The sequence below is a fragment of the Camelus bactrianus genome, chromosome 11, assembly GCF_048773025.1.
Source record: "Camelus bactrianus isolate YW-2024 breed Bactrian camel chromosome 11, ASM4877302v1, whole genome shotgun sequence".
NCBI classification, from domain to species: Eukaryota; Metazoa; Chordata; class Mammalia; order Artiodactyla; family Camelidae; genus Camelus; species Camelus bactrianus.
This window is the reverse complement of record NC_133549.1, coordinates 62,516,320-62,588,408: the sequence shown is the minus strand read 5'-3', so window position 1 is coordinate 62,588,408 and position 72,089 is coordinate 62,516,320.

Here is a 72,089-nt window from a genome sequence, read left to right as displayed (position 1 = left end):
AGAGATTTCAAAGATAGTCAGGCAAAATTGAGGTGTATATGTCCTTCTGGATTAAGGAGAAGGGGGAGAGGGTTTGAGACTTCAAGAGGAAGGAAGGCAATTCACAGGACAATAAAAAAAAAGAGCAAATATTTTGTAAACAAGTATTTACTGAGCTATGCAGACACAACAGAGCACAGAGAGGAATTTTAACAAATAGACTTTGCTGGATACCTCTGTGTCTACCACACCACTTTCATATCTATACTATAGGTATCTCTGGTGATGATTCTCTTCCCTAAAATGAGCCTTCTCTCTGAATTCTTTTGGGCAGTTAAGGGAGAGGAGAAAGGAGCAGCTTCCTGAGTCTTCTGTTTCCTCCTCATGCCAAAGAGACACATTTTGGTGTGGCAAATTTTCCTTCCTGACCTCTTCATGTGCCTGCCCTGTAAATAGTTCAAGACAAGTTTCACGTTACCGTTTTTTTTTTCCTAAAATAAATAACCAATTGATTTAATCTAGTCCTAATTTTTTTTATATATTTTTTTGTCATCACAACCTCCCTTATGGTGTATTCTACTTTTCATTGAGTAACCTTGAAATGCCTATCATTCATTAATTCATTCATGAAAATTTATTGAGAATCTATTATGTGTCTCTGCTACATGCCAGAGAAAGAGTTAGGAGCCGCAAGATATGCTTGTCCCTGTCTTTATGGATTTTGGGGATTGAACTAATAAATGATATTGAAACCTTAGCAACACACAAACTATTATTTCCCTTGTTCTGGCTGTTATAGTTCTATTATTGAAGACAGACTATATACTTTCTTTTGGTTGTTATATGACAGCAGGCCAGATATTATCACTTAATTTTGAAAGCGCTTTTTGAAAGTATTTTCAAGATTTATTAGTCTAGAAAAATGAATACACATAATCTGCATATGCAATAATAATAGTGTATTTTAAATAAAATTTTACTATTTTCAAAACAATACTATATACATAATTTCATTTAAGCTCACAGAACACCCTGAAGAATGACATAAAGAGGACATGGACTCCATTTAAAGATCAAGAAATTCAAGTTCATCCCCAAAAAATAGTATATACATTCTTTTCAAGTGCACATGGAACATTTTCCAGAATCAATCATGTACTTGGGCACAAAAGAAACCTCAACAATTTTAAGAAGATAGAAATTATCTCAAGCATCTTTACTGACCACAATACCATGAAACTGGAAATCAACAACAGAGAAACAAAGGAGAAAAAAAGGAAAGCATGGAGATTAAACAATATGTTATTGAAAAAACAATGGGTCAATGAGGAAATCAAAGCTAAAATTAAAAAATACCTTGAGACAAATGATAATGAAAGCACAACCACTCAAAACCTATGGGACACAGCAAAGGCAGTGCTAAGAGGGAAGTTTATAGCGATACAGGCCTTCCTCAAAAAAGAAGAACAATCTCAAATAAACAATTTAACCCACCACCTGAATGAATTAGAAAAAGAAGAACAAAAAGCCCCAAAAAGCAGCAGAAGGAAGGAAATAATAAAGATCAGAGAGGAATTAAGTACAATAGAGATTAACAAGACCATAGAAAAAATCAACCAAACCAAAAGCTGGTTTTTTAAAAAAGTAAATAAAATCGACAAACCTCTGGCCAAACTCACAAAGAAGAAAAAAGAGAGAGCACAAATTAGCAAAATAAGAAAGGAAAATGGAGAAATTACAACAAACAAAATAGAAATACAGAATATCATACGAGAATATTATGAAAAACTATATGGAACCAAACTGGATAACCTAGAGGAGATGGACAAGTTTCTGCAAACATACTGTCCACCAAAACTGAATCAAGAAGAATCTGAACACTTGAACAATCCGATCACTAGAAAGGAAATAGAAATAGCAATTAAAAACCTCCCTACAAATAAAAGTCCAGGACCGGATGGCTTCACCAGGGAATTCTACCAAACATACAAAGAAGAACTCATACCAGTCCTTCTCAAACTCTTCCAGACGATTGAAAAGGAGGGAGTACTCCCAAACTCATTCTATGAAGCCACCATCACCCTGATACCAAAACCAGGCAAAGACACTACCAAAAAAGAGAATTATAGGCCAATATCACTGATGAACATAGACGCCAAAATCCTCACCAAAATTTTAGCAAATAGAATCCAGCAACACATAAAAAAGATTATACATCATGACCAAGTGGGGTTCATCCCAGGGACACAAGGGTGGTTCAACATACGCAAGTCAATCAATGTAATACATCACATCAACAAGAGAGAGGACAAAAACCACATGATCATCTCAATCGATGCAGAAAAAGCATTTGATAAAATTCAACACCCATTTATGATAAAAACTCTCGCCAAAGTGGGTGTAGAGGGAACATATCTCAACATAATAAAAGCTATATATGACAAACCTACAGCCAGCATAGTACTCAACGGTGAAAAACTCAAAAGCTTCCCACTAAAATCTGGGACAAGACAAGGATGCCCACTATCACCACTCCTATTCAACACAGTCCTGGAAGTCCTAGCCACAGCAGTCAGGCAAAAGAAAGAAATAAAAGGGATCCAAACTGGAAAAGAAAAGGTAAAAATGTCACTATATGCTGATGACATGTTACTATATATAGAAAACCCTAAAAGGTCCACACAAAAGCTACTAGAGCTGATTGAAGAATTCAGCAAGGTAAAAGGTTACAAAATTAATGTTCAAAAATCAGTTGCATTTCTTTACACTAACAATGAATCAACAGAAAAAGAAAGTAAAGAAACAATCCCCTTTAAAATAGCACCCAAAGTAATAAAATATCTGGGAATAAATCTAACCAAGGAGGTGAAAGAATTATACACAGAAAACTATAAACCATTGATGAAGGAAATTAAAGAAGACTTTAAAAAATGGAAAGACATTCCATGCTCTTGGATTGGAAGAATCAATATTGTTAAAATGGTCACACTGCCCAAGGCAATCTACAGATTTAATGCAATCCCTATCAAATTACCCAGGACATATTTCACAGAACTAGAACAAATCATAACAAAATTTATATGGAACCATCAAAGACCTAGAATTGCCAAAGCATTACTGAAGAGAAAGAAAGAGGCTGGAAGAATAACTCTCCCAGACTTCAGACAATACTATAGAGCTACAGTCATCAAGACAGCATGGTATTGGTACCAAAACAGACATATAGACCAATGGAACAGAATAGAGAGCCCAGAAATGAACCCACAAGCTTTTGGTCAACTAATCTTCGACAAAGGAGGCAAGAATATACAATAGAATAAAGACAGTCTCTTCAGCAAATGGTGTTGGGAAAACTGGACAGCAGCATGTAAAACAATGAAGCTAGAACACTCCCTTACACCATATACAAAAATCAACTCAAAATGGATCAAAGACTTAAACATAAGACAAGATACAATAAACCTCCCACAGGAAAACGTAGGCAAAACATTATCTGACATACATTTCAAAAATTTTCTCCAAGAAGAAATAAAAGCAAGAATAAACAAATGGGACCTAATGAAACTTACAAGCTTCTGCACAGCAAAGGAAACCAGAAGTAAAACAAGAAGACAACCTACAAGCTTCTGCACAGCAAAGGAAACCAGAAGTAAAACAAGAAGACAACCTACGGAATGGGAGAAAATTTTTGCAAGTGAAACCGACAAAGGCTTGATCTCCAGAATATATAAGCAGCTCATATGACTCAATAAGAAAAAAATAAACAACCCAATCCAAAAATGGGCAGAAGATCTAAACAAGCAATTCTCCAAGGAAGACATACAAATGATCAAAAGGCACATGAAAAAATGCTCAATATCACTAATTATCAGAGAAATGCAAATCAAAACTACAATGAGGTATCACCTCACACCAGTCAGAATGGCTGTCATTCAAAAATCCACAAATGACAAATGCTGGAGAGGCTGTGGAGAAAGGGGAACCCTCCTACACTGCTGGTGGGAATGCAGTTTGGTGCAGCCACTATGGAAAACAGTGTGGAGATTCCTCGAAAGGCTAGGAATAGACTTACCGTATGACCCAGGAATCCCACTCCTGGGCTTGTATCCAGATAGAACCCTACTTCAGGATGACACCTGCACCCCAATGTTCATAGCAGCACTATTTACAATAGCCAAAACATGGAAACAGCCTAAATGTCCATCAACAGGTGACTGGATAAAGAAGAGGTGGTATATTTATACAATGGAATACTACTCAGCCATAAAAACCGACAACATAATGCCATTTGCAGCAACATGGATGTTCCTGGAGAATGTCATTCTAAGTGAAGTAAGCCAGAAAGAGAAAGAAAAATACCATATGAGATCACTCATATGTGGAATCTAAAAAACAAAAACACAAACAAACAAACAAACAAAAACAAAGCATAAATACAAGACAGAAATAAACTCATAGACAGAGAATACAGACTTGTGGTTGCCAGGGGGGTGGAGTGTGGGAAGGGATAGATTGGGATTTCAAAATTGTAGAATAGATAAACAAGATTACACTGTATAGCATAGGAAAATATACACAAAATGTTATGGTAACTCACAGAGAAAAAAATGTGACAATGAGTGTGTATATGTCCATGAATGACTGAAAAATTGTTCTGAACACTGGAATTTGACACAACATTGTAGAGTGATTATAAATCAATAAAAAATGTTAAAAAAAAAAAAAGAAATTAAAGTTCAGAAAAAATAAATGATCTGAACAAGCTCAGAGTTGGTTATTACTGGTGCATCTTCAGAATTCCGGTTTGAGACTGTTTCTCACTCATGTATGCTGCCATGACTTTGAGAGAATATGACCAGTGGTCATAATTTATTTTCTTTTTATTCCCCTTTTTTTTAAAGGTCTTTTTTTTACTTTTAATCATTTTTATAATAACATTTATATTAGTAAACATCACTCTATCATTGCATTAGTAGACACACATATACAGTAAAATACTGTATGTGAATACAGCTAAATGGCATTATTATTGGGTGAAAATAAAATCACCACTCGTTTATCCTACTGAGAAAGATATGACAATGATGTGCTTTGTCATTCATATTAACAGAAACTTAGATTCCTTGATATGACATTAGAAATTCTAAAAATCTCCACAGGTCCAATTTTGGCTATTTTCATTAAAATGCTATTGTGACTTTTACAAGACTTTACTAGGTACATTTTCATGAGTAGGCGTTCATGTAATCTTTTCACAATTCTTAACACTTAGCTATCATTTTAGCAAACAACCAAATGATTTATGCAATGACAAGGTGAAAAGTGGTTTAATGCCATTGAATCCAACATAGAACTGATGAATAGACAACTGTACTTAAGAAAATGATGTGGAGTTTTTTACTATAAGGTGTTTACTATTTGTTAGTTTACTTGTTTTTAATCATTAAGGCTGATTCATTTGCAACACATACATTTTGTCATAGTATTATTGGTGGCATCATTAAGGACCCAATAAATGCATGCTTTTGATGAAACCGAAAAACAAATTTTGTGAAATATATTTGATTCGAAGAAATTAAAACAGCAACTACAAGTACATTAATCAACTACACAAGAACTTAAAATGAAAGTATAAAGAGAATGAATAACAGCTAGAGTATTTACTATCTTCTGCTTCTAACATGTAATTAATAAGCAGTGATATAAAGGTATAATTTGCTTAAAGAATTTTATAAAGAAACCTATCATGTTTTTTTTACACAAGAACCAAAGCATATATGTTAAAATATCTCTCTAATTTGGTATCTTTTTCATGGTTGTAAGTTTATTTTAGAATTAATATATACTGTTATTTATAATAGCCAAAAGATGGAAAGAAACCAAATGTCCATCAACAGATGGATAAAAAAATAGTATATACATACAGTCAATATTATTGAGCCTTAAAAAGGATTGAAATTCTGATACATACCACAACATATTTATATAAACCATAAAAATATTCTATTATGTGAAACAATCCAGACACAAAAGGACAAACATTGCATGATTCCACTTATACAGGGAACATAGAATAGGCAAATTCAAGAGACAGAAAATACCATTGAGGTTACCAGGGGCTGGGAGGATGGGACAATTGGGAGTTATGATTTAATGAGTGCAGAGTTTCTATTAGGAATGATGAAAAAGGTCTGGAAATGGAAGTGGTGATGGTTACACAACATTGTGAATGTATTTTATACCACTGAAGTTTACACTTAAAAATGGTTAAAATGATAAATTTTATGTTATATATATTTTACCAAAATAAAAATTATACTGCTAAGAAACAAACATAAATACTTAAGTGTAAATCTAATAAAGATGTTCAAGACTTTTATGAAGAAAATTATAAGACCAGCTGAAGATCATGAAAGAATAGCTAAATACATAGGAAAATGTACCATATTCATGTGATTAGGGATCTCAGTGGTAGAGATGTCATTTTTTTCCTTAAATTAATCTATACATTTTGTGTGAATCCAATAAAAATTCAAGCAACATTAAAAAAAGAATTAATACATACTAGATGATTAAAAATTCATGTTTTGAGCATAGGTAATCTTTGGAAAATGTTGACAAATATTTTTATCAGTGATTGAATTAGCATTTTTTTGCATTCTCTTTCTATTGCATTATATATATAGATATATATAGATATACTTTAGTACACATGTATGGATTATTGAAAGGGTTCAACTCAATGGAATTACAATATGAAAATGGCTTTATTTTATCAATAATTACTGCCTTTTAACCAGAATAGTGCTAAGTAATGTAGACTGTTTATCTCAAGTGGATAATCTAGTAGAAAAAAATTGAAGGAGAGGGGAAAGCTCAGAACATCAATAAAAGAAAAAAATTCTGGCTGCAAAGTTGCCAATACATAAGTATTAAGTAAATTTCAGTTTCTCTTCTCATAAATTTAATTAAAACAATTATCAGGCTGATAAACTGTTTCTTAGTATTGATAAACTTTATACAAAATAGTGATTATTATAATTACAGGCTTTGGAATCCCAATTAAACTATTTCCTAGGTATGTGACATTATTTTGTATAAGGCTATCTTTGTTACACCTCAGTTTTCTTATCTTAAATGGTTATAATGAGAATACCTGTCAAAACGTGTTGTGAAGATTAAATGCAATCATTAATATTTTCCACTATCACATCATCATTACTCCTTTCAACTTCGTAATTGTAACTGGAAAAAAAAATTATCCTGAAAATGCTGCTATTTTGTCCTGAAAATGCTGCTATATTTATACCACTCTCAACAAATTTTTTTTGTTAATTTCATTTTGCAACCATTATTTAGAACTGGAAGCTCGGGTCACTTTTTGTTTTATTCTTCTATATACTTTCAGTATAATATATATCTTAAATTTTTTTTTTTTTACTTCTATAAAATAGATACCATCTTTGGATGTTGTTCTCTTTCTTGCAGCCATCCTCTACTAATATTCTTATTTTTGGTAGACTTGTAACTTGAACTGTGTTTGTACAATCTCTGATGTCTCCTGCCAACTGAATGCATAACTCTTATATCTGTGGTACTTATATTGGTGGACTCAGTCTTCTTTAGCAACTGTGGCAATTGGTTGTCACATTTTTGCTTTTGCCATTATAAATTATTTTAACTCTAAAATCTCAAAATAAAATCTTACACTATGTAACACATTTCCTTTGTGCTACTTCTCCTTCATAGTTTCTCCTGGTATACCTATTCTCAAATGCATTATGATTTCTAATCTAGGGGTAAAAATTATATTTTATCAATATTCTACCAATTGATAAAGGATGGTTAGAACACTGGTCAGAATTCTGAACCTGAGGTCAAGGCTCAGCAAAAAAAGACTTGTAATCAGTTATCAGTGTGAAATAAAGCAGAAGTGAATAGTTGCATGTGTGTAAAATTACATGTAAGTCCTCCAAACTTTCCTATTTCATAAGACTATCATTCTTTGTCTGAATGCACCTTTCTCATTTCATAGTACAGTCAGCCGTCCATACTGGTGGGTTCCATCCTCAATCCAAACACCCAAAGTTTCAAAATACTTTTTAAAAAGTTCAGAAAGTTTCAAAAAACAAACCTTGACTTTGCCATGCCCTAGAACTAATTACGTAGTATTTACATTGTATTTATAATTATTTACATAGCATGTACCATGTACTAGATATTATAAGTAATCTAGACATGATTCAGAGTATAAGATTGGATGTGTGTAGCTTATATGAAAATACCATGCCATTTTATATAAGGGACTTGAGGATCTGCAGATTTTTGTACCAGGGTATTCGGGACCGATTCCCTACAGATATGGAGGAACGACTATATATAAGTAAGAGGATATTGGCAATAATGCTATCATTTTATCAGCTCCAATGGTTACCTTGCTCCTTGGCCTTTAGTCCTACCCACTGAATGGTCAGTTTTCTGCTTACAACCTTCTTAACATTGTGAAATAAATTACAAAATGTATTTACTGATTGCATCACACACTTCCCCTTCAACCTAGACAAGCTTATGACTGTTGTGACTGATCATATGCAGTAAAAGTGATGTTATGTGCCTTCTGAATTACTCGTAAAATGCAAGACTCATTTTACTACCGATTCTCTCTCTGTGTCTCTTTCCCTGTCTCCAACCTTGATTTTTTTTTTTATGTAAATACAAACTCAGGGTAAAGGCAACATTGTGGTTATATACTTTCAGTGAAGACTTTGTCTCCTCAGAATCCCTTGGCAGGGACATGCAGGTAAATGAGGTAATATGCTAATGGCTTGTTCATCAAGAGAAGCGCCCCCCGCCTTCTTCTTCTGTTTCCCATGCAAAACTTGTGTTGGAATTTGACCTCCAGTTATGTCCTGATTGGAATTTACTTATCCCATTAAAGACTGATTAGCACCAGATATGTATCAAGAGGAAATTCCTTTTGATGCTGGTGACTTACATCAGCTTACACTTTTTCTAGCTCTTTTACAAACACTGGAGGGATGCAGCCCAGAATGACAGTCAGATCCCAGGGTTTTCTGAGGAAGGTATAAAAACAGTTGGTCTCTTAGGTCTGTTCTATTCAGGTCTTGAAGTAGATTTCCTCTTTTCCTTTTCTCTGTCTCATCACCTAAGTTTTATTTTCTTCTTATAATTAGGTGGCCTTAAAAGCTCTTGTCTGTCTGTCTGTTTGTTTGTTTTTTGTTTCCTTCTCTTGGCTTTGTCCTGTTAGGTACTAGGCCATCAATAAATATATGTTCTAAAAAAAGAAACTGTTTATACTTATTATTAAATCTGACAAACTGTTATGGTAGACTGATTATTACATTCACATATTTGCTTCTGATAAAATAATTAAACATCCCTTCCCATTGCCATGTGATGTAAAGCACCCATGGGAAATGTTTGCCTTCACATTCCATGGATGATGGTTTTAGCCATGACAGTCACTTTGGCCACTGATGTGTGAAAGTGATAACACCATATCCCAGCAGAACCTTTAAGTGCCAGGGAGTGTTTTTCTCAGCATTCTTGCTTTTGCTGCCATGAGAAGGTCATGTCAGAAGAAGGAGTTACTCCCTAAACCTAAGCCCTAGAAAAAGAAACTGGTAGGATTAGAGATAAATCATTCTTGTAGCAAGGCGCTGAGATTTAAGTCTTTTACAATATCAAAGCTGAATAATCCAGTACAGTCTTTTTCCCCATGAAGTGATCCTTATACACCATTACAAGTGGCCCCTTTAATCATCTCATAATGGGAAATAATTCATTTATTTTTTCATTCATTAATTTATTCAGTTTGTTTATAACTTATACAAAGTAAAATGAAGTATTTGTGGTATAAAAAGACAAAGAAGAAGCATACAAATAAGATTTGAGTTGAAATGACAAACTATAGCACGTATGTTAAGAAACACTGAAAAAATTCAAAATAGATAAATATAATTTTTAACTAAGAGACAAGACTGCCAGTACAATTAATATTTCAGATAAGTCTTGAATAATACTTAAGATTTTAACACAGGCTAGGGTATCTGAATCACAGAATAGAGATGCAAGCTAAAATATATACATTAAAATGCAGAGACAAAACTAAGAATTGTTTGGTGAGTGTCTAGTTTGCAAGAGAGTATATTGGAGCATATAATTAAAATGCATGTGAATAAATAAATATACCCTTGGAAACTTAAGGGAACATCAAGTTTCTTAGACTTGGATTTACATGCAGATATCAAACTTTTATGTCAATAGCTAGACAATACATCTGATTATAAATCAAAAGTAAATTTTGACAATTGATCCTGTTAACATTTGAAATATCAATTAAAATGACCCTTTAATTTAAGGGTCACTTTGGGAATGCATTCAACCCTTTAACTATTTTATGGGTAAAATGTCAAGACAAATTGCTTTCTTAAATATGGAAATGTACAATAATAGATAATAAACATATGCTGAGTAGATAGGTTAACCTCATTAAGAGACCAGTACCAGATTGATGATTCTGAATTTAATAAGGTTGTCCAGAAATATTTTTTGCAAAAATAAGTATCAGAAATGTTTGCTTTAGTAATATTTGAAATCAACAAAAAAGACTTATTTTGTAGTTTTCAGAATAAACTGAAATGATATGCCCCTCAAATCAGATACCAAGTCATCCTTTCATTCAAAAAATGTAGGCACCAAATCAAAATAAAGCATAAATCTATAAATATTACAGTATATAGTTAAGTTTTTGCCACATCTCACATTTTAATAATTAAATAATGTCAAATATTTTCATAAGTACAGTTAAAAAATAAAACTATAGCAAACTATCCAAGAATAAAAAAGATATATTTGCTTTCCTATTCATTTCTCAAACCCAGTACTGATTCTATTTGGAGTCTTAGGAGACACACTGCTGTGAACCTTGCTGTCCCTCAAAGCTCCATTACAGTGACTCATGAGAATTGTAGCAAATTTCAGAGGATCTTGTACTCAACTCCAAAGGGCACCTAGACCAAAAACAAGGGGCCAGCTAAAGAGTCTGAATAAAACAATATGCCCTATCTATAAGTATACATAGAATCATGTATGTTAAAAATTTTTTTAAACTACAGAAAAATAAAGAATGCTCATTGTTTGCAAACATTCTTGAAATATTCACAGATGAATGATATCTTAGCTCTCGAAGTCTTAGAAAAATCTTAATTTCCAAAATGAAGAAATTATGTACACTATTCTAGCTAATTATAATTCATAAAAGTTTTCAAAATGAGAATAAAAAATTAGTGAAATAACTATTGACTTTGAGAGAACTTATCTAAGGATGAACAGTATACAAAAAGTCAAAACCTTCCTAATGTGGCCAAAGTGGTGCTCTGAAGAAATGATATCAATTTAAATATAGTTATTGTAAAACAGATAGAAAACAAATAAATGATCTTCTGACACATGTAAATAAATGTGAATTGTATTAAGCTTTTAAAAGAGTGAGGAAGTAAATGATGCAACAGAAATAGAAACAAAGTTTTAAACAAGCAATTATATATAATACATATTTTAATAATTTGCATAGTATATAATACTTTGGAATAGAAACTTTGGTACAAATATAGACTGCTACATTCTATATACTTATATATAATATATATATTATAAATATAATACATTGTAATTATAATTATATATGTATTCTGTGTATATAAATATATTATGTCTTATATACATTTAATTTTTTTTATAGACAGTGAATATAATTACAAAAAGTAGATTTAAAAAGTTATAAATTAGAGATTAGAACAAAAAGTATGTTAAGAAACATTAAAAAATATATAAAGCTGTTGATTTTTTTAAGTAAAATATCAAATAAGATTTAAGAAGATAAAAAAAGATGTAAAAGTCAAAGATCTACATCTAAAAATGACCACTATGTCCAGGACGTTTTGTAGGCAAACATACTAAGTAATTAACATTTATTAGTCACCAACTACATGCTCAAAGTTATAAAGAAGAGTGTTGTGGGTGTATATTGTCTAGTCCAATGGAATTTACAGTCTGTTGGAGGAGTGACATATTTGAAAAATAATCACAATAATCTGTATAACTTCTAACAGTATCAGTAATTCTGAAAAAAAGAAATAGGTCATTTGTATACCAAGAAATGAATCGGGCCTATAACAGCAGTGGAAGGGTCTTAAAGTCTCACCTAATGCCAGATTGGAACTGAGATGGTATGATGAACAGGGATTGATGCGTGTGTGTGAAGGTGAAGTGCGTATGCAAGATATATACACAGAGTACTTAACACACTTAGTGCATAAGAAGTGCACACGCATATTAGTTACAATTATTATTAGGTGTTTTTTACCAGTTATATTTAAAATACACTTGTTTTTATATACATACAGTTTTTTATAAATACATTTTTTTAATTCTGAAAGAATCATCTTATGAGGCAGAGAGTGAGATGAATTCCCTGAATTAATAATCAAATAGCAATATATTGAATAACAGTTTAATTATAAAGACAAAACTAAGCCTTGAAGTTAATAACTGCTTAAGCCTGGGTGAAATATAAAGTATGGTACATTGCTGGTACACCATGTTAACTTCCATGTTTTTTAAATCTATTTTCAGTAATCCATACTTTGATTTTTAGTGAATATTTTTTATTTCTTTTAATAATATATTGATCATAAAATTTTCAAAAACCTTGATTTTAGTATGAAAATTTCTTTATCTTCTATTTATGGGATTTTGCTGTTGTTGTTATGTCTGCAATTATATGAGGAACTGATTGGGTCAAACTATTTAAGAGAAATTTCTTTTTTAGTTAGGTTTTGGAAGTTCCCATCAAAGCATAAACAAGTATTTCAGGAAAGAAAAGGAGGTGTGAAATAAGAACAAATTAATCTGTGTGACTTTGTATTTGAGTGAGCTTAAGAAAAATGGAGGAATATTGACAGAAGACAAATTTCTTTGTAATTGCATCCAGAAATAGCTTTTTATAATGTAGTAAACAAATGTCATTCTGGCTGTACACATCAGAAAATAGTTTCAAAGAGACTGAATAAAATAAAAATGAAAGAGTGGACGTCTTGAGAGAGCTGAGATTGATGTAGGAAAAACGGATGTGGGGTGTGAGGAGGGCCTTATCTCAGGCTTTGGTTGAACCCCTGGGACATGCCCCGTCAAGTGTGGGTCCTTGGCTACGCACAGGAAAGAAGTCAAGAGCGAGCCACAGTTGAGAAAAGGTAGATTTATTTAGGGAGATACATTGAAAGGCAAGAGAAAGGCCACAAGGTGTCGGGGTTGAGTGCTCAGATTAAAAGTAGGTACATGCTCCATAGTTAAGAATGTGGGCCATTTCCGAAGAGGGAGAGAGAGAGGGCGATGGCCACGAGACACCACATTGCCAGTTTTTATGGCCTCAGTGGCTTCATGTGCTAATAAGTGAAAGGACCAGTCCAGTTAGCCTGGGAAAGGAGCTGGGATTCCCAGGAAGTTAGCCATTTCCCACTCTTTGACCTTTTGTGGCTAGCCTTGGGACTGTCATGGTGCCTGTGGGTGTGTTATTTACCATGTTAATATATTACAATGGGCATATAATGAAGCTCAAGTTCTGCTAGAAGTCAAATCTCCCACCATCTTGAGCCTCAAGGCCTACTGGGGGTTGAGTCTTCCACCATTTTGATGTTAATTGCTGTAGCATTTTTTGAATGGCTGTGCCCTGCCCCCTTCCTGTCTCAAGATGTCTGAGCATCCCCCTAAAACAGCTTTTTAAAATAAGTGAAAATAAGACAACTGAAATTTCCCACTTTAGGAGGAATGTCTTGGTGCTACTCAAATAGTACCAAGAAACAGACTGTTATGTCATTAAACAAACTCTTCCCAGATATTCTCTCAAGAGTTATGCTACATAAGGTAACACTACGAATGATTTATACTGTAACTGGGGCTGGTTGTACATTTTTAACGAGAGCGTCACTCTGCTTTATGGACATGGAAGTGGTTTCAAGTTCACATTCTTACCTTAGGCTGTGGTCTGTGCTATGATTGGTGCCTGTAGCCCACTTGTTGCCCAAAGGTCAGCCCCTGTCCCTGAGGAGCCAGATAACCCAGAAGCAAGATCTTGGAGCTTAGAAGAGGCAGCTTTATTACTTTGCTGGGCAAAGGAGGCTCACAGCAGGCTAGTGCCTTCAAAACTGTGAACCCACCCTGGGGATGGGGTGGGGTGGTTATACAGCCAGAGCTCAAACAATAAAGCATTGATAACAAGCAACAGAATCATTTTCTCATCGGAAGACGTAGAATGGTGACATGATGCCTCCAGGCAACCAATTTTCTAGAGGCCAGCGGTTAGATCTCTCTATCTCCTAAGCACTCAAGGTGTGGTCTTCTGGTAATTCAGGCTATTTTGTAAGGTTACAGTCCTGTGACCTACTTCTTGGAGAATGACTCAGAGACCAAGCTTGATTATTTCTTTCAGTTACTGGAATAAAGTAGAAACAGTAAGATCAATAGCTTTAGTTTTAACAGTGGGCCTGGAACTGTGATTAGCAACTGGTCAGTTGACCCGTTTTAAGGGCAAGCATAAGAATAAGCAATCTGTTAGCCTAAGTGGGGCCATTTTATTAATCTTCCTTCACACTCACATGTTTCAGGGGAGAAAGATATTATCTAGAACCACCTCTTGTGTCCCTTTGAGATGGGGGTCAGCTAGAGAATCTATTAAAGCCAGAATCATTGAAAAAATGCTTTCCTAATAAGGTCCTTCAGTCCACTCCCAAATTTTTATGGACATGCTTGCCTATTTTTCCCTTCTCCTTATTCCTAGCACCTAATCCTTGGAGAGTTATTCCTACTTCTTCTCAGATATAACCTTGGAATTTGGATGCACACAAAACACTTCTGTGTTTATCATGAAAGCTCATTTAAGGCACCTTTGGAATTTTTCTGTAAAAAGACATTATGAATATAACAAGAATTTCTAGGAACCAACCTTGAGGGATTTTTGGAAAAAACCCATAAACTAAAGCTGGAACCTCTTTAAACCCACTGGAGCAGCCTCCTAGGACCATTTCTGTATTTGCTGTCTTGTGAGAAATTTGTATAATGGCCCTCCTAGAAGCAAGCATATTACAATATTAAGCTTGATTTTATTCAGTTCTAAAACAAAAAGTGCACTCCTTGACTTAAGAGAGCAAAACCACACATTTTCACCGTGTAATGGGGGTAACAGTTGACACACAAACTGGGTTAAATGGAAGGCCACAATCAAGGCAGAGTCTAAATTCAGCTACACATCTAAACACCTGTTGTCTCCCAGGCTTTATTTTTTGCACACTTGCTTGAACTTAGCATTGTTTCAATGTATCAGAAATATGAGCAAGGCAAATGGGGAAAAGTTTCAGTAAGTTGAGTAGTACTGTTTTTCAGCTTGACTACTTAATAAGAATCCACTATGGAATTTATACAAAATAGATGTGCCTTATTTCCACATTAAACCTACTATAACCGACTATCTGGAATTGGAGCTTAGCCATCTTCAGTTTTTCAAAAGTTTCATTTATGTTTTTTATATGCCTTCAGTGTTGTAAATCTCTGGTCTAGAAACAGGTAAGGCTGCATTAAGGAAATCTTGACAATTGACGATCCCCATCAGAATCTCTTTCTTTTAGAAGTTACAGAATCAATGGCCAATCAATATTTTAATTAATTGCTGTTAAATATTTCCTTCTCACATAGATCTTAAATTCAGTGTGGAGAGTATCCCCTAGTTGCAGCCTTTATAGAGAAGAAAACAATTCATACAGCTAGTTAGTGTGCAGGTAAGAAATGACTCCCCCCCCACCATTCTAAATTAAAGGAGTTGTAAAGTATCTCCAAGAAGAGACAGTGATAGCTCTATTAATATGACTTATGTTACTAAAAAAAAATTTAATACGTTTCCTGAAACTTATGAAGCATCAGGAAAACTTTGTGGTTTTCTATTGCTTGACCTTTTGAAATGCAACTGTGTATGTGGAATGTAATCTGAAAACAAAGACTGACAGTCTTCTGAAACGCATAGGTTTTACACATTAGACTTTCTATGCCTGCATATGCGTTAGATGTAGACGCAGAGTGAATCTGTACAAATTTATAATTTCGTTTCTTCCTGATGTAGAATAAAAGAAAAATAATAGGAAATATTCCTAGCGGTTCTATGTTTAATGGAGCATACGTTGTATAGTCTTATTTTATTCACAACTACTTTTTTTCCCCTGGGGTTGCTGCTAGAATAGCAGGGAAAGAGAGCAACAATTTAATAAGAAGTCTGTGAAAGCCACTGTAAAGGGTAATCATGAGTTCCCAACTATTACAATACAAGTAGACCTACTTGGGATCGAAATAACAACATGAAGTTTCAATCCCTTGGGGAAAATTACGCAAGACAGACTGATTGAGTGGAAACCATCCAGTAAACTGCTCATGGACTTTACAATCAGTGAAGTGTATAAAAGAGACTCAATTTCCTGAATTGCATGTCAAAAACTAAATTTACATGACAGATCCTCTTGAAGTGAACATAACTAAGCATGCTGGTACATGAACTCTTTGGGGACAAACGGAGTATCACTAAGCAACTGTCTGACCTCCTAGCCAGAGTACTTTACGTGACTGTAAATGAATATTGCTGCTTAATGGAAAATCAATATATAATGCCACTTAACATAATTATTGTCTTTCATTAACAGAAAGAAAATAGTTTCACTATTGCTAGCTGCACCAATTTGCACAATAAAAGTCCCTAGAGAGAGAAATAGCAGTCTTCCAGTAATGTCAGACCAAGTAAACTAGATCAATTCTCCCTCTGGGTATAATTAGAAAAGCCAAATAAGATATACTCAAATGTTCACTTGAATGCAATGGGATACTAACAAATTCATAGATAATTACCAGGTTTACAGTAATTGCAATATTTGTACCCTTTACACTCTGACTCTTTGGCTCCTCTCAACAGAAGCTGGAGTCTTTTTCCTGCCCATTTAATCTGTTCTCACTTTGGGACTTGCTTTGGCCAAAGTAATTGGGCAGGAGTAGTAGTTTGCCAGTTCTGAGTGTAGGTTTCAAAGGAGATTTCAAGCCTCCATTTCTGGAACCCTGTCACTGTGATTAGAACGAGCCCAAGCTGTTCTGCTAGAGGGCGAGATAACATATAGAACAGAGCTGAGCCAGCCCAGGCGAGGCCAGCTGGTCCTCACTCATCCTGCCACCAATCCATTCACACCTGGAAAACAGAAAAATTTTAATAGCTCATGGCAAGCATCAGTAATCCTTCACTCACCTTGAACTTGATGTAAGAGGATGAGCATGGACTCTGGAGTCAAACCTGAGTCCAAAGACATCTCTGACCTCCGACAGCTGTATGACTTGGATGAAAGACAGTTAACTTCTTTGAGCCTCATTTCCTCAGTTATTGAATTAAGACCATGTTGGTTATGAAATAAAACATTTCAATTTCACAGGAGCATATTTAGAAATTAAGTATACAAAAAGGTGTCATAAATTCAGATACAGAAATATAGTGGGACCTCAAAAAGGTGAAAAACTAGCAATGGAGGGACTCTGAAAAGAAAGGAACAATCATTAACCATCTCCCACCTCTTTCTCTTGTCATGTATAGCCTCTTCCTTCTTTCTCTAGTTCTTAGATCAGATAGCAGATAACCATGGAAGGTACTGATTGACCCAAGTTTTGGCCAGTGCTCAGCCTAAGTCCAGTTCACTGTGAGGAAGGAAACAGGGTCATATTTTACAAATGTCTGCTTATTTGCAGCTGTTACAGGGATGGTGAGGCTAATGAAGGTTGCCTACATAAGCAGGGCATCCATGGCTTTGTAGTGCTGCTGTGAAAATTAAATATATTTAAAACTTCTGGTAATCATTGATAGTTATTATCATGATGATTATCAAAAGCATTGAGATTCAGCTACTGATTCTATTTTGGTATGCTTACTTTAAATCATTTTAAGATGATTCTTTTATACAGATTCATAGGTAGATATGTATATATATCTTACTTAGATGAGATGATGCAATAAGTGAAAACAACCTGATTTCAAATTTGCAATTTTCAGTAAATATTATATCCTAAACCTCTTTACAGGATATTTAAAACTCTTTATAAGTGATATTTTTGATTGGCTGTGGTCTTATTCTTAATATACAAATGCTAAAATTATTTGATTCACCTAAACCAACCTTCATCCTCAGAATGAACTGGAGACAGAGCCTAAGCAGATTGAACAGAAGTGGCAGTAATATTCTGAAATGGTAATGTGTGCAATTTGCTCAATTTTCAGACCATGCTATCTGATTGATAATGTTTTTGATGTCAGAAAAAATGCACAAAAGAGAATGAACAGACATGCATATGAGCACATCCTTTATAAACACAATATGCTGAATTTCAAATTCTGTTAATGCTTATTGTTAGTGGTATCATTTGGCAACTAATCAAGCCGTGTGATATTTGTGCTTTGTGTCATTTCTGGTATTGTATAACTAGTATTTTTTTGAGAAGCCTCAATGAAGGGAAAATAAATTAAATTTTCAAAAGGTTTTTCTTCCTCTTTTTTCATTGATTTCCTGATTCAGTGTGGGGATGTGGAGTGAAATCATCTCGGGTAGATATATCCTGATTATATTATTTGAGATTAGAAGATATTAAAGATGTTTGTTACAGTGCATTTATTTGTTTATAAAATAGAAGAAATAAAACTATCGTATATCGACATAAATATGTAAAACAATGCCTGATCTCCTTTTTGTCTTAGAATATTTCACTATTACATTTCTTTTAGTTAATATGTAGGATATATAATCTTGCATTTCTCTGCTGTATTGAACCCAAATGATGTCCATGTAATTCTTTAAGATTGTAGATGCTTATAGGCAGATTTGTAAGTTGAAAAGTGCTTCATTTTTAAACATAGGAAATGGGAGAGATTTGCAAGTTTAACCTCTTCAAATTAGAAATACTGTTAATAATGAGTCAAACAAGCTCAACTTGCATTCTTTTTCCTTTTTCACGGGACAGTGGATCTATTAATGGAAGTAATGTGAAACTCAGAGAAAACTCTGCATTGCTGCAATAGGAAAAGTTTTTTTTTCTACAACAGAAATAAAGTTTGCTCAAATTTTGAGAAAGGCTTGAGCTATCACATTGCTTATTTACTTGTTGTTCATAAACATGATGAGGAAATACAGTCACTGAAAGTATTGTCTTCATTTACCTATCCCAAAGCCTTCATGAACTTCCATTAGGGTAGGGAGGTTGAGCACTTGCAAAAATATTTATATTTTCTATTGTTGTTTAGAAATTAAGAGTAAAGAGATTGTAAACTTCTTGACAGCAAGAAGTATGTATCCTTGGCACAAATCCTGTGGTACTTTTATAGACATTAATTACCACTGAAGAGTTGTAAATCAGTTAATTTGATTCTTTAAGATATTGAAAGACACTAGCTGTTTTTCTGAAATCAAGACTCTTCATTAGAACAGCAATAAGTTACAATCATTTTATTATCAAACATAGGATACGTTCTATTTTTGAAGCATAATATTTAGCATATTTAGCATAATAATACATAATAATCAATAAAGAAAATAGAATATAATATACTCTATTGTACGCTTAAATAAGAATAGTAAAATATTATGAAAACTTGTCATAGGCTGTACATGGTAATATATACCAGAAGTTTTCAACATTACTACCAATGCATATTGGATAGGCGTTTGAGAAAAGAGTGGAGCTAAAATACTCTGAGATTGTGCCTAGTTTACAGATTGCCTTATGTTACATCTGGTCACCATATTATTACTGATGGGAATGTATTTTGCATGAGTATGTTACACACCAGTAGAAAGACAATGGAAATCACCGAGGATGTTGGATCAGAAAAGAGTTAGTCTGAAAGAATTCAAAGAAGAAAATGGCACTTTTGCTAGATTTTATAATCCATGTAAAGGTAATTGGAAAGGTGAAAAGGATTAATTAATGATGTTTTCCTGATCAATACATAGTAGCTGAATAATTAAAGGTTCATAGGAGTTTTCAAAGTAATCAGAGAACTAATGCAAGTAAGAGTGAGGGAAATCTTGGAAAACCTTTTGAGATTTATTTATGAAAGTCTTGAGATTTCAAACCAGGCAGTTTAGTTGTTTCCTTCATAATAAGGAATCAGTCAAAATATACTTATTCCCAAATTACAAATTATAAAGATACAGTTAATAATAATATATATACATAAAATAGTCTTATGTTAAAAAATATTATTGACATTAATGTTTTATATCCTTAAAATAAATTTTCCCTATGAAATTTATAACCATGTATCTTATAGTCATATTCATTTTCTGAATAACTATAATCACAAATGTTAAGTTTATGTCTGGAATTTTAACAAATATTGAAATACGTTGTATATCAGTTGATATCTCACCTATAATGTTTAACATTTCTAAATGATGTGACATATTTGAGATTTGCATTTTGTATCTATTGAAATATCAATGTGCAGTGTTTGATTATTCAAAAATAGAACAGAAGGGACTAAAAGAAAGGAAGAATGCTAACAATTTTGAAGTAATCACAGACCGAAAATCTAGTTTTGAATTTACAAAATACGTTTTAAAATTGAAGTATAATTGATTTATAATGTGTTCGTTTCAGGTGTACAGCATAGTGACTCAGTCTTTTATATATATATGTGTGTGTGTGTATGTGTGTATACATACTCTTTTTCATATTCTATTTTATTAGAAGTTATTACAAGTTATTGGATACAGTTTCCTGTGCTGTCTGTGCAGTAGAACCTTGTTGTTTATCCATTCTGTATATAGTAGTTTGTATCTGCTAATCCCAAACTTTCAATTTATCCCTACCCCTCTTTCCCTTTTGGTAACCATAAGTTTGTTTTCTGTGTCTGTGAGTCTGTTTTGCAAAATATTTTAAAAATACCCTCAGATTAGTAAGCAGAAAAGAAACACAAATTTTATGAAGTGGACATAAAGCAGTGGTAAAACTTAGGCCATGGAACTCTGGAACCAAAATTAATTTCCCTTGAGCGACAGTTTGGAAAACATATTTGAGTTATTAATATTCACAATAATGTGAGATCAGAAGTACTGAAAGCTAATGTATAATAATTTGGAATTGGGGAAGTCTTTATTGAAATTAACTTCAGTCACATAATTTAGTATTACCTATACTCTGTTATTCCCTTTCCTGAAATTTTCTTATACTTTCCTCTTCCATGAAATTCTGACTTATACTTTAAATACCCTGAAAATACTAAAACTTTGAAGCCATCTCTGATACCACAATAACACTTAATATCCTCTTTACTTTAGTAGCATTTCCTAACATTGCATGATAGGATTTATTTCCTTCTACCTAATACCTCCACAGTAATGATTATAGACTTTTCATATTTTTTAGCACTCCGTAAGTGCTGGGTAAATTGAATTGGATTGATCTGCACACTCAGTCTGGCGGTCTGAGAATCTAGGCTATAGAAACCCTAACCTGGAAGCTTTCCATGGTTCTCCTAACATATGTTTAACTACAGCAAGACTTTGATGGTGTCCTCAAATGCAGAATCAAATTGTATCTGTAATGAATATATGATCAGATGATCTGAAAGGGCTACTTAAGCTTCCTTGCATCACTTTCTTCCTTACACTAACCTGCAAGTGTAACTGAAGGAGCCCCAGTACATGTTATTAAAGCAAGGGATCCTAGAAGGAAAAGATTGTTTACATATGTCTGTATTTATATGAGGAAAAACACATATGCATATATATTATATAAATATATATTATGTGTAATAATTGGAACAAAAGTAGGAGATTTTTAGTTCAAATGACCTCAGCCAAACAGTTCCTAAAAAGGCATCTGAATCCAAAAAAGAATATTCATCATATAACTAATGGGTTAACTTTTGTATGTGTTTTATTCTTAGTACAAGCAGAGGAGTGTGCATGTGGATCAAATACTCTATAAAGCCAAATGTATTAAAATACTTTTCTTTAATCTTTTTTTATTTCCCTCATATGTGAGACAACTTATTTTCTAAAGTTTCTGCTTTTATCTTTTGGACCTACAAAGTTATTTTGTGTTTTCTCCTTATGTAACTATAGGAAGAAAAAAAATTACTGGTTACTAGTTTTATAAGACATGTAATTATTTTTCCTAAAAAACTGGTTTTACAGAACTCTTCATTTTTAAATATTTTAATGCTTTTATCCCTTGAATGTAATACACACTTGGTTTGAAAGGCGGTAATTGACAATGTTTGCTTTACCAGTAGTTTTGGTGTAACATATGTTAGGTTCTTTTGGTGCTTCTTTTTAGAGCTCATCCTGAGAAAGCCTGTTCTTCCTTGTCTATGAATTTCAGTGCCTGCACTTGCTATATTGTCCCAGTACGAGGTGTGGAACAGTGGTCAAGCTAACTCAGTGTCCTCATCACTTAACCACCAGACTTTATAACATTGGTGGAGGGGAATTAAGTTTGAGATTCTGTGCCCAAAGGCTCTGGAGATTTAGAACAGGAAAGAGGAGAGCAGAAAAAAATGAAGCCTCTCTGTGTTGGTTTCTATAGTAACGGTAGAATTGTTCTTGTTAAGTTACGACTTGGCTCAAGCTGATTCTTGAGATTGTGGTTTTTCTTGAGAAATGTGAAATAAGCTATGATGTGTGAAACTGCATGCACCTACTTATCTCATTCTTAATAGAAACTTTGCTGTATTGTTTGGCAAGGTCTATAATGAACTGGAGACTCATTCGGGGATGACAAGTCAAAATCCATTTGGTGAACACCATTCCATGTTCCAGTGTCTTGTCTTGAAATAAATAATTGGGGTATATTATTAATAACCATACAGAGACCTGGCATTAATTAAAAGACAATTTCAGAAAGTAGGTACATCTATTTTGTCTCTTACTAAATGGTGTTTTCTTAATAGGATGAATTTGAAGTTCTATCATATGTGGGTTCTTTTCCAAAATTATTTTAATCCCACATTAAACTAAATTATATTACAATTATATTAAGGGCAAGAATTTATTTACTTAAGGAAAATTTCTGCTACTGTTACAAATGTAGATAGAAAAGATGATTTTTTTTGTCTGTATAGTACACATAATTTAGATTTTTATTTTATCCAACATTGACTGCCAAAGCATTCTTTTTTAAAGTTTTGTAAGTCAATTATATGATTATAAAATATTCCATTTTTTAGAGCTGTTTTAGATTGACAGCATAATTGAAAGAGAGATACACAGATTCCTCATATACCTATGTCCCCACACATGCATAACCCCCCCATTATCAACATACCCCGCCAGAGTGGTATGTTTGTTACAACTGCTAAACTTACATCAACACATCATAATCACCCACAGTCCATAGCTTACCATCAAGAACTATTTTATGTAGGAAAGAAGACACAAATACATGGGGAAGACGGCAACAGAAATACCTAATGTTGTTCCTAGAAGGTGATGAACAGGAATATGACAGGAGAAGTATAGAAATTGAGTATCAAGTGAAGACCAAGAAAACTGATATAAAACCTTTGTGAAAAACTCTGATTCTGTGTTGAGATCCAGCTGGGGACTTGCTTGACACCTATGTTATAGGGGAGAGCATCTAACAAAAAATGGCATCTCCCAAGATATGTCTGAGTTTTTAGATCAAAATATCAATAGAGTCACAAGATGGAAGTGGATTTTTGTGGTGCTAAAAGTCAGGTTCCAGAAAAAGTAAATGTCTCTACATCTGTGTGAAACAGTTGTTGCTGCACCTTTTAAGAGACATGATAGGCAGAGTACTTTTGTTCCTGATGCATCCATTCCTTTATTTATCCAGGCTGGCTTTTCAAGCAGGATGGCGGCATAAGCCATCTAACTGGCTATTGTAATGAATATAGCATCTGCTTCTTTCACTTGCATGTAATTAGACTTCAGTAGATAGTGATGCTCTCCATCTTAGAAATAAAAACTCTACTAAGAACAGTTGAATTAGTCAGAATAGTATAGGATTATGCTAAAAGAGCAAACCTCCTAAAAATCTCAGTCACTTGCCCTCATCGCCCCACCAAATTTTCTTGTGACTACACAGTGTTTTGTAGGTTTGGTGATCCTCTAGGGGAATTGTCTTTGGTAGCTTAGGAACCACCTTTTTTAATCTTGTTCTTCCTCCAGCTCAACAGTGGGTTTCCTTACTCAGTGTTGGAGGTGAAGAGAATGCATGGAACACTTATATTTTCTCTTTAATACTTTGGCCCAGAAGTGAGACTTCTTCTTATAACCAGTTTACTAATCGCATGGCTCCACCTAACTTCAAAGTGATAGATAAATAAAAGATAGCACGTGGAATATTTGGTGGGCTTAACTATCTTTGTAGAGGGCAAAATATAAGACAATTTTGAGGAATTACTTGTATTATCAGATACTGAAACTTAGAAGTTATAGTTCTAGCACAGATTAGCAACAATAATGTAATATAATAAATAGATAATCTGAAAATAGAAGCAAAGATATAAGAAAATTAATATGTGAAAAAAAAATATAAAAATCCAGTGTGGTAAAGATAACATTGCAGTGCAAAATTTGTATTTTTGAAAAATTGTATTTTCAATGCATGTTGTAGAATAAATTGAATATTCATACTGAAAAGAAAAGACTAGACTGTCTCACGCAACACAATGAAGTCAATTCCAGGAACATACAGGATCTACATGTGTGGGAAACATAGTGAGTCTTTAAAGAAAAAGAAAAATCTCAGAAATTGGAGTGGTCAAAGGTTTCTCAAAAAGGGCAACATTTCTAATATTGAAGAAAAAAGATGAATAAATTAGACCACATTAAACTTAGCACTTCTATTCTTTTAAGAAACATAATTCAGAAAGTGAAAAGGTAAACCACAGTGTAAGAAACATATTTTGTAGTAAACGTGTCTGCAAATGATGCGTGTCCATTATATAAATCTATATACTATACTATCTGTACATACAACAGAGAAAAGGAAGAGAGCCCAACAGGGAAATGGATAAAAGACTTGAATAGGCACTTTGTGAAGGAAGACAACCAAATGACCAATCAACCTACTGAAAGATGCTCAACTTCATTAGTTGTTAAAGAAATGGAAATCAAAATCACTATGTGACAGCATTACACATTCAGCAGAATGGCTAAAATAGAAGAGATACACCAAGTTTTAGGCTGGATACTAGTATGGATTAATTGGAACACTTCTGTAAATTGGTAAACTCACTTTAGAAAACTCTTTACCAGTACTGAAAGTAAGGATATCCAGAACCACTGAACTAGGATTCTGCTCCTTTAGATAACCCCTATAGAAATGTATTCATATATTTATTAAATTACATTTTCAATAATGTTCATAGAAGCACTATTCTTAAAAGCTCCAAGCTAGAAACAGACCAAATGTCCATCAGATGCAGCACAGATCAACGCTCAGCAAAACTTTCTTATAGGAGGCCACATAAATATTATAGGCATATGAAGGACACACGGTCCTTGTCACAACTACTCAACTCTGCCATTATAGTGTGGAAGCCGCCACAGAAAGTACATAAATAAATGGGCATGGCTGTGTTTAAATAAAAATTTAGTGACAAAAAAAGGTGACCAGCCAGATTTGGCCTACAGATCATAGTTTCCCTACCTGTGGCATATGTAAGTAATGTGTGGTGTATTTAAACAACGGAATCTTAGAGACCAGTGATAATGAATAGTAAGTATAGCTACATGCACCAACAGAGACGAAGCTCACATATTTTTGAGTGAAAGAAGCCAGACACATAAATGCAGAACTCCACTTATAAACTGACCACCTGTGGTATTAAAAGCCAAAAGAATGGTTATCTTTGCTGGGAGTTAGTGGGTGGAGAGCAAGAGTGGGGTAGCGACTGGAGGAAAGTCTAAACATGGGAGATGGGAGGGTGCGCTGGGGAGCTAATGTGTTTTGTTTGAGTTAAATATACATGTTCACTTTGTGAAAATTCATCAATATATATTTATGATCAGTGCTTGCAGCTGCATGTAGGTTATACTTCAATAAATGTTATTTTATAAATTCTGTGGCAAAGGATGTTATAGGAAAATTGGCTATCCACATGCCCTTAATCTAGCACTAGTAGGCATTCATGTTTCTTATACGCTAATGTTAATCTATTTAACTATAATAGAGAAAGGACAGCGGATTAAACTATATTAAAAGGAGGCCATAAAACTAATTCTTACTAAAATTAAAAAAATGACATGGGCACATATAAAAGCAGAGATGTAATTTTTTTTGTAATATATTTTAACACACGTATAATATTGAATTAGCACTTAAAGATCTGGGTTCTAATTTAGATTTTTGTAAATAATGATAATTTTGAGGTTCTGGGTTTCTCAATATTAAAATAAGAAAATATTTTTATTGAAATTATTCTTTTAATCAATCAAGTGAAATAGAAAGTTACAAGTGGGGAAATATAGAATATCAACAGTTTTATATAGTTAAAGGAATTCTCTCCTCCTAAAGATATAATCTTTAAAGTATATTGCTAAAGTAATATATGGCAAAGATAAACATCATAGCATTATTTAAAACATAATATATTAAATTGCAATGCATCTTAAACATCCAAGAATAGAGAAGTGGGTAAGTAAATGATGTTATTCCATTTGAAGACATATAATTAAATCACTAAATTAATGTTTAGAAAATTTTAAATAAAATGTAAATATTTAGAAAGGTTAAGTAAAAAGAACAAATTTATTTTAAAATTTAAAAAATTATATTCATGAAACAAACACTATGAACTATATCTACAAAAACCTAAGGAAATAGCCCAGTGTTTTTTTCAAAGATTTTTTCTGGCTTATGACACTATTTTCCCTCTACTCTTAAATGTTTCCAATCTTCTATAATAATTATGCACTACCTTTACAACTTTAAAATGAACAGCTAAATGTGTATTCTTTCATCTGTATTTAGAATTCAATTATTTTTTAGCACAGCTGCTTTAAGTAGGAGAGTTCAAACCAGTGTTTATTAAACACCTGTGTTAGTGCAACAAGGGATGTAAAGGTACCTAATGCAAATATCAATGTTACAAATTAAATGAAAGGCTTGAGGAAAATGTCAGAAAAGTTATTTTAATTTGTACTAAGTATAATTTCAAATGCGTATAGGTTTTATTTTCCTTAAATATAAATCTCAAGTTGTAATTTAATCAATCATAAAATTATCTTAAGAAAAATCTTTTAAAAGATCAATTTTTTCTGTGTGATTATGTAAACTTCCACATGTATTACCAGCGATAGTTAACCTTAGGTGGCACTGTTTTCCTTTTGCAAAGAAAAAAAAACCTGCTTTTGTGCTCTAAGTCAGACTATGATAGAATCTTAAAATATTTACAACGAGGTAATTTAAAACATGGCAGATGTTTTAGAAACGTTTGCCCACCAAAAACTTTACATACTAGATGTTCTATTCATAGTAATATGTTATAAAAGGAGGAATAGGAACAGGTTATAAATCAAGCAACCAATGAGTATACTTTAAATTATGTTTCTCTATGCTTGTTTTGGTTTGTCTTCACAATGTTTTCTATAGTTCACAAAATTTAACCTTGCAACTGAAGTCCTTCTGCCGGTGAAGGGGGAAATTTACTTCTCAACAGAGACGTGAAATGTAAGTTAGGATAGCATTGTTTATATTCTTATCAGTGTTATAATCATTGTGTTTGCTTCAGCATCCAAAATCAGAATTTTTTTGTCCGCTTACTTACTATTATGATTAATGTAGGTTTTTATTATGATTTCTCAAATTTAATTTACAGATTATATGTGTCATAATGAATATTTTGATATTCAAAAATGCTTTTCTATGATCTTAGATGTAGGTCGGCAGCAAACGAATCAGTGAAACACACACACAAATCACATCATTAAACAGTTAACACATTTAAAGACAAAGCTTATGTTTTTGCTGCTCTTTCAATGTTTACCATCTTTTACTACTACTATGGTAATCACTTTTTAAATGATCTTGCTTCTTTCTTTTCAAATCAGCCTCAGCCCTAGTGTTACAGTGTTTTTTCTAAAACACAAATCTTCAGAGACCTCGCTAGTTATACTATTTAATTGCTTATTTTGTGATTTGTCCCAGTCTATCACTAGCCAGATTTCCAAGTATATTCCCATCATTTCCTAAGTAACATCACGGCCTCTACAGTTCCGGAGCAAGTTTCTAACTCTTCTTCGTCCCTCTTTGAGTTGTAATGGTTCTTTATACATTCTAGATATACATCTTTTATAAGATATACGATTTGCAAAAATATTCACCCATTGTGTGAATTATTTTTTGACTTTTTGATGGTCTTATTAGAAGAACAAAAGTTTTAAATTTTTAATAATGTTTATTTTCTCTTTTTTTTAATCTTTTCCCCCTATATATATTTCCTTTCTCATATATAAGAAACCATTACCAAATCCAAGATCATGAAGGTTTACAGCCCCTTCCCATCTTTTCTTCTAAATCTATTACAGTTAACCTCTTACATTCAAGTCTTTGATAAAGTTTGAGTTAATTTTTGCATGCGGTATGAATTAGGAGTCCAACTTCCTTATTTTCATGGGGTTATCCAGTTGTCCCAGAAACACTGAAGAGTCTGTCCTTTCCCCTTTAACTGTCATGGAACCTTTGTTGAAAACCAGCTGACCAAAACTATGAGGGTTTATTTCTGGACGTTTAATCTCATTCCTTTGTTCTATATCTTTATCCTTATGCCAGTACCACACTATCTTGATTACTGTAGATTTGTAGTAAGTTTTGAGGTCATAAAATGTTCATTGTTCTTCTTTTTCAAGACTGTTTTGGCTCTTCTGGATCCCTTGACTTTCCATATGAATTTTAGTATTAGCTTGTCAATTTCTGTGAGACGAAGTCAGATGAGATTTTGATGAGAGACTTTCATTGAACCTACATTAATTTGTGGAGCAGTCTCATCTTCACAATATTGTCTTCTAATCAATGAATACAGGGTATCTTCCCATTTATTTAGGTATACTTTAATTTCTTTCCACAGTGCTATATAGTTTTCAGAGTCTAAGTTTTGCATGCCTTTTGTTAACTTTATTCCTATTTTAACTTTTTGATTCTATTGTAAATGGAATTTTCTTAATTTTGTTTTCAGTTTATTTATTGCTACTAAATATAAACACAATCGATTTTTATATATTAAACATGTATTATGCAACCTTGGTGAACTCATTTATTAGCTGTAATAAAATTTTTATAGATTCCTCAGAATTATCTATATACACAATCATGCTACCTGCAAACAGTTTTATTTCTTCTTTTTCAATTAGGATGCCATTTATTTCATTCTCTTGCCTAATCCCCCTGAGTAGAACCTCCAGAACAATGCTGAATAGAGTAGTGAGAAGGGACATCTCGTCTTATTCCTAAGTTTAGGGGTAAAGTATTGTGTCTTTCACCATTAAATATAATGTTAGCTGTGGGGTTTTTTAATGATGTTTTTGTAAGATTGGGGAAGTTCCTGTCTATTCCTAGTTTATTGAGTTGTTTTTGTTTTGTCTTGTTTTGTTTTACTATAAAGGGATATTACATAGTGAGAATTTACAATGAACACTTTATCTCAGACTGCATTGATTTTCTTTAGTGACATGATTGGAATTTATAGACAGGATTAAAAGTATGAATGGAATGTCTGGATTTTAGCAATGCATAGTGTCATAGTACTACACTATACTTTTAAACAAAAGAGAAATATACACCAGAAGCCTGGGCTTTCATCAGGTTTGTTAGCAATACAACTGGCCATGTTGAAAGTTTCAATAAAATGAATGATGCATCTTGAAGGTTTCACTAAGATTATATTTTCAGCCCAAATATCCCGTAATTTTTAACAATGACTTACATGACTGTATTATTATATATCTTCCTGCTATTTTGATAGTTTATAGCAACACCTTAGAGTACAATGGAATATTATTTCCGCCGTGAGAAATCCTGCCATTTGAAACTGGAGGATTCATGCTAAGTGAAATGAACCAGACAAAGACAAGTACTATTGAAGCGGGAAGCCCCATAGGACCGGCAGACCCCTAGGCAGGGCTGCTGCTCTCCTCCCACTAGTGTCTGGTTCCCTGGCCCAGAGGCTTTATCTCACTTTTTGTCTCTAAAGCGGCTAACTTACACCTAGAATTCTATTGGTTCCCTGAGCTCAGTTTCCTTCATTCCTGATTGGTTATTAGTATCACTTCTGATTGGTCCACTTCCCTAACTTCTGATTGGTCCATTTGTAGTACTTCATTTGCGTAGAGCTCACTCCTGATTGGGCTATTTCTACAAAGCTTGTTCCTGATTGGTCAACTTCTGTTGTACTTTATTTGCATATGATGTTGCAAAGTGTAAAACTGGCAGCCTATAAAAGGCCTGTGTAAAACTACAGACAGGGTCCAGAGTTTAAAATGTTAACTCCTCTGGGCCCTCTGGCGTAAAAAATCTGAGTTTTCCAACTCTCTAAGTACTGCTTGGTCTCTCGCCTGGATCCAGGTTGCTGTCACGACTAAGCTGTAACACCGAGCTGTAACACATTTTTCTGCAACACTATATCACTAATACATGGAATCTAAAAGAAAAGTTAAATTTAAATAAACAGAGCAGAATGGTGGTTACCAGGGGCTGGAAGGTGGGAAGGCTAGGGGTATGCTGGACAAAAGGTATAATAAGCCTTCATGCATACAATGAGTAAGTTCTGGCTATCTAATGTATGGCACAGTGACTAAAGTTCATAATACCATATTGTATACTTGAAATTTGTTATGAGACTAGGCTTCAAGTGTTCTCATTACCAAAAAAAAGTTAACTAAATGAGGTGATGGATGTGTTAATTAACCTGATATGGTAACCATTTCACAAAGTACATTAAATCGCCATGTTGTTCACTTCAAATGTTTACTATTTTATTGGTTAATTATACTTAAATAAAGCAGGAGAAAAAGGAAATCTACACCTGAGAGTTAATAGATTAGTATAAATGGCTTATATAAGTAATTTTGTCACCGGTGAAATGAGTTTTCAGACTTTGAGGCCCTTGAGCCGTTACTGCCCTGCGTGAACACGGTGGCCGAAGAGATTAGGTGCCGGAGCCTCACATCTTAGGAGCAGCACTGCCTGTATTCTGGACTGCAGGATCCAGACCCACCTCTGTGTGCGAGTCTCTGCTGCCTGACCCCGCAGAGGGCTGGCTGGCCCTGCAGTCAGAGTACCACCCAGTGTGCCTGTGGTGAGCCATTCATACAAGAAACCATCGGTGTCTCCTGAGGACAGAGAAGAACTGCCCCAGGTTGACAAAAACAGGCTGTATGATGTTATTACTCCTATTTGCTAATGAATGTAGTTTGTCAGAAAAAAACAAAAGTTTAAAGAAACTTTGTGTTCTCATTTTTTATCATTTCATTGGACTTTTATTTTCAATCAGATATTATTGGTTCTTCAGATCTAACGTGACTAATCGCATACTTTGCTCTGCAGATCTTATTGCCTGTGTTTTGGACAGATTCCTGTGGTGATTCCATTGATGCTAGGTGAACAGCTCATCACTGAAGACTTCTTATTAACTGACATTTTTCTTTAGTACCTTATTGTGTAGGAAATTATTTAATAACTACCACAGAACTAATAGAAAAGAGAACTTGGTTCGAAAACTTTTTAGCTGTGTGAGGATGGTAATCTCTCTCAACCTTATTTGTATGTTACATTTACTGTGGTATTATATTGTTCAGACCTGAACTTCCAGCTTTTTCTAGCATATTTAGATGTCCCACAGGTACCTTGAATAAAACATCTCTAGTATTGACCTCATTTTCTTTTCATAATATGTGGTTAGTGTAGTTTCACCTATAATTATTAATATCACCAACATCTATTTACTGAAGCCTGAAATCTGGAAATAAATTGTGGTATTATTCAGTCCTTCATCCCATATCACCTAGATCAACAAGTGCCATAATTTTGCCTTCTAAATACCCATAAATCCATTTTTCTGTGCCATCTTTCCTGGTACAGACACTATTATTTTATATACATGAATTTATTATTGATATATACAAATATATATAACTGATATATTGATATTGACAATGTGTGTATGTGTATATATATCATGTATTCATATAATTGACTCCTAAATGCAAATATTGATATTTATAGTTTCTTATTTTTTATTTGGAAATAATTTCAGATTTACAAAAAGTTATGAAAGTAATGCAGAGATTTCAAATATGCCCTTAGTCACCTTCCCCCTTTGTTAACATCTTGTACTATCATAGTGCAATTATCAAAACTAAAGAAATTAACATCAGTACAAGTCTATTAACTAAGCTATAGACTTTACTTGGACTTTACAAATTTTTCCAATAATGTCCTTTTGATTTTTCTAGCATCCAATCCAGGATTTCACATTACATTTAGTTGTCATACCTCCTTTGTTGCCTCCAGTCTGTGACAGTTCCTCGGCATCTATCTGTCATGACTTTGACACTTTTCAAGTGTACTTGTCAGTTATTTTGCAGAATGCCCCTATATTTAGAATGCCTGGTGTTTCCTCATGTAGATAGTGGTTTTGCATTTTTGGCAAGCATACCACACAAGTGATGTGCCCTCTCAGTGTCTCATATTGAGATTATGTGACATCAAGATGTCTTGTTACAGGTAACAGGTAATGTAACTGTTACTGTAACTCAGTTACTGATTAAGATCTACCAGGTTTCTTCACTATAAAGTTACTATTGTCTCTGTTGTAGTTAATATGTATCTTGGGGGAGATAGTTTGTGGTCAGCAAATATTCTCATTTTTCTCAAAATTTTGCTCACTAAAGTTTGCATTTATGAACGGATCTTACATGCAACAGTCATTACTCTGGAATTCTTTTTTTATTTTTATTGAAGTACAGTCAGTTTACAATGTTGTGTCAGTTTCTGGTGTACAGCACAATACTTAAGTCACATAGGAACGTACATACACTTGTTTTCATATTCTTCTTCAACGTAGGTTACTACAAGATGTTGAAGATGGTTCCCTGTGCTATACAGTATAAACTTGTTGTTCCTCTGGATTTCTTAGAACAAATTTTTATCTCTCATTCATTACAGGTAATAATTTAAATTATCTGGTAGGGAAGACCTGTCCCTTCTCTCCTATTTATTTATTCTATTATTATATCCAAACGGACTCGTTGTGATTTTATCTTATGGGTCATAAACCAACACTCTCATTACTTTGTTTTTGATAAATTATTCCAACTTTGGCCATTGGAAGTTTAGAACTTCAGCATGTCCTTGGTTGTGCGTGTTCTTATTTTGACATCATAGTATTCTCTAGGATGATTATGAATTTTTCCTCACCTCCTTCAGTGTTATTATAATTGAAAAATTATGAGTGATGTAGTTTGTATTCCATTTTAGTCTCCTCCAATATCTGGATTAAAAAATTATATACAGTTAAATTCTATCCTTATCATTTACAAATCTGTAAGTTTTGACATATGCATAAAGTCATAAACCACCAAGCCATCAGCATACAGAATATAGTTCCGTCACTTCAGCAAGTCTCTTCTGCCTCTTTTTGTGTGGTCAACACTTCCTCTTTTGCCCAATCTCTGAAAACCACTCAACCATGGGATGCACACATGACCCACTTCATACTGGTCTGAGCCAACACAACCAAACAGTCAGATGTTTGAGCTTTCAGAGAAGCATGTTGTCTCTTTCTGCTGGACTTGATCCTAGAAGCATATGCCTGTGGAATTTGCACAGCCCTCTGAAAATCATTTGTGGAGGGTCATCTGAGAATAGAGACACCATAGCAGACAGCAGACCCAGGAGAGAAAAAAATATGTTCTAGGCTGTCATTAACATCTTTATCAAGCTATACCCGAAGCTGCTTATCTTTTGGCTTTTCAGTTAAAGAAGACTATGAATCTACTATTAGTAAAGACCAATTTTAGTCAGATTTTCTGTTACTTGCTTAGAAACACATGCAATTATTTAGAAGAGATAATGGAATAAAATACTAGCCTGAAAATATTTTCTGCAAGAAAAACATAATCTCTCATTAGGCATCACAACTTCCTGGGTTTTCTAAAAATATTACCAAAGGTGTGCACAAACTTTATGCATGAAATATTTATTTTTCTGTTTTACTTTCTAATATAATTGAATATCACATGCTCAACATTCAGGTGGCAAAATATTAAGTGATAATTTTGAATTAGATATTATTTCTTATATTGAGTGATAACAGGTAATATAAATAGGACTGCAAGTGATAGAAAGTATGATATGTTACATAGATGACAATCTGCTAAAAGAGTGACAAAATATACTGGGTTAAAGTGACTAAGCTGATATTTAACTAAGCAAACATTAGATGTAATACATATTTTCTCATTTCCTAAATTGTGCAGATAAATCTTTGTTGACTCCTTTATTTCTCTGACCTTTTTGATGTCAGTCCGTGAAAGCAGGCAAATGAAATGGTGAGGTCACTGGACAGTTTGCAGTGCATTCATTTATGGCCTGCTCCAATATTTTGAGAAAGCAGGTGGGTCACCTTAATGTAACAAACAATAAACATTGTCCATGCCCTTGAATGTACTTGAACCCATTCTGTATTTGAATACTCTAACAAGACAATCAGTCAGAGAAGGTATAATACCATATATACCAAGCTAGGATTGATTTTCACAGTTGCTCCCCACTGCACTGGAATTATCCTTTCAGGTCTACCTTTTCCACATACCTACTCACCTTAAGTCATCTCTTCATATTCTCAGATTCAGGGTTGACATTCAGATTGTATCTGTAGGCCCCTTACATGCCCAAGAGAAGAGTTTGGCAAAGATTAGGTGGATACTGGGTTTCACTTAGAAAATGTTACTGTTTACATATGAATATTTTCTCTCCTAGGGGATTTCTTAAGCAATACATTGCTTCATCTCCCTTTAATGGAGCCTCTTAATTCCTTTATCATTTCCTTAAGATTTCCTCAGAAGGCATTAATACCAGCTTTAGGTCTAGATTAAATAACAGAAGAAGTGAAGAAAATGAGGTCTGTTTAGAGAATTGAAATACTATTTCCATAAAAAGTGTTTTATAAAACCTATATAATGATTATATATGCACATATAATGCACATATGTATACATATATGCACAGTTAATTATATATGTATATGCATAGTATTACAGATGTAGTGTGACGTATGTATAATGTTTACATATAATGTATTTAACAAATTAAATAATTTGCTCTTTTAATAAAAATAAATGAGAAGAGTGCAAGGTTGTTAAAACATTATAAATGTATTTTCTTTTCCAAACTGTATTTCCCAAATTAACAGTAGGTTTGATATTTCCTTTGAGATTTGGTTTAACGATTTCATGCAGAATTAGAAATCTAAATATCATGATGATAAAATTTAAATGTGTCAGAATATATTAATAATGTCTTTCAACTATTCATGAATAACTCTTTTATCTGTGAAGACATAGTGGTATTTCTCAAATGTTACTCCCTTCATTCATAAGCTTTTAACTACTTCTGTGAAAAAAATTACTGTAGCTACCCTGAGCAGAAATCAGATCCTTAACAGAATTTTAATACATAAGGAACTGATAAAATCCCGCGGCAGACTCTGGCACCGTGGAGGAGGCTACTCAGCTGGAAGGCTTTAAATTAGTGATGGCCGATCTACTCCTATAAAATATTTCTTGGAAGATATTGCCTCCAGTTCTGAACACAGCCAAGCTAAATGAAAGCACATTCTGTGGACAGCCCTCTGGGTCTGAAGTATGCCAAGCTCAGCTTAATAAATAAATCTGATTTATGGGCATTAAATACAAAGTTTATTCATGGCTGTGTAATGGATGTTTTGCAGAGACCATTTTTACATGCATAATGCTTCATTTTCTAGAATGAAAAGAGTGAGTACTTCATGGGAAGTGAAAGGAGAGTGCTTTATTTTATATGTGCTTTTCTGCCCTTTCATTTTTGAGTCTGAAGTACTATTCCTCTTCATTACATGTTGCTGCATTTAGTGAAGAGAAAGACGCTCATATAAAATGGAAAGGGGCACATTTGCTAGGCCCACAAGAATCTCAGAGTGATCTTAAGAATCATCATATTGATACATAAGTATTTGTAGATCATAATTATATACTTATGCCATATTTGTATATAAAGATTATGTGCATAAACATATGGAGATGAATATATTACACACATACACACACACATACGACATACTCTAGGAGTTTTTTTCCACCTAGCATCTGAAACTTTAGCTTTTTTACGTGTTTTATTATTAAATATTCGAGGTATACAAGATAATATATACAAAATACATACAAGGTATAAAAAAACTACAATAATCTCCAGTATACCTACTACTCAAATTAAGAAATAGATGTTATTACATCCTGCATGTGTCTCTCTGTAAAAAACTTTCCTCTTCCACCCAAATATCATTACGAAATTTTGTTTATTATTTCTTTGAGTGTGTCTGTGTGTGTATGTGCTTTTAGTACATATGTATCTCAACACAATATGTTGACAGTTTTTTATTATCTGCTTGCTTTTAAAATTATTATATATGATTGTATAAACATGTTTAAATATTAGACATTTTTATTAATAATTCTATTTGTAATCATTATTATGTTTCTAAGATGTATTCATGTTGAATGTAGCTGTTGTCCATTTATTATCACCACTGTTAACATTTCATTTTGGGAGCACACCACAAAAATTTTTTTTAAGTTGTATTCCTTCTAGGTTTACTTTTCCCCTCTTATTTTGTTAAATCAATTTTATTTCTAGGGAAATAAAATGATAAAAACAGAAATGATATTTCAGTGATCAAATTATCTATGACCATTGTGAATTTTAAAAAAGAAAATGTTAGATCAGGAGCTAATAGATATGAATATAAAATAACTTATTCATAGTTTGATTATAATTTTTATGCTGTATTATATTTTTTAAAACTTCTGTAAGTTTTTTCCAAAGAATACAAGAATACAAAATAAAAAATGAAAGACATATAATAAAATAATAAAGTATACATATGTGTGTACATATATATACACACACACACACATATGTGTGTGTGTGTGTGTGTGTGTGTTTGCATTTGAAAGCCAAATTCTTGGCAGCAACCTTGAGTCTTCTGCACTTCCCCCACTATAATCAGTTATCACAGCCTATGAATTTGACCTCTTAGTTTTCTTTTTTAACATCTTCATTTTACTCCATCCCATTTCAAATTTCCACTAAGCTTCCTAGATTACTATAATAACTTCATGATTTGTCTCTAGTCTCTAGTAACACTTCTTTCAATTCTTTCTTCATGTAAATCAGGATAATCTGTTTTACAATCAAATATTGCCCATTTTATGTTTAAAATCCCTTTTTTACTATAAATGCATTTTTTGAAAACACAAGCACTTTGAAATATCTTAACTCTCCCATTGTGGTATAGTTTTTGCTGATACTCAGTATTTTATGCTTTCTGTTCTATTTTCAAACATGGAGAACTCATTTATATAGGAATTCCCACTTGTAACAAAGGACTCAGTGTTATGTCAGGACCATTTGGAGTTGGTCCTACTAGTTTGTTGGATATCTCCTTGAAACTTGGGCATGAATGTGGCATACAGAAAATTAGATGATGTGTTGGAACTTCATTGAATTGTTATATAGGAAGGACATCGGAGACTGAGAGACCTGTCTCTATTAGGATGAATTTACTATGTAAGTGTCTGTATCCAGCATCTGATTATTCCCTCCCAAATGGGAAGGGAAAGGAACTCCTTTAACAGAGATAATAAAGAATGCAGAGGAAGGAAGCATGGTTCAGTGGTGAATGTCTCATGAAGGCCAAGATCGATGGTTTGGATGCCACCATCAGTGTCGATTATGTGATTATGGAATGACAGAGGCCAGGTGGCAGTGTATTCATCAGAAGAAAGATGAGCATAATTATTGTAATGGGCAGACAACATAGTCATTAGGAAACTTTGACACCTAGAAGTTGTGACCTTCATCATATCGCCACTCAATTTACTTTCCAGCCTTTGCAAAAACCAGATGGATAATGGTGAGATCACAACTGACTAACACAATTGTAACAGTCATAGATTGTTCTGTCAAGCCCTTTATCTTTACTGGAGCAGAGCAGCACCATCTCTGGCACTTGGTAAGTGGCTGTTGATTTCACAAAACCTTTCTCAACACCCATCCATACAGTCAGTCTTAAGGAGTTCACTTTTACCTGCCAAATTTAGCAGTGTAACTTTGACTGTCTTGCCTCCAGGTTATGCTAATTATCTTGAGGTCTGTCATGATATGGTCCAGTGCATCTAAATTTTAATGCACATGTAAATTCTCTGGAGGTGTTGTCAAACTGCCGATTCTTATTCAGAGGCTTTGGGGTGGGATTTGAGATTACAAATTTCTAATGAGTTCCCTGATGACAGCAATGTTACTTAGCAAAGATATAGACGGGGTCTTGATCATCTTGACAACTGGGAGAATACCATGCTGGTCCTCTAAATTGGTGATATTATGCAAATTGAACTTGCTGAGCAAAAACTTTCAAGTAACCTAGATGTGCTAATAAGATAACTGCATACTAAAACGTAAAGAATAAACCTTATGGGAATTTAGAGTCCTGCCAACCCAAAATGTTTAGATTTCAGTGGTCCAGGCATTTTGTTATCTTCTCCAAAGCAAAGGTGAAAATGGTATAGCACATCACATCTTAAGAAGATCCACAAAATTTGGTGGACCTCTTTGGATTTTAGAGGCACACATAGTGATTCTAGAGATACTATTCTGACTGATTTATCAAATGACTTGGAGGACTGCTACCCTCAAATGGGGCCTAGAACAAGAGAGGGGTTTATAACAACCGCAACTTCCAGGGCAAGCTTCCTTGCAACTTAGGCCATATGACCCAGATGGTTCTGGAGGTGTCTTAGGTAGATAAAAATGCTTTGGGGACATTTCTGGTTTATCCCATTAGGAGAGTCTGCTGTGTCCAGTGCAGCTCGGGACCATGTCTGAGGACGGGCGATGCAAGACTTAAGGAACAAAGAGACAGAGTAAAGAGCAAAGATGGGACCAGGAGACTCAAGATCTCATGGATCCAGAGTCCCGAAAGCCTGGTCGACATCGTATGTATTAGGAGTACAGGTCAGAAAAAAATGTGATCAAAGAGGAGAGGCTTTGGATATTCCATGCGATAAGCACCAAGTTCTGCTTGCTGATTAATTGATTAATTCCAGGCCTATCCCTTCCAGGAACAATCACCCTCCTCAGGGTATGCAGACTTTCTAAATCTATCCTGTTATTGCCTCCAGGACATCTCAAGATAGCAAATACTTCCCCTGGGTTTAACTGCATGCGTTCATGCCAGAACAAAGTTCTGTTAATGGATGATCTGGCTTTCCAGGACCGTCCATTGTTTCACTCTGAGGAAATATCTGCCCTCCTTCGTGCCCTTATGGTCAATCTCAGGATTGCTCACCACAGATTTTCTTTAGCATAATACATGCTATAGGTCATCTACTGCATAAAACATTAAAACAAAGCAAGCATGTGCATTTTAAGCAAGTGTGAATATAATATTTTAAGCTCATGGAAATTTAGGTGCGGCTTGTTTTCCAGCGGCTTGTTTTCCAGCAGCTTGTTTCCCAGCAAGAGTCTCAGATAGATTTTTGGAGCAAAGCCTATAATACAAAACTACTTTCTTTTAAAAAAAAAAAAAAGCTCCTTATATTGTATTAGAATAAAGAGAAAAAATGAGGACCTGGCTATAGATACTAGTTGTCTATGTGACCTGATCTTCACAGTATGAACAGAGTGTTTAATAAAGTACACTGAATCAGAAAGCTACAGAGACAAAGCAGAAATCCTTTTTAGATTAAAAGTGATACACTCAGGATTAGGCTTGAGCATGACATATCTACTAGGCAAAAAGAAATTATATGAACAAGTCACCCACTTTTATACTTCTTGTGCCTCTCCTTCAACATACCCCTAGATGCGTGGCAAAATCCCCTTTGAGAACAAGGGAAGAAAGGACTCTTAACTGTGTCCATGGATGAACCAGCACAGTGTGTTAGCACTAGCCAGGACTGGATTGCTGTAGCATTAAAGATGCACCCATGAAGAGCTCTGAAGAACAGTGATAGAAACATCTTCCCATTGTTGTGAGCAGTATAGTTCTACTTTGTATGGAAGGAGAAATATTTTAAAAGAAGGTTTGACTCTGACTTCTTTTAGGGGTCTGAATGAAACAAGAGCGGAACTGCAGGGGCAAGGAAGTCCCAGGAAGAGATATGAGGATTTATTTATGGGAGTGAGTGAAAATATGTGAATCTTTGTGTCTCATTTTAACGTCCACCAGAAAACACATACTTAAGAAGAGACACTCAACAACCATGTAAAACAGACTGACTCCACAACCCACTTCTTCTTCTCAACTACCCCAGTATGGGAGCAATGGGTTCATGAACAGGTGGCAGGACTGATGAACAAGGCTAACTCTTATTGAGACTGATATAGATACAGCCATCATAGATCCAATCTGCCAGGAGCACAGACTGATGCTAATCCATAGCAGGGCAACATTTTTCTGGTTGACCAATTAACTACTTGGACCTCTTTGATCCTACGGGGGTGGCAGTGCACCTTGTAGAGAATCCATATATATTCATGTACGATATTGTCTTCTTTGTCTTCAGTATCTCAACCAGCACTGTTATCTAAGACAGATCACAGAATGCCCCATCTACTGAAATGCTCTCATACAACATTGCATTCAACCAAGGAAGAGACAAATCTTTAGGGAGTGGAATTATAGCAGTGAGCTCACGACCACAGGATTCACTGTTTTTGTTTGGTTGGTTTGCTTTAGTTTTTAATGATTTACTGCATCAAATATGAGACAACCATTATAGTATAGTTTTATATTTATAGTATAAAAGTAGAATGACTTATTGATTTCTCAGTTAAGTTGCTAGTGTGGTGCACACATTCTAAGAGACTCGTGCACCATACTCCAAAAAAAAAAAAAGCATATGAATGTAACTAATCTCTGATATGAGGGCTGTGCACCCAGTAGCTGGAATATACTTGTCCAGAAAACTGTATGTTCAAGAAGAATTTACCCCATTTATCATCACTCCTAGTGACCTACGTGTAGAACTTGTTTCCTGTCTCTTGTCATCTTAGATGCTATGGTTAGAAGCTCTGTTTCTCACAGTTGTAATGCTTTGGTCTTAGCTATATTTTTGTGACCTCAAAAAATGTGTGTATATTTAACTATTTTAACTGGCAATTTGAATATTTTAAACTTTTTATTATATGTTCTTGATTGCATTAAAATAGCAATATTAATCTGTTAATCATTCAGATATTTATAGAATTTAGAGGACATATTTTTATTATGCCATTTATTAAAGAAATGCACTCTAGGACATGTAACCTTTAATAGAAGAAAATATAAAGATGCTTAATTATGGATGATTAATACCAGAAAGAGAAATAAGGGTCTAATTGAGGATAAAATGCAACATAAATTCGGTTGAAGAGAAATTAAGGCTGCGCTAAAAAAAGTGAGAGAAAAACAGAATAGTTGGGAATGTGGGAAAAATGAAGGATATTTGAGATTGGTAAAGAGAAAAATATAGAAAGAACTTTTCCTCTTGCTTGTACTCAAGCCTTGTCAGATGTATAGATGATGGATTTTAAAAACAGAATTTCAGTTTCTGTGTGTTGATCAAGTTTTCTCTGTAAATCCCTTACAATATTTCACCTTGATAAGAAATTAATATCAAATAGAATATCAGTTATAGAGCAACAATGGATCCAACATAAATTTTCTTTCCTCTATAAATAGTCTCAGGGCTTAAACAGCTCTATTGTGATGCAAATACAATTACAGTAATTCTGGATGGATATTTTCAAAAGCAGTTATTGCCTGTCAATAATGTTTATGATTTCCCCAAATGCTCCAGTGACTCTCCTGTGATGCTAAAATGTAAAGGCAAATAAACAGCTTTCAGAATAGACATTAATGGAGGCAAATAAAATCCTGTTAGTGGCTTGCTTTGTGCAAGTTCCTTAGCTCTTCTTAGAGATTCTTCAGGATCAAGAAAAGCAGTAAATATTTAGCAATGTTATTTTCAAAAACACTTTCATCTTTTTCTTTGATCCTAACGTATTTGAGGAAGAGGATTATTAAGTTTACTTTAAGGCAACATTTTGAGTAAGATTGTAATCCTAATACTGATGGTATTAGTTGACAATATCACTATAAAGAGGCACCAGGCAGAATGTGGATAGTAAGCTATCTTTTATTAGGTATTAGTAGAAATGTTTTAAAGTCCCAAATACTACAAATGTGTGAACTATCAGATACAGATGACAAAACAGCCATGTTAAAAATGTTCAACGAATTTTTTTGTTATCTAATAAATGAGCAAACAATGATATTCTTATTAATGAAGAGAAACATTTAATAAACACACAAGACTTCTGGGAATGAGAAATATGTTTTTTGAATTTTTTTTTTAAAAAGAATATATTAAGTAGTATATTAGACTCAGCTGAAGAGAATATTAATAAACTAAAAGATTGATTACAACACATCCCTAGAAAACATAACAGAAAGACAAGAGGATTCACTGACTAGTTTATGTGCGGTACTGTGGTCTTATAAATTTAGTAGGCCTATAACTGGTATTAACACCTGATGGTGCAACACATTTCATTATGTTTTTTCAGGATGTTCTTGGATACTTCTCAATTTCTCATTTCATATTACTTTTAGCCTGTAATTTTCAAGTTTTATTTAAAGATACTGATACTATGTTGATTTGGATTATAAAAATTGGCAGATTAATTTGAAAGAAATTGGCATCTTCACAATATTAAAGTAACTTCTCCAGTAACACAACATGTATTTCATTTTCTATTGGTAATTTTAGTATCTGCTAAATTTGTGTATTTTCTTGTAGGTCTTACTAGATGTTTTACTAATATTATTTTTTTAGTTTGAATAGAGTAAATTTTTAAAAATTAGATTCTGTAACTGCTGACTGCTGAAATGGAAGAAATACATAGATTTTCTTTTTTTCTCATGTATTTTTTAATCTTAATAGGCTCATTATGACCTTTAGTGATGTAATGTCCTTCTTTGTCTCTTGTTCTATATGCTAGCCTGTTTAAAGTATTAATCTTTAGAGGATATATGTCCATATAGAATATTTTCTTTTTAATTTTCATTTTTTTCCTTTCAGAAATTTCTCAGGTTCTTATTTTTTAGATCATTGGAAGGTACCCTTATGTCCTACAGTGATATAATAGGTTTAAGATAAGACACTCATTGCATGTATACCTAAATAGTAAAATACAAGTTTAATTTGAGAAAAGGAAAAGAAAAGCCTAGTTTATACATATCATGTTAATATGTTTAATTATTAATATATTATATATTCAGATGTATAAATTTATTTCTAGCTGTTTATACCAATCTATCAATCTACATGTAACTTCTGATTTATGTATGTGTGTCCATATATGTACAAAGTTCTTTCTCTTTTTCTATGCACACACATACACATACAAAACTCAACATCTCGTAGTAGTCTCACATGAGAGTGAAAGGGTAATAAGGTAAGGTAAGTAAGTTATGGAACACTAACACTCTAGAGTATTTTTTCAAAGCAACTTAGCAAAACATGTATTTTAAGTCTCAAGAAGTTTTTTTTTTTTTTTTTTTAAGTTGTGAAATTAGAAGCAGCAAAACCTGGAGTAACTATCAAGCTAGGGATTTTACTCTGTATTTCCTAATGCCATTCTTTCCCACCGAGAGAGGAAAAAATTGGTTAGGAACCAGCTACACCATTTAGCATCACAGACTTAGGAGAATTCTCAAAGGAAATTTCTCCTGCGGAAAATTGGACAGAGACAGAGCATTGGCACAGGAGTCTAAGCCATTTCACCATCCAATGGCTTATTGACCTGTGGTGTTCCACAAGTAGAACTTATATTTACTTTTAAATGTAAATTCTCCCTTCTGCTTATAGCCAGGGGAGATACGCTCAGGATGTTTTCATAGAATCAAAATATTATTAGCGCTCTCAGAAAGGGGTAGAATTTCAAAGTAGGGAAATTTTCTTTTCCAGCCATCACACTTCTCAGTTGTATTTGTCCTCTGCCTCCCTTCCTTCTTTCAGTATGTCCATGTTCTGAATAGAAAAACCAATTTACTAATTCATGCATGATAACGGTGAATCAGGAAAAGATCTTATTTTAGGATTACATGAATTCTGTGTGTATGTGTGTGTGTTCACGCACAAAGATCATGTAAAGCACAGATATGGCTTCACATTACACTCTAACAACATTGAACAGTACTGTTGCCCACCATGCCTTGAACATTGGTTCTTGCCCACCCTCTGAATGCATCTTTTCCTACAATTTTCCTGTTACGTATCTCCATATGTATCTGTACATTTTCTGTTACTTCCAAAGTAAATATTAAGATCTTTTACTTTCCCCAAATTTGATTGATGATCCCTTATTACCTATTAGATCTTAATTTAAATATCAACTTGGCAAAGCCAATCTCAACCATCTAATCTAAAGGTCTTCCTGCTAGTCTCAATGCCACTGTCCTACTTTTGTTTATTTCTTTGTTTTCCTGAAGAAAATTCTGTTTCCCCTGTAATATCTTTGTCTATTTGCTTTTACGTGTCTTCCTTTATTATGATGCAAGTGTCATACTACATAGATCTTGTCCATCTTGGATGCAGTTGTAATCTTAGAACATAATATGTTGCCTGATGCTTAGAAGCCCCTAATGAAGATTTGTTGAGTTAATAAATTAAAACATAAAATATGGACTTTTCAGTCATTATAGAAAGGATATTATTGTTTTGTACTTATTTATCCTCAATCCTTTCAAATTACACTACAACAGTCGCAATGTAACTGTCTAGTCAAAGTCAGCCATTTTTAATTAATTTTGTTTTAGCATGGAGGAAACAAAAGAGGAAAAACTTGGGAAGGAATAAAATAAGTTATTTTTACTCTTAAGACCAAAGATAAAAATGCTGTTAGCACCGTTTAAGCATTTGCAAAATTTTATACATCATTCCTGAACAAAATGATCTCTAGAGTCCTATAGAAACTTATTGAGCCCAAATAAATTTGAATGTAGATGAATATTATTAGAAGTATTATATTTATTTCAAAAAGTAAAAAAATAGGTTGGCATTTTCTAATGTAGATATGTTAATGACCCAGGTTTTAATTACAAAATTTTATTTCTCTGATTTGTACATGCTCTAATCAGCTGTTTATCTGGAAACAAATGATTAGTAACTCCAGAATAATGAATTCTGCAACAAAAACTACTGGGAAATAATGTGCTACTTTATATGCTTTTATCAAAGAGGCATAATAAATTATTATACTCAGAATAGAATGGAATTTTTAGGTGGTTATTTTGGAGATTTTATGCTGTAATTTTTTAGTTTTCCTTCCTTTGATAAATTTAAAGGAAATAGAAATCAACACCCTCATAAAGGGAGACAGCTTTAATTGACTTAGTATAGTATTCTGACTCACTGAAGATTTCAGAAGAAAAAAGAATCAGTTTAGAATATTACTGAATATGCAAGCCATCCCATTAATATCTGAAAATATATTCAAGGTCATGCTATTAGTTTTGACTGTGTAGGTCATATGAACACAGACATTTGTCATTTAGTATAGACAACATTATCTAACTGAACTGATGAGGCTGCAAATACAGATAATTGAAGTTTTAATTACAGTGTTGTGGTACTTAAACAGAATTTAGCTGTAACCTAGGAAACCACTGACATTTAGATAGGAGAAATAAGCTGTATACTGTAAGAAATTATAATGTGAATAAAATTTATTTTAAGAAGAAAAATAGTAGCAGGAAGATACAGAGAAATTACAAATTGCACACAAACATAAACATCCTTTGACTTTGACTGTGGGGGAGAGAGGATGGCTTCAAAAAATTCAACTTCCAGAGAAACCTATATTATGGATTTTTAAACTAGAGTTTATATCTTGCCCAACTCTTCTTTCTTGGTTAGGAATGGAAAGACACGATCGTACATTTCTAACACTGACCAATGATTTGAGTTTGATTCTCCGTGCAAGGTCTTTATTTGTTCTGTTACTTTGAGGATGTTGTTAAATATTTGAGACTACAGTTTTCTGCTATGTAAAATATGAATTATAATGCATTTTGGAAATTTTTCTGGGAGAATTATATGGAAAGTGTGTTTTAAAAAGTTTTCACACTTTTTTCAAAGATATTAGATATTAAAATACCTAATAAACTTTTTTTTAATGTTCTCAACTTTCTTCCGGAACTACTGTCAACATGTACATATATATTTTTGGTATCTAGGCCGAGACAAATTCTGAAACTGTGTGCATTAAGGAACTGTGGAGAACCTCTTACTGATTTCCTCATCTTAGTTCCAAGGATGTGTCTTTTGCATTTCACCCTATCCTTTCTTTTATGACCCTTTGTGTCTTAATGGGAATTCCTACTCTGTTTCTGGTTACATTTCCTACACCAACATTGCAAAGGTAAACCTAAAAAAAAACATCTTTGAAATGTCCTCATTATGTCTACAGCTTACTTTGAAAGCAATAAAAAAAATATAACATAGACTGGGATTTAAAAATTGTAGAATAGATAAACAAGATTATACTGTATAGCACAGGGAAATATATACAAGATCTTATGGTAGCTCACGGAGGAAAAAAAAAGGTGACAATGAGTATATATATGTTCATGTATAACTGAAAAATTGTGCTCTACACTGGAATTTGATACAACATTGTAAAATGATTATAAATCAATAAAAAATGTTAAAAAAATAACAAAATACAAGTTGGGATGATAACTAGATAGTGAGTTTATGGACATAGGACTAGAAGAAGCACATATAGGAAAGTGGTCTTTTTTTAAACATTTTTTCATTGAGTAATAGTCATTTTACAATGTTGTGTCAAATTCCAGTGTAGAGCACAATTTTTCAGTGATACATGAACATACATATATTTATTGTCACATTTTTTTTTCGCTGTGAGCTACCACAAGATCTTGTATATATTTCCCTGTGCTATACAGTATAATCTTGTTTATCTATTCTACATTTTAAAATCCCAGTCTGTCCCTTTCCACCCCCCACCCCTTTGGCAACCACAAGTTTGTATTCTATGTCTATGAGTCTGTTTCGGTTTTGTATTTATGTTTTTTTTAGATTCCACATATGAGTGATCTCATATGGTATTTATCTTTCTCTTTCTGGCTTACTTCACTTAGAATGACATTCTCCAGGAACATCCATGTTGCTGCAAATGGCACTATGTTGTTGGTTTTTGTGGCTGAATAGTATTCCATTGTATAAATATACCACACCTTCTTTATCCAGTCATCTGTTGATGGACATTTAGGCTGTTTCCATGTCTTGGCTATTGTAAATAGTGCTTATGAACATTGGGGTGCAGGTGTCATTTTGAAGTAGGGTTTCTTCTGGATATATGCCCAAGAGCAGGATTCCTGGGTCATATGGTAAGTCTATTCCTAGTCTTTTGAGGAATCTCCATACTGTTTTCCACAGTGGCTTTCCTTGCTTCCCTCTCCCACTCTCAGTGATTTAGATGTCTTCTTTTACAATTTTGTGTTTATTCTATTTGTAATTCATGGTAGTTATCACCTTTCCAGTTATGAGTTTCTCATTTTTGTAGCATCCTGCTTCTTTTCTATTTAGAGTAGACCTGGCAATATTTCTTTTAGCATGGGTTTAGTGTTGCTAAACTCTTTGAGTTTTTGCTTGTCTGTGAAGTTCTTTATCTCTCCTTCTATTCTAAAGGATAGCCTTGCTGGATAAAGTATCCTAGGTTGCATCTTTTTTTCATTCAGGACTTTGAAAGTATCTTGCCACTCCCTTCTGGCCTGTAGTGTTTGTGTAGAGAAGTCAGCTGAAAGCCTTATGGGGCTTCCCTTGTAACTCACTCTTAGTTTTTCTCTTGATGCCTTTAGGATCATTTCTTTATCCTTGACTCTGGCCATCTTGATTTTGATATGCCTTGGTGTGGGTCTGTTTGAGTTCTTCCTTTTGGGACCCTCTGAGCCTCCTGTACTTGGATATCTGATTCCTTCTTTAGGTTTGGGAAGTTTTCATTTATGATTTCTTCCAATACCTTTTCAGTCCCCTTTGTTCTTCCCCTTCTGGAACCCCTATTTTGCGTAGATTGGCACGCTTTATTTTATCCCATAGGTCCCTTATGTTGTTTTCATTTGTTTTTATTTGTTTATCTCTCAGTTGTTCTGATTGGGTGCTTTCTGTTGTCCTGTCTTCTAGGTCACTTATTCGTTCCTCTGCATTATCTAGCCTGCTTTGCACAACCTTTAGGTCAGCTTTCATCTCAGCAAATGAGCTTACTAATTCTAGTTGGTTCTTCTTTATAGCTTCTATTTCATTTTGACATATTTTATATCTCTAAACACTATTTCTTTTAGTTCCTTCAGTAATTTGATCACTCCTTTTTTGAAATCTTGATCTAGTAGGCCATCAATGTCTATTTCCTTGATCGTGCTTTCAGGGGGTTTCTCTTGATCTTTTAATTGGGAGTGGTTTCTCTGCTTCTTCATATTGCTCATATCTTTGGGCACTGTCGCCAGTGGGCAGGCAGGTCACTCCCCCTCCCAATGCTGCAGTCAGATGCTGCGCTCAGGAGAGGCAGGTGGGCGGATCGGGCCCCCTCCAACCACCGTGGTCAGGTGCTGTGTTCCTGCCAGGAAGGCAGGTGGCTGCCCGCCCTCTCCTGGCACCGGTTGCTCTGCTGCTCTGTGCAGCTGCCCACTCCACCACGGGTATTCACTCCACAGGCGGGCTCAGGGAAGACCTCAGAACAGTTCCTCATTTGTCTTGACGGCACGAGTTCTCTGAGGTACCAGGGCAGAAATATCCTATCTGCCTCGGGCTGTAAACAAGTCTCAGTCCTGTTTAGGAGATTGCGGAGCCCCTGGGTGCGGATTCAGGTCTCAGCCCCGTCCCCGCCCGGGCGCTGCGCACAAGAGGAGATGGCGGCTGTGGCTGCGCTCTGCCTCTCTTCTCGTGAGAAGCACCAGTAATGGCGCCTCAGGTCTGAGGAGACAAAGGCTATGGTGCCTCTCCCCCCAGGGCACACCAGGAATGTTGCTTTGCTTTTATCACAATTTATGGGAGACCGAGGTGGTTCTGCTCTGTATCCCCTCCTAGCCACTGTGCGCAGCACCCTGCAATCCCCCGGGCTGCCTCAGTGCGGCCGCCCCAGTCCTCTGCCTGGCTTGGGGAGTCTGTCCGGGCACCAGCTGCCAGCTCGCGTCTCAGGCTGGGTGCTGTGGGGACCCTCTGTGCCTGTTTAACTTAGTTCTGTCAGTCAAGGGGTGCTCGGGGCAGATCTGAGTCTCGGAGGCTATTCCTCCATCCCGTTGGCCTCTCCGTTGGAGAGGGGAGACCCAGCGAATGAGCGCTGTTCCTCCTTTGCTGCTCCCTCCCCGCAGGACCGGTCCCGCACCGTTTTGTTTTTTCTTCTTTGTTTTTTCCTTTTCTCCTACCAGATTTTTGGTGTCTTTGTCTTTCGAAGAGGGCGATGTTCTCTCAGAGTTCCGCAGGTTCTCTTGTTGGCTGAGTGGGTCCGTAGATGTGAGTTTTGGTGTATTTGTGGGAGAGGGTGAGTTACAAGCGTCCTTCTACTCCTCCATCTTGCTTCTCTCCTATTGTAAAATGTTAATTATGAAATATACATGGTAGCTATATGAATTTTGGCTGTAAAATTCTATCAATTTTTCTGTGTATTTGAACATTTTCATAGTAAAATATTAGGTGAAAAACTCACATTTTAATTCTTCCTACAGTTTATAAATTTATCCCACGTATATGTTCAACCTGTTTCCCCAGATATATTGTTTTATTTTGTTTTGTTTTGTTTCCCTTGCAGTTGAAAAGGAAAGAACACAACCATAAATATGGTGAGAAATAGAACCATTATAATTCCCATTAGTATGTACTTCCCTGTCCCTACATTAAACTACATTTTGTCCAAGCAAAATAAAAAGTTACTCTTTTTTTCCCCTTTCCATACTGTACTCTTTGGAACAAAGTAACTACATACAGCTCACATTTAAGTAGTAGGTAGTTATGTTACTCTTCCTTGACAGCAGAGTATCAACAAAATTTATTTGTGTATATTAATGTATATATATATACATATCTATAGCTGTTTCAATATGTAATCATCTGTATCTATATTAAGCTAAACATGAGTTCATATTGGTGTTGCCAATTCTAGTCCATTAACAGATGGATCATTGTAGATTCCTTCCCTTGCTTATCCAGAAACTCCCACACTAACAATGAAAAAACAGGTACCCACCATCCACTATATTTACTTAATTGTGTGGTATGATTTTTCTTCTTTAGTGGATTACATTCTTTGATTTTCAAGTGTACCAGCCTTATGTACTTGGAATAAATCTTAAATGGCTATAATGCATATTTATTTTTATACATTGTGTGCTTTGCTAATTTATTGAAGATACTTACACTCAGGTTTATGAGAGAGATTGATCTGTAGTTTTCTTTTATGTAATGGCTTTATCTGGTTTTGGTAATAGGGTAATGCTAGTCTTGAAAAAATGCTTCTATTCTTTAGAAGAAATTTTGGAAAATTTGTATGATTTCTCCTGGATTTGATTATTTCTAATTTGTAGGTTGTTAATTATTAACTCAATTTTTTGTTAGATATCGGCATATTCAGATTGTCTATTTATACTTGGGTGAGTTTTGGTAGTTTGTGTCTTTCAAGTAATTGTTCCACAGATAGGTAGATAAGTAAATATAATGTTAAAATACTCTAACATAACTGTTTTGCCTGTGTGAAATACATTAATTTAGAACTAGCCACACTGATCTGTGAATCTTATAAAGTTTGGAATATAAATAGAACTGGTGACCTTCTAGGGAATTTAATACTTGTTTGTTTAATTATTTAGAGATTTAATACTAATGAGATGATAATAAATTCTTGGTTGAAATGTCACAATTATCAACCAGCTTTGCATGAAAGAAAAATAAAATAAAATAAAATAAAATATACCTATAGGCATAAAATGCCCTCCTAACTTTTTCCAACTGCTATAATAAAAAAGAGAGAGACTAGACCTGCAAGAATGTGGCTGGTGGTACAAATCAACTACCTGCATAATAGCAATCATTATATGCTGACAGTGGTGAAAATTATCACTACATGTATATATGCAGGTGAATCTGTCCCATTCATGAATTTACAGAATAGGGTTATGTGGTAGGACATTTTTAGCATCCAGATTATCTGCCTAGAAAGCATGTCTTTGTTTTTCTTCCTTTTCCTTTTTGCACAGCAGGCATTTCTTAGTCTATGAATTAATCCAAGTTAAGTTGGAAGAGTAGGTAAAATGCAGATTTAAGGTGTATATTACATATTTTCCTTTGTGAGTAGCCAGTATTTAGTACTATTTTTTTTTTTTTTAACATAGCCTACCTTGATAGTTTAGGGAGTATTTCAATAAAGTGCTCATTATGGAAGTGGAGGCAAATTTAAGATGTATTTAGCTGGTAAAATTGGCTAGTTGAATAAATAAAGAAGAAAGAGAAAAGGAAGAGTCAAGATGAGTGGGACAATAATGATGCCATATATTTTGATAGAAAATAAGTGAGAAAGGAGCTGATTTGGGAGAGAAAAAAGCAAGTTCAGGGTTAGATATGATAAGATTGAACCTCCCATGGAAGTTTAACTGTGTCTATTCAGCAGAATTTTAAATACACAACATTGATGCTCAAAGAAGCAGCCAGGGCTGTATGGAACAAGAAATTTGCTTTAAAAGAAAACTATACATTGTTTAGTGCTCACATTTCTGATTTTGTGATTCTGATTCTATTGACATTCTGCATCTTTCATTGTATATTAGTCTACTTGGGCCAAAATAACAAAATACTTTAGATGGGATGTCTTAAAAACAAGCTGAATTTATTTTCTCACAGTTCTGGAGGCTACAAGTCCAAGGTCAATGTTTCAGCTGGTTTACTTTCTGGTGAGATCTCTCTTTCTGGCTTGCAGAGGATTTCTTTCTTGCTGTGTCCTCACATAGTCTTTTCTCTGGGCGTGCTTTTGGAAGAACAGAGCGCGCTCTGGTGCTGCTTCTTATAAGGATGTTAATCCTATTGGATCAGGCACATTTATGATTTTATTTGGGCTTTACTAGGTATCTATTGGTTTTGATATCATAGTGTATTTATTTTCTTTACTTGCATTGCCTAAATTTAAAATATTAATACAAATTTAGAAAGTTAAGCATATATGATTATTTGACATTTTTGTTATTTCAAAGTTGAGGACAGACATTGACAAATCCTGACCTATGTCTCAGAACTCTCACTAGCTAAGTGAAATGTATCTGCCTGGAAAACAGTAGCTCATTAAGTCATATTAAATGGCCTCAGGGTGCATGCATCTGCAGCTAAAGCACCAGGCATTGTTCATCCCTCATATTTTAGCAGCTGTTTAATGAAAAGTGCCAGCTCAGTGTTGTAGTTAATCTATCTAATAATTAATACAACAGCAGCCTGGGACCAATGTGGATATAACTCCAAAGTCCTTGTTCATTTGCAAATTAATACAGAGACTTGCTTTTATAGCCAGTTTGTTACTTGGGAAGGAGACAGGGATATTTAAAATTCTTAATTTCAAGGCTTCTATTTGATCACATTTCATTTGAATACGCCACATAAAACAGAATTTAAAAGGATACTGCTTTAGAGTGTAATATAGAAAATTAATCTCCTTATGGTTATTAAGATACATGTGTACCCCTCAAGGCTAAAGGAAGACCAGTGTGCTTTCCGTGCACAACACAGGCTAATTTGAGAGTAAAGCTCTTTCTAATCTCGTTAATCATAAGATTTCCCTTAATTTATCTGTGTCTATAATCTAGTGAAAAGTTACCTAGTATGTGAAAAAAAGGTCAAATTGACTGCTTGATGTTTTTTAAATTCTAATTTAAAATTTTTTTTCCCTAACCTATTAGCTTCTTGGTTATAAACAGCATAAGATTTTAAGATGCTTTCTAGAAGTAGATATTAACCCCTAAAAGCACAAGAAAATGAAAATTGTGAAAGAAAAGGTTTGTTTGAGCTAAGAAATGTTTTTAGGTTATAGTTGCAATTATGATTAATAAACAAATGTTGCTGGGAATAAACCTGAATAAGTCTAAGTCTCTGCACTCAAGCCACTGTTTAAAAATAATTACTTAATTAGCTTTAGTATAGGTAATCACAATTGTGAAAATATATTGTACCAATGAGAAGAATTTGACTTTTCCTCAAAATGTCAGATACCACATGACTAGAAATTCCATTCCCAAAAGAAATAAAAATATATATTCATATAAAGTCTTGTACACAAGTGTTCATAGACAAATTATTCATAACACCGAAATGGAAACCCAAATGTCCATCAAATGATACATGGATAAATACAATGTGATATTATTTAGCATTAAAAAGAAATGAAGTTTGTGTGTCTTGTGAATGGCATGAAAGGAAATGATGATCATAATAATCACTGTGGACCCTGGATCTCACTGGATCAGAGAACTGAGAGAACTGAATCATGTGTGGGTATACCAAGAAGTCTAACAAACAGGATAAATACAGCCGGATTGGAAAGAATGGGAATGAGTCAAAAGTTAAACTCTCTAGGAATCAAGTGAATCGTTCTGTGAACTCTAGCCAACCGCATCTCATGCCTGAGCTTAGAAACTGTTTTTGTTGTTGTTGTTATTTTATTTTTATAATAATAGAGGATAAAGAAAAATGGTCCTGGGCTGTAATAAAGGGAAAGGAAAGGAGGTACCAACACCCAGGTCCAGTGCTATTCCTTGATATTGTGGCTACCACTTGAGAAAACTTTAGGAGAAATATTCTTAGGGTAGCACTAAATTTCACTTTGGTTTAAAAGGTTAAGGGAATATTTACAGAAGAGTTTGAGGATATAGGGGATTTTTCTGATAGTAGAACTTGAGTTTCAGAGAGTGCAGTTGGAAGAATTCTAGTGGAGACGTGTGTGTGTGTGTGTGTGTGTGTGTGTGTGTATTTAACTTAGCTAGCCATTGGTATATTGAATTTTGAAAAAAATTAAAAAGCAGACTAAATTTGGAGATCCTGAATGCCTTCTTAAAAAAGGAAGAGTGAACAAGTCATAATTAGTTTTGTTATATAAATATATGGAAGCTTTTAAAACATTTTTTGTAGATACTAATTGATTTTTATTTCAATTTAATTATTTTTTGAAACTTTTATTTGGATAATTGAAGATTCATATGAAGTTGTTAGAAAAAAATAGAGAGGTGCATTCTACATTTTACCCAGTTTTGCTTTCAGTGTTGTTCTAAGCAGCTGAGCCTCGGAAGAGTCTAGCATTTGAGCATTTGAACAATTTCAGGGAAGAAACTTAAAACCATGGTGCAGGACCTTTTCTATAAGGGAGAAGGTGACTGGTCATAGGTTCCTATGGAGATGAATTTGGAATGAGAAAATCTATTTCTTTGGCATCAAGAATAGGCTGCAGAATTCATGGGAACTTGAGGTGCCTAATCAGCTCCACAAAAGGCCACCAATCAGTCTCATTGGGAGCAGGGCTGTTGTGTTGGTGTTTATATAGGAACTCCTATGTTGTGGGCAGGGTGTGTTGGGGAGCAACCTGAGTGCAGTCAATTCAAGCCACAGCTTGAGGCAGTTAGAGACGGCTGACCCTAGAGAACTCAGCAAATAAAAACTGAAATTTGGGAAATAAAATAAACTGATACCAGCACCCATGCTACAGGCAAGGGGGCCAGGTAAGGTCAGTGAAATTAGGAACAGAACAAGGACTGAAGAGATAGGAGAGCCCTTGAGAAGGGGGAAAAGTTCAGAGAGTTTTAAACACTCATTTAATTCACCTGGCTTGGATTTTACTGATTTTTGTAGTCTAAAAGATTAAAATACAACATTATATTTTCTATACCATATAGAAATAGAGACTTATAAAGGAAATTAAGTTCTATTAGAAAAATAAAGTTATAATGGCACCCATCTGATTTGTATTGACAATTTATACCTATTATATAAATTGGTGGTGAGATTTGTGAGTTAACATTATGTAGCAGGAGAGCAGTGATGTATCACAGTGCTAACTAAAATAGTTTTGACTCAATTTTTTGCCTTATATCTTATGAAATTCATGTATTCTAATGTAGTCTCTATTTAGTAAATGTTCCATGCAGTAAATAGAAATCATGGATCACATTTTTTTTTCCTTTTAAAAAGGATTTGCATATTTCCTACATGTCACCTGATCTTGTTGTTTTTCAAATGCATTACATATGTTCCTGAATTGAAAACTGCAGTGAGGGTGAAGTTAGAGCTTCACTACAATTAATGACATTGTTGGTTTTCATTCACTTATTAACCTTTGTATTACAAAACTTTTAATCACAAAATATTTGGAGAGCATGCAAAAATACATAAAACCATATGATAAACACCCCAGTATTCATGACCCAGATTTTACAAGTGATATTATTTCGTCTTATTTGTTTCATGCCTTTTTTTTTTAAAGAAATGAAATCAGAGAGATGTAACCTTCATCTTTCTCATTCTTCTTCAAGAAAAAACTAATACAGAATCATCTGAAGTTTGTGCATTCTTCACGTAGGGATTTTATACTTTTGTTAAAAATGTTGAACCAAGTAGTTGTGTTTTTATGTGTATTTCAATGTACACAAATAGTTTTTGCTGTCTAAAAACGTATTTTTTATCATTCAAAATTCAATTTTTGAGATTTACCCATATTGTTTACCACAGTTAAATTCATTCATATTAACTGCTGCATTCTACTGCATCAACAGGCTATAGTTTTATTATTCCTTCCCTTTATTACCCCAGGAGCCTCTTCACCACCCCTCAGGCCAAGGAGATCATTATCTTAACAGGTTTGTAATCGATTTAAAACACACTGGGTGGGAAGTTATGTTCTCAAGTACTTAAGTAGTAGTGCAAGTGCTGGGTTGTAGATTATTTTACAAAATCCTACTCCCACTGGCAGATAACACTCTATATCCTTTCAGAAATTTGATATGTTCAGACTCTTTTTTTTCCTGCTCTGATGTGTGGAACAGTAGAGCGTGATAAGTTAAATCTGCGTTTTCCTATGTAGTAGTGGTACTGAGCATCAATTAATATACTACTCTCTGAAATTTAAATTCAGTCTTCTCTGAATTAAATATTTATGACTTGGCCCATTTTTCTATTGAAGTCTCTCTCCCTTCCTTTCTAAAAATTGAGATACCCATACTCTGTCCAATAGTTTTTGTCAATTGTATGTATTTATAGTTTCTTCCATTTATGACTTATATTTTTGCCTAGTTTAAGATGGATTGTCACTTAACAGAAATTAAATCTTAGCAATGTTCTCCTAGGGCAGTCTACCCAAGCAATAGAAATAAAAGCAAAAATAAACAGATGGGACATAATTAAACTTATAAGCTTTTGCACAGCAAAGGAAACCATAAGTAAAACTAAACAACCTACGGAATGGGAGAAAATATTTGCAAATGACACAACTGACAAAGGCTTAATTTCCAGAATATATAAACAGCTCATACAACTTAATAACAACAACAGCAAAAACCCAATCCAAAAATGGGCAGAAGACCAAAACAATCAGTTCTCCAGAGAACATACAAATGGCCAATAGGCACATGAAAAAATGCTCAGCATCGCTAATTATCAGAGAAATGCAAATCAAAACTATAATGAGGTATCACATCAGTCAGAATGGCCATCATTTAAAAGTCCACAAATGATAAATGCTGGAGAGGCTGTGGAGAAAAGGGAACCCTCCTGCACTGTTGGTGGGAATGTAGTTTAGTGCAACCATTATGGAAAACAGTACGGCAATTCCACAAAAAATTAAGAATAGACTTAGCATATAATCCAGCAATCCCACTCCTGGGCATATATTGGGAGAGAACTCTAATTTGAAAAAGTACATGCATCCCAATGTTCATAGCAGCATTATTTATAACAACCAAGACATGGAAATAACCTAAATGTCCATTGACAGATGACTAGATAAAGAAACTGTGGTATATTTATACAATGGAATACTACTTGGCCATAAAAAAGAATGAAATAATGCCATTTGCAGCATCATGGATGGACCTGGAGATCATCATTCTAAGTGAAGTAAGCCAGAAAGAGAAAGGAAAATACCATATGATATCATTCATATGTGGAATCTAAAAAAAAATAAAATAAAAAAGAAGACACTAATGAACTTATCTATAAAACAGAAAGAGAATCACAGAGATAGTAAACAAACTTATGGTTACTAGGGGCAAAGGGAATGGGAAGGCATAAACTGGGAGTCTCAGATTTGCAAATATTAACTACTGTATATAAAATAGGTAAACAAGTTTCTTCTGTATAGTGCAGGGAACTATATTCAATATCTTATAGTAATCCATAATAAAAAATAATATGAAATTGAATATATGTCTGGCACTTTAAGAGTTTACTTTCTCTTTAGCTTCTCTACAAATTTAACATTCTTAAATAATTTGATTTTATTTAGCATTTTAGTTTTAGTAATGGAAAATGGTGGAATAAAAGGAGGCCTATTAACTCAGTCCACTATGTTGCTGAAATGAGACACCTTTTATTCTTTGCTTTTTCTTACTTTCTCCAATATTCTCAAGGATACTTCTCTTCTAAAATAAAAGCTAGATGTATTCTGCTGGAAACAGAATCAGACACCTTGATAAATGAATTAATTTTATAACACCAAAGTCATTATGGGTTAGATTTAATTGAACTTTATTAAATTGTCATTTTTGTTAAGTCAAAAACAGCTGAATAATAATAATTTCATAGGGTTCACAATAATACTATTAGTATAACATTAATTAAGAGCTTTTGGGGTCATTTTTTCACTGAAGTAAATTTGATAGGTATCATTTAGCTAATTATGAGACATTGGTAATTAGGTATAACTGATTGCCTTTCCTTAAAACTCTGCTCGGTTAAGGGAGCTTTATTCTGTAAATCATCCAGATTCCACATATTACACTACTGGAATCTTCCTAAAGAAAAACTCTGGCCCACTTATCCACCAATCAGCAATTTTTGATAATTTTCTATTACCACAAAAAGTAATCTGAATTCATCATAATGTTACTCCAGTCTCTGTGATCTTTGTCAAATCAAGTCTTGTTCTTAAATCTCGTTCTTCCCAGGCATACCATGCCTCAAAGAGCTCTCAGAGGGCCTTGAAAGACAGTAGTAACTTTCTATCTTTCAGTAGTTGTTCAGACCTGTCCTTCTCCATAATATGCTTCTTCTCCATCTTCTTCTATGTCCCTGGGAAACTCCTTCCCAAAACTGTGAGGCCAGGATCATGCATTCTTCTATAAAACTTTATTTCTTTGAGTGTCAGTGACTTTTTCTTCTGTGTTCCCACAGTTCATTGCTCATTTATTTATTATTATTACCTTCTATCCTCTTGCATATTTACCTGTGATAATGAATATCTTAACTTTTTAAAGGCAGGGATCATGGTTTCTTTCATGCTTTTGGACATAACAGGCATTTATGATTAATGATTGTTGCAAACTCAGTTGAATCAGAGCTTAACAAATGTGATTAAATGTGATTAAACAGTTTAAACAATGCATATCATCTTTGAGGAAATATTAAAATATTTCTAGTAATGAAATTGAAAGACTAGTCAACTTGTTAAAATATAACCTAGATTGTTTTTTAATAATCATATTAAAATGATGGAGTCATCTAATCCAAATAATATTTTTTTTCCATTTTTGATTGTATTTTCTCCATTTTAATTTTTAAAGAAAGTTTGAGGCACTTTTGAAAGTTGATTTTTACCCCTAAATAAGATTTACATAAAATCACTGGTTATTTGCAAAGCCATGCATTGCTTTCTGGCTACTTATCCAATTTGATTTTTTGTAAACAATTGCTTATACCCCCTTGGTTCTTGAATTTCATAGAGCAGTGCACTGAAAACAAACTGTTTATTTTAATTAAATAGCCACAAACCCTCCAAATCACCAAGCATCTATAAAAGCTGTGTATTTTTCATACTTCTCTGAGTTTATATTTGCATTTTCAGAAACCACACAGTGGTTACCTGTTCCTTACATTTCTCAACTAATTCCCAATTATAGAATCATAAGAACATTAAAAGCCTAAGCATTCTTATTTTATAACAATGAGAATCAAATAACATTTTCTTCTATCACCTTTTTAAGCCCAGACATAGCTGTTGTTCCTGACTCCAGCCTTCAAACACACACCTTGTTGTCACAGGTCTTTTCACTGCATATTTGCACTTCTGATTTTAGAAGCTGACTTCATGTTTTGGTCTTTTCTTTGTAATTCAATTCTGCATATGTTCACTGCAGATTAATCCACTATTTTTCATTCTCAGGAAAAAAAATGCAAATGCCAGTCTGTTAGTTCTCTTTGTGATGTTTGAAAAACTGGATGTTGGGAGAGCCCTCTGCACTCTGCTGGCTCCAGTTTTATGCTAATATTTCTTTTGTGAATTACACTCCTTAGGCTGTGAATTCTTGGATTAGTTTTGGTTTCTAGCATTTTTTCCCCTTTTCTTCTGTAAAGTAGATATTGTCAAAATAAAAACCAGCATGCTTAATAGAAAACCCACTTTTTTGTGAAATGCTTTTTTTTAACAATGTTATATTTCTCTTGTGCTAATTTTTCTTCCATTAACTCTGTCTTGCTCTTCTTGCTACTGCCAACTCTTCCATGTCATTTATTCAATCTCGACAATATACTCTTTGCATAACCTACATAATAACTCAGACCAAAAGTATATGATGAATCCATAACTATGTTTCTAGCACTGGTTTAGATATCCTGAGAATTAGAAAAACCCTGCTTATGCTAAGCAACACTAGTTTTCTTGTTTGTTTTTGGTGGCTGTGAGCATGTTAGAAATGTTCTTCACTACATTTCTCACCTACCTGTCCTGACTCTTTGGCAAATCCCACCTCTAGATTGGATTAGATTTTCTCTTTTCTGTGTTCTCGTAATACCCTGTTTATAGATCTACAGTTGCAGCGTCAAGTGTTTTATGAAATATCTCCTTTAAGACTCTGGCGTCATCTTAATTATCTTAGTATCCCCAGATTGTGGCCCAATATTAGGTGATATCATAATAAATGAATTCCTACAAAACCTTACAGTCTGCAAAATCATACACTAAAAATAACAGAGTTAATGGGAGAATGAAGGTTGGGTAGGCATTCAATATCAATGTGAGTTTGTGATCAAAGCACTAACAGAAGACACAATTGTATGGATTTGTAAGGGTCTGGTGATTAAATTTTGCTTGTAAAGCATTTAAAAAGTAGTATTAAATAGAATAGACCATAGTAAAAAGTAAACTTTAAAAATAAAAGCTAAATTTATCTTGATAGAAGGAGTGTAAGGTGATTTGAAGCTCCTCTTATAAAGGCAAGAGGAAAGTCACAAAGAGCATGGAGAACAGAACAAGCCAATAAATATTTTCAACAACACTGAGCACAGGGCCAAATATTGCAAAGATGAGAAATGTAGAATGAATTGCCATTGTGAACAAGACTGTATTTCTCCATTCAACACTCAGTTGTGTTCCCAGTGCTTAGCATTGATGTAGATTCTTGGCAATATCAAAGGTGAACCAATCTTTCTTCTGAATTGTACTGACATTTATCATCAGTCTATTTGTCAGTGAAGGATGACAGTATCATCCTTCTACTTATCAAATGTGTATAAACTAACTTGTGCTACAGAAATGCACTTCATAGTATATTTGACAGAGAGAATGCAATAAATGCAGTGTTTCCGTAGGGGGGAAAATCTCTTAAACTCCTTAATTATGAAGTTTATTATAATTTAATAAAACTGATTTTTCAAGTACCATGGGAATTTACTCACTGAACCCTCAAATTCACTCAGGTATTTACCTTGGATGCATGTACTCTTCCTGAGATTAACAAAAGTTTGGAACCCTTCTTTAGGAAATCCTTCACATTCTCCTTCAGAAAATTAGATGGAATGAATATTTCAGGAGTAATTCCTGAGTAATTTTTAATCATGGTTGGTCCACTATTGTAGTTATAATACATACTGATATGTTGATAATCTGTAATTTGATTTGATGGGAACATTTTATTTGGTAAAGCCAAGATCAGAATTATTAGTATGCTGTATATACCAATTTATTTGAGTTGGTAGAATTTTTTTCTTCTAGTGCTTTTGAGCCCATTTTATTTTTCACTGGCTTAGGAATAAGTTCAGTAGATAGGGCAGGCATCTGCACAGTGGTCAGAAAATCTGCACAGCTGTCAGAAAATATGACAAAATTCTAAGTCTGAAAGCTGATAGTTACCTCAACAGTTCAAATTTAGGCAATTTCAGTCAGCAGGCATTTTTGCATGTTTACCATATGCCAGACAATATGGAAATAGAGGAAAAATGATGAATAAAATAGAGCCTTTCTCCTCAAGAATCTCACAGGGTTCCAGCCTAGATTTTTCATTAATAATGCATATAGATTTTGTTATCATTCTCTTAAATAGCACTTTTCACCTTTTCACTATGCTGAATGAAAATAAATGTCCAGATGTTTTTAGTAAGTCTTTGCATATCTGCTGTTTTTGGGTTCCTGGAATGCAGCCAGGCAGAATCAAATTTGTTAGAGTAAAGGGACCCATGTCACAGTCTCTGATGGAGAAATACCTATGTCTATGATTTCAGGCAATTTGCTTTCCTTTCAAATCCATAATTTTCTCACTTTGGGGAATGAGGTCTTGGACCAGGTTACCACCTTTTCCTTTCAATATTAGAAGCTAAACCTCTGTTAATTTCCTTAAAGACACAACTTGTATCAGTGTCTGGAAATTAAATGCCATTGAATCATAGGTTTTCAATCTGGTAACATTTTGAAAATGAGCAGTTAAGTCAAATTCTTGGGACTACAGAAAGAGGGATTATAATGTCAGCAAGGGGGTATGTTTTTATAATATAAACATAATGATGCAGTGTGCTGGAGGCTGGGTGCATGGCTCCTGCCCAGCTGGGTCTTATATTGGCTCCCTATTTGTTATAATAAGCATGTTATAGGTACACAATTTCAGTATTTAAATTCATATCCTGAGGCTCTTTTAAATTCTAAGCCATCATCGTATCTATTTAAGGGCCTTAATTACATCCTTTGAAAATATCACAACTATTTAACTTATGTTCTCAAAGTTCAAAACAACAATAATAAAAATAAAGCAATTACTCCTCAAGCTGAATGAGACCCTTCAAATGCTACTAACACCAAGTTACTACCCTTAGTCATTTTTAACAAAATCAGCTATCACTAACTTAAACAAATCCCATAATGGCTACCCAAACTCATCCCTTGCCACATCCTTTTAAAATCAGAAAATAATAAAATTTAGGCTACAACTCTGAATTAAATGGACACACAATTGCTGTGTGTATAGCTATGTAACGCTGAGCTTAGCTGTGGAGTCAAATGTAAGCTTGAATTCCAAGAATTCCAGTTAGTGAAACATGAGTTAAAAAAACCCTTCAATGATCTCAGTATTTTCCTGGGGATTTAAGTAGTTATTTACCAATATGCGAGGCCAGATATATAACTGAGTCCAAACTCATTCTGCTTGCTGCACAACAGGCCAGTAAATTGGGAGACAAGGTTTTGGGGCAAGAAATAATGTCTTTATTCGGAAAGCCAGCAGACTGAGAAGATGGCAGACTAATGTCCTGGAGAACCATCTTCTCCAAGTCAGAATTCAGGCTCCTTTTATACTAGAAAGGGAAGGGGGTGTGGTTGGTTGTTGCAAACTTGGTGTCAAAATCCTTTGTTCTTGCAGCTGTCCATGTAGGTCAGGTCATGATGTCCCTGTAAACCTCCAACGAAACAAATGTTATTTTCTATTCTACAACTTTTTATCTTTATATAAATGGGTAAGTGTTATACCCTTAAAGGTCAGAGCCTTGAGAATAGGTTATCCCCTATATTATAGGCTACAGGCAACAATCTTTTAAAAAAGTGAAGAACCAGCCCAGGAAACAGAGCACAGGGTTAAAGTCAAAGGAACAGATCAAATATGGAGTCAGATTTGTTCTTCCCTTTTACATAGTTATAAACATGTGTACACAAAATACAAGTAGGTACTTACTCTCTTCCACACATTAAACAACTTCACAAGAATGAGCTCATTTTATATTCACAGTCTATGATTACTGTTATTATTATTACCTTTATACCCATTTTATAGATGAGGGCATTAAAGATTAAAGAATTTAAATTGACTTGTGTAAATTCACAGAAAGCTTGGATTTGAACTCAGGCAGTCTATGGCCAGTGCAATAACCTAGACAGTGTGTCTGACAGAGAGTAGATAATCTTTTACTCACTCATATCTATCTAGTCTTCCATAAAAGTGGCTGGTATTGGAATAATGTACAGTTACACCTGTGATGACTGGAGACGGAATACCTGTGCAGACAGTTTATGTATTTATCTACTGTTTAGATTAGGTCTACAAATCAGGTGGGGCATCTTCAGGCTGTTGATGGTTTCACATGGAGTGTAGGAAACAAGCAGACAGTGATGGAATTGCTTATTGAGTACATGCGGCAGCCGGAAAGGAATCGGTAGACTTAAGTGATTCCAAGTTCAGTTTGGATCAGCGTCAGAAGTTCTCAAGCAAACTTAACTGACTACCCTCTGTGTGTATAAAAAAACGGATGTAGGATGCACTGAATACCTGAAGAGCAAAATCCTCAGCCTCAAACTAAGAATAAAAATATATATCACTGTGGAAAAGCAACATTATTTTGAAAAAAATACATATAGATACATGAAAAATTTTTTTAATTAAATAAGAGTTTAAGGCAATAAAACAGGCAGCTTTGCAGAACAATTCATAAGTAGTTATCTGATTAACGGTACAATTAGAGAATCTCAAAGTAGGGAGAGATTACCTTAGTTACATGCTCAGGCAAAATTTATACAAGGGTTAAGTCTGGGTTGGATTTTTATAGGAAAAGAAGTGAAAGTATTATGGGCATAACTAACATTTGTACAATGAAAACAATTATATCTCACTTTTAATGTTTAAATCATTGTAAATAGAACACAAATTACTGGAAAATAATGAATATATGACATAACCAATGATTTTGCTGAAATGAAGGCACAAAGATATTTTATGGTAAAACTATATACCATATGTTTTACACATCTTTATTTAGTTTTTAATCTCAGTTTTGCTGGCTACTCATATGCAGGAGCAAATTCAATCATCTTCAATATTTTACTAACTTTGAGTCAGTTTTTGTATTTGATTATCACAAAGGTAGATTTTTAAAGGAAGAAAAATAAATATTTTATTTAAACTCTTCTTTGTTGATTTATGATTTTTAAATATTTGACATATGGTGTATGACCACCATCTGTTCTCTTGCTTTGGGCCCTTCGAATATTAGGAGTGGACCTGGACCATTATCCATTACAACTGTATTACCATTTTTCTGTGTTTGCTGGTATGTCTGGAGATCTTGTGACTTATGGCAAAGGAAACAATTTCAAGGGTAAACCTTACAGCTGTTTGTCAGGGCAGTAAGTAATTAATTTGGGGAATATCTTTTTCAAGTTTGTTTTAAATCCGACAGATTTATGTTAACTATCTTTTCAAGTCTGAGATTTAAACCAAAATGTTGCCATTTACTGGGCCATGGTTGATTGTCTTCAAAGTTCTTGTAAGAGATGTGGGTATTAGAGTTTTATCTCATGCTCTCCTGGATGATATTATTCTTCTACCTTCTAAATATGAAAACATGCAAAAGCCACCAAGACAGGGAATCCTCATGAGTCAAATTGTGCATGTATTAATACATCACAAATACTTACCCCTTCCTGTTCAGATCCGTTTGTCTCCTTCCTGTGCTCTGCCCAAATTTCAGGGCACAATCTTCATTCAAACTACATTTTAAAATTATCTTGGTCCATAAGCTCCCTTGTCCACTCACGTCCCTGTCCACTGCATTGGGCTAGATTTGTCCAGTACAGGATATGACCCAAACAAGTAAGGCAGGATGGGAAAAGCTATTACTTTCTCCTTATACTTCAGGGAAAGTCTCTGCAGTTCCAGCCCCTGCTGGGCAGGCCTTCCCACCATGTTCTCAGACTCCAGCCAGAGCATTTGTCTCAATTTCAGCTTCTGGACTCAAGTTAGAGTACTGCTGCTCCCTTTTGTCTCCTAGTATGTGAGGTTTTGTGCTTCCCACTCTTGCTAATTTTTCAGTTGTTGGAATTATTAAATTCCTCTGTTGAACTACCTCACATAGGCTTTCTCTTCAGTCTGGATCCTGGTGTAGGTACCCACACTTCTTTCATGGTTTCTGGTTTTGGAAGCAGAGACAGCGACCTGAATTGCTGCAATTCTAAGTGTGTCATGACTGATAAAATTAAAAGAGATAATATAATTTTTGAGCATCCCATAGACTAGGGTGCTAGGCATTTAAAATTTGTTCAGGAAGTCATTTTAAATGAATTGAATTAGAGTATAAGTGGCTTTTGATATAAGGCTTGTTATGATAAGTTTTATAGAATACTAAACTAGATCTATATTAACTCCAGATCTTTCCAGAATAATAAGATGTAAGGACAATAGTTAAGACACCAACTGCATGAGGATCTACTAAAATTAATTTTCCCTAAGGAGGTAATCATTCCTCTTGGAATGATATCCAAAACTATTTATTTGTAATTGTTGAAGGAAAACTATTATAAATGGAAATTTTCAAATAAAATCACTAGATTCATAATCTGTCTTTTTTCTTTCTCTGAAATAATTACCATTATGGGATTCAATAAAAATCCTTAGACCTAGAAGATAAATTATAGTAAAGATGATAGTATTGGTCTTTTCTGCTTTCTGACAAGATATCTGTAACATGATTTACATACTTGGTGTAAAGCCTAAAAAGTTTCCAAGAAACACCAGTGAATAAAATGCCCTCCCTCGGCACACATATTACTTCCATTTTTAAATTAATGATGGAATTAATGGTGCAGAAGGTACCTAAATCAGAGCAGTTTTGTAATTGGACCTGTTTGCTTGTTTGTTTGTTTTTTCCCTTGAGAAGTCATTCACGAAACCTTTGTGATAGATTTTATTATTTTTCTAAGTATTTACTGCCCTTCATTTGAAGATAAGTATGAATCCCCACCCTGTCAGTCTCAGGAGGAGCCTTGTCACCTGCTTTGGCCACTAAATGTGAGTGGCAATGATGTATTGTTTTGAGCAGAAACTTTATAAGCCACCTTCTTTGTTATATGCTGCTGAGAATTTGGGGTTGTTTGCGCAGCACATCCTACATTATCCTGATTGATACAATAATTCACACCAAACTGCTGAGTATGTGCCAGAAAACTGTCTTTAGACCTAGGTCAGACCCTAAGTTTACTCAGGGCAATTGAAAATTTACTTGGACTTCCTATCTGAAATGCCGTAGAGTTGGGTTAAGGCTGGTTATCTCTAAAGTTCTTTCACTTACGAAGTTCTATGGTTCTGTTCCTACTGAGAATCTGTGAAGAAGCTTATCATGAGTAAAATTAAAGAAGAATTTTTTTAACAGCTACACTTAAGAAATTATCTTTTAAAATATAGTTCTAGTAAAAATTTTTCTATTATAATTGCCATTCTTTAGAACATTTGTTTTTAAGAGAAATTCCAAATCATTCTAATAGCATGTGATCAACAACTTAAAAAATTGTGGGTTTTGACTCAACGTATATTTCAGAGGGCCTGTTTTAATTTCTAACTGGTAGGAAAGACAACACTTGTTTTGAAGTGACTTCTAAGTGAAAACTGATTTCAGACATATATGCCTATGAAGGTACCTCATTTAGCAGTATTGATTATAAAATTTATGTGAATTCAATATTAAATAAGATTTACATATGTATACATATTTAAATAAAACAAGTGCATAGCTTTATACACATTTAATATGGAGTTAGACTGAAATGTCTATGGAGCTGGTATTCTTTTTACAGTTCTTGATATGTAGTAGATACTCCTTAAAAATATGTTGATGAATGACATGAGGCCGTATTATCTAGTAAAAAATAGTCATCTCTGATTTTACATACAATTATGTTCTTTTGAGCCGAAAAGAAAAGAAAAGTAAATACTATTTCAAGGATAATGAGTTAAAATAAAATAAGCTTCTAGCACTAATTAATTAGTTTATTCATTGATACATTTATTCACTTACTTCACAAATATTAATTGCACCTTCTATTGCCAGGCAATGCATTAAGTACTCTGGATACAAAAAAAGAATAAAAAATTGGAATAAAACCTTGGAAATGATTCATTGACAATTATGAAGTGTTATATTATTTAGAAAATAAATAGATTTTTGTGAAAAGTATTACACAGCCAAACTACTGATAGTTATGTACATTTATTTTGACATGTTCTTAACGGTTACTTCACATGAAATAAGTGTTCTCAAACTCTATATAAAGAATAAATTAAAACATATTGCTGCCTAAGGAATAAGGATCACTTACTTCATCACTAACACATACTTTCTACAATCACCCTAATGTGAGCCCCTATGATGCCTTTTCTCCGTGCATCTCTGGACTCAAGTTCAGTGATATTTGGAATTCCATCTTTCTTGCTGGTGGAGGGGGAAAAATAGATCATGTGTGAAAAATAATCATTTGTAAAACAGCAGTCAAGTAACAGAAGCTGATACAAAATAAAGTGAATGGTAAGTTTTCAGAAATATTTGAGATTAGATTTGTAATTATTGGTCCACACATATGGTTACTGACCCATGTATGTAAACACATAAATATACTAACTTGATATTACTGTAATTATTTAAGTTAATATCTTAATTATAATGATAATTCCATTACAAATTAATTAAAACACAATAGACATAAACTAGACTCTCTGCACCCTCATATGTTTCTCTGTTTTGTATCTGTTTTTCTTTTCTCTATCTTGAACAATCCTCTCCAAACTCCTTTCCATCACAAATTCTAACCAAATCATTTACAATTCAGTTGATTTGCTACCTCCTTTGTGCGCCTTCTTTGACTATCTTCTGTTCCCACCCAGGCAAAGAGAGAGGTATTTCTTCTTTTCTACTTAAAATTGCATATTTTTTCAATATTTTTACTGTAACCTGTATCACATTTGGGTGTACGTATTTGTGACTTTTCCATCTCTCTTACTCTGTTAATCATCTATAGGAAGACATAGTTCTTGGTTATGCTTATGCACCCAGAAGATGAAACAGTGGTAAATGGCAGACATTCAATATTAGTCCTATTGGGGGGGAGGGAATTCAACAATATTTTAGGTGAAAGACCTGTTTAATCATAATTCTTAAAATGACAAATTCCATTTCTATACCCCTAATCAAGAGTTCATGTTCCCTGATGTGTCTTGAAAATTTCCATCTGATTACCTCAAATCCAGCATGGAACAATTACAAGCCCCTCTTATTCTCACCTTCTCTCCTGAATTTGAGCTTCCATTGATATTTACTGATTTTTGTTCACAATATTATCAACATCCTGTTTTTTTCAGTTAGACTGTGTGGGTTCTCACTTCTTTTCACTCCAGCTAAGTTGAATGTATCTATTTAAAATAGTATCTATTAAATACTGTTTCTCTATTTTATCATTTCTAGACTTTCATGTCCTTTCTGTAGCTACTGGCTTAGAGGGTTTTCTCCTAATCTCTAATTTAGATTTTTGCAATAGTCTTTGAAATGGTTTCACTACTGCCACTTCTGATTTCTTCAGATTTTCCCAACATGATGAAATTACTCCCCCTCTGAAACACAAAAACAATCTTACCACTCTTTTGCATTGAGCCTGTCATTTATTCTGTATCATTTATAGAATAGAGGACAAAGGACTTTGCCTGATACATGACTTTTACTTCCAACAATATCTCCAGTCTCATCCATCACCCATCCCTTCACGTGGAGTTCCAGATATATCTCTATGGTTCAAGTTTCCTGAAAGATTCGTGCTAGATCATGCCTAGGTTATGTGAATTTCTTCTGCATTTTGTGTCACTACTAACGTAGACAAATACTTTTATTGTAATATGTATCATGAGTATTTGTTTCTACTATTGTTTTCCAAAGGAGACTGTGAACTTGTTGAATAGGGACTGTATTTTATTCTTATTAATTTTTGTATCCTCAGTACCTAAGGCAATGTCTAGTACATGCTAGGTGCAAAAATCATTGAGTAACTAAATGGTTTTACATTCACACACACTCAAAATATACATGTATACATATATATACTCATGCAATTTACATATGCAAACATATATATGTTTACATATGTAGTGTGCGCATATACATATTATACTTAATAACTGATTGAATACATGAATTGTCATATTTTTATATATTTTTATTTTCTTAACTTTTTAAATGAAAAACAAAAAATTATTTTTCCTAAGGAGAAAAGTGAGTTTTCAAATGTAGTCTACTAGAACATTAACTGACGTGTATTGTTTCAAAAGACAATAACTGAGTTTCAAAATATACTTAGTTAGCCAATCATTTTTTTTGACATTTAAACTGACTCTTGTAGGTGGAAACTGCTCAAAGAATGTTGGCAATATAATTGAGCCCTATTTCTTTTTTCTACTTCTGATCATTTTTTAAGTTTTCTCATCTCTAATAAAATCCTCAATCACAGACTGCATTTAATTAATCAATTTGCCCATTGATTAGTAATGACATTATCAGATACACCAAACCCTTTATATAATACATATTTGAGTAACTATTAACAATAAAAGAGATCATCAAAATGTAACCATATTAAAATGCTTTTGATTTTGTTAATAACTGATTAGATTTCAACAATTTTTCACACCAAGATCATCTAATATACCTACAGATATAGTAAATTACTTTCATGAATTTATATTTTCTTGGTTATTACTGATACAGAAGAGGAATGATAAAATACAAAGTATAGAGACCTACTGGTAATTTCCATTTGCCCTCTTTCTTGATTAATCATACTTGAAATATTTGAAAATAACAGTTTCATGCAATGTTAACTTATCTTGCAAGAAAAATTGTTCTTGTTCATTGTTCCTATCTTTAAATATTAAGGTTTTGAAATGGTTTTCAATAAATAACAATGTAAACTAGAGGTTCTTATGAGATGATCAAGGACCAAAGTGTTTCTTAAGCTCAGTGTAATTATGGGAACAATTTTATGTGCGTATAAGCAGAGGATTCATACCTTGTCTTTTAAATATTCATTGTCCATGGCTCAAAGTTTAACAAGCACAGGTTTATGCTAATAAATGTTACACATTTAACTATTTTCTTGGCTCTAAAGTTTGAACTTGTGACTTTAGTAGAACTCAGCAGTTATGCAATGGCTTTATGGAGCTTTGGGAATACTATCTAAATGTGCTTTACTTTATAGAACTTCACATATTCTCTACTGATTTGAGAAAAAGTCACTCACTACCAAGGAAACTTGGGAGTGAGATTGTAGGAAGAAAGAAATGACAGCAATTCTTATGGAAAAGCACCTTCTACTAGTTAGGTGTCGATGTAAGTGCTTTATGTATGCCGTGTCATTTCATTCTGTCGAAGATGAAGCCTGACACTAAAGCGCTAAGAACAAGTTTTCTTCAGTAATACCATCACAAAAGGGAAGAGACTCTGGGATTAAACTGAACTTAATTTTGCTGAAACAAAAGTCTGGAGACTTTAAAGACTCGGGTGCACTAAGGGAAAGGCACTAAGGGGTCTTGAGGGGTTGGTTCATATGACTAGACCACTTGGATATGTTAATTGGAATCTATCCAGAGGAGAAAAAACTTCTTTATAACAGGAGGCTGTGGTGTGAATTGAAACAAGGCATCCCTGGAAATTAGCCCCTTTTCCTCCCACAGGGACTAGGAGAGGGAAGCTTTCTTCCTGAACGTTTACATTTCAAAGAGATAGCTCTCAGGTCCCTAAGGAAACAGTTTGGGGTGGTAGTTTTACACCCTCAAAAGGCAGAGTAAGGCTTTATAGTTTCAAGCTTTCTAAAGTAACTGTTCTGAGAAGGGGTTTAGGAGCCTATCTGCCAATCACCAGATTTTGGCTGGAAAAGAACAGTAAATGCTCCTGGCAGCCTCTAGTTGTCTCATGCAGGCATTTTAAGGAAGGGCTGGGGTCATCCTAGGGACAGGGCCTTAAGTTGCTGGAAGCCATGCTAGAGTTTGTCATTTCTTAATGCAGAGGTTTGGATGGAGTCCTCATGTGCCCAGACTTACGAAGTTCTCGATCTACACAGGACTTCGGAGAACTAGAGCCAACAAAAGTATTTTTCTCAAGGCTTTGCTGTTAGAAATGTGGAAAATGATCAAGTGAAAATTCAAACGTAGATATGTCCAATTCCAAAACCTGTGTGTCTTTCTGCTATACCACATCACTTCCATTTAAAATCCAATCATTTATCCCATATGATGGAAAAAAAAATCTGAAAAGAAAATATATGTGTGTATATATATGAATGAATCACTTTGCTGTATACCTGAAACTAACATTGTAAATCAACTGCACTTCAATAAGAAAAAAAAATTAAAAAAAAAAATTCACCAATGACCTGTAAATAAAAAGAAT